The sequence below is a fragment of the Urtica dioica genome, chromosome 11, assembly GCF_054948205.1.
Source record: "Urtica dioica subsp. dioica isolate 48M chromosome 11, U.dioica_male_clone48M_v1_H2, whole genome shotgun sequence".
Taxonomy (NCBI): domain Eukaryota; kingdom Viridiplantae; phylum Streptophyta; class Magnoliopsida; order Rosales; family Urticaceae; genus Urtica; species Urtica dioica.
Window position 1 is genome coordinate 6,176,385 of NC_142766.1, and position 72,089 is coordinate 6,248,473.

General features: G+C 39.7%; 3 protein-coding genes across 4 annotated transcripts; 1 reads left to right on the plus strand and 2 right to left on the minus strand.

Moving 5' to 3' along the window:
• Positions 1 to 32,802: 32,802 nt before the first annotated feature.
• LOC149380865 (ankyrin repeat family protein) lies at positions 32,803 to 35,966 on the minus strand. 2 transcript variants are annotated; one of them, XM_089629907.1, is made up of 6 exons: positions 35,781 to 35,966; positions 35,620 to 35,707; positions 34,006 to 34,067; positions 33,414 to 33,482; positions 33,278 to 33,327; positions 32,803 to 33,141 (listed from the first exon to the last, which is right to left on the minus strand). In XM_089629907.1, exons 1-6 carry the CDS (start codon positions 35,847 to 35,849, stop codon positions 33,003 to 33,005), a joined length of 477 nt encoding a protein of 158 aa, XP_089486033.1. In that variant the 5' UTR covers positions 35,850 to 35,966; the 3' UTR covers positions 32,803 to 33,002. The 2 variants fall into 2 exon arrangements, with proteins under 2 accessions (XP_089486033.1, XP_089486032.1); XM_089629906.1 differs by having other exon boundaries at positions 34,006 to 34,070.
• A 2,797-nt stretch (positions 35,967 to 38,763) lies between these two features.
• On the minus strand, positions 38,764 to 41,394 carry LOC149380866 (putative transcriptional regulator tpeD). Its single transcript, XM_089601232.1, has 4 exons — positions 40,791 to 41,394; positions 39,780 to 40,700; positions 39,510 to 39,713; positions 38,764 to 39,443 (listed from the first exon to the last, which is right to left on the minus strand). Exons 1-4 carry the CDS (start codon positions 41,392 to 41,394, stop codon positions 38,764 to 38,766), a joined length of 2,409 nt encoding a protein of 802 aa, XP_089457358.1.
• Positions 41,395 to 42,199: 805 nt separating this feature from the next.
• On the plus strand, positions 42,200 to 44,056 carry LOC149380867 (RING/U-box superfamily protein). The gene is made up of 4 exons (XM_089601914.1): positions 42,200 to 42,485; positions 42,624 to 42,757; positions 43,392 to 43,496; positions 43,590 to 44,056. Exons 1-4 carry the CDS (start codon positions 42,423 to 42,425, stop codon positions 44,026 to 44,028), a joined length of 741 nt encoding a protein of 246 aa, XP_089458040.1. The 5' UTR covers positions 42,200 to 42,422; the 3' UTR covers positions 44,029 to 44,056.
• Positions 44,057 to 72,089: the final 28,033 nt, after the last annotated feature.

A 72,089-nucleotide genomic window follows, 5' to 3' on the forward strand; every position in this document is an offset into this window, starting at 1 on the left:
CCAAGAAGCATAATCGCGTAGTCAATTTGGGACAAGAACCGTCATCGTGGGATACAAGATAACGCACAGGATCACTTAGGCACATGGGCCAAGAAGCTGATCGCTTAGTCATCTTGGGACAAGAAGCGTCATCGTGTGATAGAGTAGCGCATAGCGTACAAGCTACCGCACGGGATCGCATAGGCACTTGGGCCAAGAAGTGCAATTGCTTAGTAGGTCTAGGACAAGAAGCGTCACCGCAGGATAGAGTAATGCAAGGCGTACAAGCTACCCAACGAGATCATTTTATGTTGTATGCTTAGCGGCGAAAGCTTTGCGCAGTCGCGAAACTTAGCTGCTAGTTGAGGGTTTTGTCCCTCAAGTGGGCGATAGCTAACATCAAGCTTTGCTATTTCTCTTCGCGAGTCACGATTGTCAGAGTCTTTCTTCTCTATGACGGTTGCCTTAAAATTTTATGACTTTGCATGAAGTCATCTACGAACATGTATTTTTATGCACGAGTCTAGAGTTCGGCCATTGTTTGCATGTGTTGCAGGGAGACCGGCATTGACGAGTGGGCATCTTGTCCTATTTCGTTAGAGGCCTGGTCGATGAGGGTAGGGACAGAGTGACGTTGTTTCGGCCGAGTCCGGCCTTTGTCTGTGCAACCCCTTTTTAATGGGGAAGCTAGCTTCCCAAGCTTATTTGACAAGCGTTGAGGTGCTAACTCAAGTCATATGTGCAGCGAAAGGATTCAGGTTGTCGTTTCGCTGTCACGATGTTGTGGCGCCGTTGCGTCCAAGGGCTGCGGTCCGAATCAAGTTCATATATGTCCCTGAGTGGGAATGAGATGTTTGAGATGAAGTTGTGGGGGTTAGGGATTTGTGCCGAATATGGCGTTTGTTGGTGTCTTCCATAGTGTCGAGGATGTCACGATCGTGACTTCGCATGTCGAGACCGACAGTCGGCGCATGTTATATCTGGCGCTTTTTGCTCGGGAATTTACACCTCCCTTAGATGTGTCGAAAATTTGATTGATCATGTTTTCTCAAGTTTGAGAAAAAACTAGATTTTATCAGAATAAGGAAAGAAGAAGATTGGAAGGGATTTCGGGTTGTTTACGTCGAGAACTCCACTCTTTCTAGCCCCAAAATATTTTTGCTGAAAATTGGGAAACGTCAAAGACTTCAGGCGGTTTGACCCATGGCCGAACAAAGTGGCCGCCCCAAGCCGGGTGTGTAGAAACTCGAAAGTCACTAGTTCCTTCTCCTAGCTCAAGAACGTTTTTCGTTCATCGCGGAGACCTGAGAGTAAGAAGAAGAAAAGAATAAGCTAGAAAGGCGTAGAGGTGGCTCTTTTTTCGCGCTCTCCGACACTCAACATTAATCTGATTGCTGTGAGCGAGGTGGGGGCAAGGATTAAAATATTGGCGATATTTAGCTATATATCACCGATATATCCATTTTTTGTAAGTCTCGGTAAAAAAATCACGCATAAACGTTATCGTTTTATATTTTATCGCCAAAAAATCGCGAAATATCGCCAAGATTACAAAATATCGCGATATTTTGGAGGGTATAAAATATGGAAAAATTGGATAAAATTTTCAAAAAATCGTCAAAAAATTATCGTTCCATACCGTTCACCCGAAGAGCAAAAGTTATGGACTATCGGCGATTATCGGCGACCAAACGTCTTCTGCGTTCAATATCGTCCGGCGAAGAAGGAATTTTATAGCTTATCACAAATATCTCCGAATATATCACTGGTAAGTGTATAACGTCCGGAGTTTTTGAAGAATTTTTTTTTAAGTTTTGTTTTTCATTTTTAGATAGATTTAACTCAAGTTTTGTTGAAATTTTTTGCATATTTGAAATAAGTATATGAATATCTTCAAGATCCCCAACTTTTTTAAAAATTCCGGCGAGTTTTTCATTTTTCCGGCGGCCGGCGACTTGAAAATTTCCAGAATCTTCATTTAAAAGAGGTTAGTGTAAAAATTATGTTAATGTAGAATTTAGGATATTTCGATGTGTGAATGCAAATCTATGATTGTGAACAGGAATATGTGAATTTAAGATATAAATTGTGATTTTAGGAAATGCGAATCAAAAGTTGTGATCATGATTGTGATTAAGAAATTGCGAATTATAAATTGTGATATTGTATAAGTGAATTAGAATTTATGATTTTGTACGGGAATATGTGAAATTGAAATTTGGCGATATAAGTTGTGAATAAAAACTTGTGATTGTGATTGTGAATCGTGATTAACAAATTGCGAATTCTGAATTGTGATATTATGGTTGTCAATTTTTTATGTACATAAATGACCGACAAAGGGGCAAGAAAGTATTGTACGCCCATCCAGGGGAGTTCGAACGGGTTCCCATGCCACTTTTGTGATTGACAAATGAAAGGTGATGGGATTATTCGAATGAAATACCACTTGAGTGGTAACGACCCCAATAAAAATGCGAGAGCATGTAATAAAGTTCCTCCCAAGGTTCAAAAAGAGATTCAAGAACTGCTTCTACAAAGCTCCATGAAGAAGCAGAAGAAGAAGAAGAGTTCTGATATTAACGTCGATCGAAGGTTGACACAAAATCTTGAAGATTCATATGAAGACGCCTAAGCGGAAAGAGAACTGTTCGGGCAATTAAAAAAGAACCGTCAAGAAGAAGCCTCAGAAAGATTTGCCAAGGGATTTGAGGGTCCCGAGGGAGGCTCAAGGGCAGTGCCCCCCTCGGCCCCTTCTTTGTATCGATCAGAGAGTGCGAAGCAACAACAGATTCCGGAGATGGTGAATCCGCGCAAGAAAAAACTTGTAGGTCGCCTAATTAGCAAGTTTTTCATCCACGCAAATGTCGCGTTCAACAAAGTAAAATTGTATTATTTCAAGAATATGATAGCTGGAGTCGCTGAAGCGGGTAAGACATTCTTATAAATGTTTAATTATAAAACTAGTTATGTTGTAGCAAGCTTGAAAATAATCTTTTATGTTATCGTCGTACAGGTCCCAGTGTATTGGACGCCGTGCGCTGCACATTGCATCGACCTCGTGTTCGAGGACATCGAGAAACGTCCTATTATTGCGGGACCAGTTGCGAAAGCCCGTAACATTACAAAGTTCATTTACAACCACTTGAACGTGTTAGCGACGATGAAAGAATTCTGCCCAACTGAGCTTATTCGCCCTAGGAAGATACGATTAGCGACGAAATACTTGGCATGTAGGAGCATACGCAGCAACAAAGTCCAGCTGCAAAACATGTTCATAGCATAATCGTGGGAAGTATCCAAGCTCAAGAATTCTGTCGCCGGTAGAGCTGTGGAGGAACCGGTCATGGACTCCTCTTTTTGGACTTCCCTTGACATGGTTTGCTCCATCTATGAGCCGATGTACGCAGCTCTACGTGTCGTGGACATTGAAGTGGTTCCCACTCTCGAAATGATGTACAACGTGTTTGAGTCGATGGTTTCACGTCTGTCCGACCTTCAAGGCAAACAATGGGTGGTAGACATTGTGACTGAACGGTGGAAGAAGCAGCTACAGCATCCGTTACATGAAGTAGCTCATTGGCTAAATCCAAGGCTTCAATACAATCCTAATGTTGAGATGCGTAGCGAATATATGCAAATGGTGACTAGAGTCTACGATAAGTTGCATCAACATGAAGACTACATCGATATTTGGAAAGAGTTAAGCAACTGCTTGTTTTTAATATCGACATTGATTACATGCATAATAATTTTAGGACGTACAAAATTGAAGTTCATGTACTGTTTTCGGTGTAGATGATTTATTTCCGTGATGCAAAGGGTGGATTAGGAGAACGAGCTGCGATAGCCGCAAGAGCAAACATGCCACCATGTACGTTATTTTTTTAGCTTTCATAATATGTATGAAGTTATTAATTACACGGTATATGATTTAATTTCATTTGCAGCCGAATGGTGGAACATTTTTGGGCATGAATGTCCGACATTGCGAAAGTTGGGAATGCGCATCTTGTCCCAAACAGCATCATCATCCGCATGCGAACGGAATTGGAGTACGTTCGCATTGATCCACACGAAACAACGGAATAGGTTGGCTTACAAGCGCTTGGAGCAGCTTATCTTTTGCAGCTACAACCAAAAGCTGCAACTAAGAGACATTGAAGCTACGAATGACGGAGTTGATAGGCAAGATCCTTATGACATCCTCGAACGATCGATGGCGACGGTCGGTGATGAAAACCTAGACGAGGAAATCCTCGATTGGATTCGACCAATCCACCTCGATGACGATACTGGTAATCCTAATCCCGAAGTAGCTACCGAGGCTCGAAATTTAGGTGTTGACGTCGACCGAGTTATGCGGGACGATGTTGGCCACGATGGCGGTAGTACTGGTGATGGTAGTACTGGTGGTGGTAGTACTGCTGGTGGTATTACTCACGGGGGTAGTACTTATGGTGGTAGTACTCACGGGGGTAGTACTTATGGTGTTGGCGGAGGTGTCGAATATGCTGGTGGTGGATATGGATTCGGTAGTGATTACGGTGGAAGTGATTACGGGGGTGGATATGGTCGGGGTGGTGTTGACCCAAGGGGCCAAGGAGATGGACATGACTTTGGTACTCGAGGTGATGTCGGAGGTTTTGGCCGAGGAGGTGAAGATACGGGTCCAACTGACAGGTCAGATCAGCTATCCACATTTGATTATTTTTTTGGCACTCAGCCGGCTTATCCATCTCCCATGTCTCGTGCATCAACTACAGATATTGATCAAATTTCTTCTCAATTTGATTCAATGTCGGTCTTGGGATCTGAGGCTCAAGCTCAACCTCAATTCTCAACAACCAGAATGGAAAATATTTATGAACAGTTTCCTGTCCTCAACTTATTCATCGGTCTGGATCAGTACAACTATGAAATGCACATCAAAACCTACCTCGACTATTATTCATCATACATGTCGTGGCCCGAATACTGTCAAGGTCAGATGGTGCAACCCCACACATTTCAACCTCCTCGACACTCAACCTACAACTGATTCGGACATTCAAAGGTTGTAGTCTTCTACTCTTCTTTCATTTTAAGCATTTGAGAACGGTTTCTTATGTTCTGTAATATCTACTTTGTGTTTAGTTTTTGTTATGAACTTTGTAGTATTTGATTTTTTATTTTCATAATTTGGATTCCAAGACATATATATATGTAGTTGTTTAAAAATATTTATTTGTTATAGGATTTCTGCCGATATATCTGTCGGTAACCGATATATCATCGATATATCACCGATATAATCGGTAGTCGGTATTTAAATTGTTATAGAATATCCGTTGATACTCGATATATCTGTAAAATCAGAACCTCGGTATGGATATCGGTAACGATATTTTGAACATTGGGTGGGGGTACCGTTATTCTTTTAGAATATTTGAGAGAATCGAGCTTGATCAGAGTGAAAGCAAGTGCGGAAGGTCATCCGCAACATTCCACGACTCTCGAATCGAGTGATCGTGTTGAGAGAGAATGGTGTATCTTTTTCTCTCTGAGGGAATGGATATTTATAGTGATTGGAGGGCTGAAAAGAGCCCAAAAAGTCAGATTACGTTAAGGCAATGCACGCGCGAAATGCCTTGCGCGCGCATGAAAATACAGGCGTCCGCCTGGTTTTCACACTGGCGTCCGCCTGGTTTTCACACTGGCGTGCGGCGCGCTAGGGACGATTTTGCCTATTTCGCTAATTTTCTCGCCTTTCTTCGTGGGCTTGTCTCAAATAGAATTTTTAGCTTTCGAGAGCCTGGATCGGGCTTTTTTATGGGCCTCGAATGGGGTTATTTACGCACTTCATTTGCGCACCCCTCTCATCAGGGTTCGTGCCTTGGCTAGCGCTCCTTTGAAGGGCCACTTGGGCTTAGATTTGGCGAACTTAGGTTTACGAGCGTGTATTGCGAGCTACATTTCTTCCTCGAACTTGGGCGGCACTTTCGGAGACGGCATTTCGTGGAGGCATTTTTAGTGCTAAAATGGCCTTGGTTCGTCTTGAAAAGGGTAAGCTTGGTCTTTTAGATATTTTTCCCATGTAGAGAAATATTTTGTCATTGAGAATCCCGTGGTTGTTCTTGGGATCTCCTCCTTCTAGTGCCAATATGTTAATGGGGTTTTTCGAACAACATTTGCGACGTGTGTCTCACGGTGGATTTTGGCTTCCACACGTCGTGAGGGCGAGATTTTTCCCTTGGATCCGAGGAATTGAGATACAAAGGGTTTGGAACTGTAAGGCTTCTATTTCTAAAGTTCTTTGGAGGGATAGTCTCGAATCTATCAATTTTGGTCACCAAGGAATCAATGCAGATGGGGACAAGCCCGAAATGGCAAAGATTTCCTAAGTTCTTTGGGAGAGTGGTTCTAGGTGGCAGTGAGCTCTTCCGTCCTTGAATGGTTCGTCATGGGGTCTTCAATGCTTCTTCTAAGTCAAAGTAATAAAAGAGAAGAATATAGGATCAAAGAGGGAATGTATCTCTATGTAAAGTAGGGAACTTGTGAATATAATTTCAACAAGCTCCTAAACGCTTTCAGAGAGATGAGAAATGCACTTATGTGTTGCCATGATGGATGAAATGTGTGTGAAAAAGTGAAGAGTGTTTTTCCTCCAATTGTAGAGAGAAATGAAGGAAAATGTAACTCTTTTGATAGTGTTTTTTAGTGTAGAGTGGTGGAAAAGTGTGTTCTTGAGTGTAAAAATGTGTCCTTGGGGTTGTAAAAATGTGGAGTTGTGATGATATGGAAAAGATGGAGACTTGTGGGAAATATGGAGGTTTTTGGTGTGAGATAAGGTTTTGTGGCAAAAAGATTAAGGTTCTTGGTATGAAAGATGGAGATTTGTATTGGGCTTTATGGTGTTCTTGTGAAAGATGGAGTTTTTATGGTGTTATGGTGATGGGAGTGAGATGTGTGGAAATATTGCAAAATATGGAGTTTTTGTGGTGATGTGAGAAGGATATGAGTTTGGAGAGATGGTGTTTTTGGTTTTTTTTTTTTTTTTTTTGTGTTGTTGAAAGAGAAATGGCTGAGAGGGATATTTAGTAGAGTTTTGGTGTGGAAAATTTGTGGTCCTCTTTTGTGTGGTGAAATGAATGGTTTTATAGAGTTTTTGGGATGTTGGGGTGTGTTTGGATGGGTTGTGGGGCCATCTAAGGTGTTTTGGCCGAAAATGGAAGTTTGGAGGCATTTGGAGGTGTTTAGCCCGGATTGAGGCACAGTTTGCCCAAGTGGCCCAGTTGGCTCCGACTGGGCACAGTTGGCCCAGACACCGCTGTCGTCATTGTTGGTCCGGAGGCCAGATTGGCCCGATCATCCCAGTTGGCCCAGTTGACACAGTCATTCCGGTCTTCCCAAAAGGCCCGGTTGGCTTGGTTTGACACTGGTTGGTCCAAATAAGTCAAGAGGCAAAGACATCTGAGCTGACAAGAGGTTGGGCGGCCCGGATTTGGGCATGGTCAAGAATTATTGGGACGAAAATGGTATGGCGGACGCGAATCTTGGTAGGGGCAAGCATTTTTTTGGGTCGACAAGGGTGTGATCGGCTAAGATTTTAGTAGGGGCAGTGTTTTCAGGTCAAAAAGGATTGGTCGGCCCGAAAGTGTATAAAAATTGATTCATGGGGGCGGCAAGGGTGTGGCCGGTCCGGGAATGTGTCAGAAGGGGGGTCACTAGGCCGACAAGGGCTTGGTCGGCCCGTGAATGTACTAAAAGTAGAGGCACTAGCCGGCAAGGGCTTAGAGAGTCCGAGAATGTGCCACAGTGGGTGTCACCGGGCCGACACAAGAATAGGCCTCAACAGGTGTCACTGGGGCGACAGGGGCTTGCTCGGCCCAAAAGTGTGTTCTTTCGGGGTCACCGGATTGTAGTCAAGGAGTGATTGTTAGGGATTCTTGCCCACGAGAAGATACTTATGTAAATTCTAGTTGAAATTATTAATAAAATAAAGTTTGACATTTATTATCTATTTGAATTGAAAGCGTTATTTCTTATTTAATGAGATTTATTAAACATTCATTATTCCATAGCCTCCGTATCTAACTGAGTCACGTGCTGGGCACCTGAGTTCGGGCGGTGTGCTAAAACATGGTCGATGACTGATATACGCCTGGAAAACTATATCTAAAGTCATATATGTGAAACACATAGGTGAAGGCTGATCACTATGTGGGAGCATTCTACACTTGTGGTAAGTGTACGACTTGGACAGGTCTTGGTGTAGATGTGTCGTTTAAGGACTGTTACGACACACTAACCGAGGCCACTATGATGGTCACAGTGAGACTTGATCTAAATCCTGAAGTGATCATGGACACTGGGTTATGTTACTAAACTCTTTGACTCATTCGCTAAAAGGTTATTCATGCTAATCACAGCTTATGTCTTGGGAGTTTTCTCAGAGCATAATTCGAGTGGGAAATGATTTACAGATACGGAATCCAGCCTTCCTGAAAGAAGGTTAATGTTCTCTCACCTAAGGGTTGATTCCAGAACCGATAGATTGCGTGCACTTTCGAAGTAAGTAACGTTCGAAAGAATCTTTCGCTAGGGAAGCAACAATACTTAGGGCTGATATGTATCAAGGGAAGTATAACGGAATAAATTGACTTCTCTCGATACGGGTTGAACCTGGAGGATCTTGATCACGAACTGACTATATCAGTGGATACTCGTCACGATGAGTAAATATAATTCTAGTATAAAGGAGAGGTCTTGGCTTACAAAGTGGAGTATTTGACCAAGATTAAACGAATCGATGGAAAAAGATAAAGGACTATTTCGTCTTTTTCATCAGATTGGTTAAGCTTCTCTTACTAGGTCCATAGTCCCCGATTCGGCTCTGATAAAGGCGGATAAGAACTTTCATATAATAATGTTTATCATTATTCATCTCACTTGCTGTAATTATGATTGACAACATTAATTCTGGAAAACGGGTATTCGTAGAATTAAATAAATATTTATGGTAGAATTGTTTATTTATTGTTTGATCAAGTAAATAAACAATTATTAATTATTTGTTTATTGTTGGACCAAGTAAATAAATGATTAATTGGGTTTTAAGCAATTGGATCTTGCACACATGGAAATTCGAAATAGGGTTTATGGCACTAGGATTTGCGCAAATCTCCTTGGCCGTGTGCCATCAAGTTCGAAAATTTCAAAATTGGTATTTACCAATATTTTCTCTTTAGTTGTTTAAATAAAGGAGAGAGGATAATATAAGATATTGTCCTATATTCTCTCCTTATTTAAAGGAAAGTATTTAGGAGAATATATGAGAATATATTTAAAGGGAAATAATATATTCTCATTTATTATCTCACTAAATAAAATATTCTCTATTTAAATAGAGAATAATATCCCATAGATATTGATCTTATGGATGAGAGAAAAAGTATGATTCACTTGTTGAGATCCAATGGCCTAGATTTAATCCACTAGTGTAAACACAATAAAAGGAAATAAAATATTCTGGAAAGTTCCATGAATATCTCATTTTACTACTATAAATAGGGGTTCATGAGAAGGCAAAAATAAGCAATTAATTTGTGAAAAAATTCGTGCATTCTAGCCTCCCTTGGCCGTGCACTTTTGCTTCTCTTCCCCTCGGAAATTCGTTTCCATTCTTAGTAAAATAAGAGCGAGATCTCGAAACACCTAGTTTCGTGATCTAGTGAGATAAAGACTGTGCCCACACATCTTTCTTATTCGTCTCGGAGATTACGTTTCGGAAGACTAAGATGTCATTCTCGAGTCCTTCATCAAGACGACGAAAGGAGTACGCAATTGGTTTAAGAGCGTTCTGTAGCTGAACCGAAAATCAATGTAAGTATTCGTTTACTCTTATATCGGTTGCTTGACATATATGCTATCGTATAAATTTAATTAACGTAAATCTAGATCTTTTCATATAATCAATGAATTAATTAGCTCATGATTAGCGTAATTAATTATTTTTCCGCATTAATATGGTTATATGGAGGAATCATCCCCAGGGGTCATTGGAGCGCGATCAAGGGTCATGGAGTGTGGTTAGGTTTACCGAACCATGGTCAAGGCGTGGTAAGGGTTACCAGACCATGGTCAAGGCTTGGCAAGGTGCACGGCGATGCGAGTCAAGCACATGGTGATGCGAGTCAAGTGCATGGCGATGCAAGTCAGGCGCAAAGCGATGCGAGTCAAGGCACACGGCGAGGCATGGTGCACAACGAGGCATGGCGCACAACGAGGCAAATCAAGGCACACAACGAGGCGTGACACACGGCAAGGTAAGTAAAGGCACACAGCGAGGCAAGTCAAGGCACACAGCGAGGTGTGATGCACGGCGAGGCAAGTCAAGACACACGGCAAGGTGTGATGCACGGCGAGGCATGGCACGCTATGATGCAAGTCAAGGCACACAGCGAGGCGTGGCGCATGGTGAGGCATGATGTACGATGAGGCAAGTCAAGGACCACGGCGAGGCATGGCTCCTGACAAAAACGTTGTGAATCTGCTTCGCAGCTTGTTCCATGTATCATTATGGTTTTGGATGAGTCATTTTTTGGCGGCGGAAAATAACGCATTAACAATGCCTCAAATGTCTTCGTTGATTAATTCGTCTTAAAAAATTATATTTAAAATCCAATTGATCCTAATCGAGTAACATACATTTGTCATATTAATTTATGACCATTTTATTTCCATTTTTATATTTTTAATTGTTATGAGTTTACATGAACATAAGAAAAACAAGAGTTTATATATGTTCATACACTATAATAATCGCATTCTATTATCTATGCTAATGAAAAAGTTATTACATTTTGACCATTCGGGAAACAACATATCTCGTATGCTAATTCTACTCATAATATTCAAGGTAGTTTGAGTAGTTATGTAATAAAATGTTCATGTTTATTTTTTAGAATGAGAAAACTATTTATGAGGAAACATCTTCCAAGGCAAGGTCTTTTGATACCTTCGCCCTTCGAGTATGGTCTTCCAAGATCCCCACATTCCAAACGCTTTCCAAAGCATGATCTTCCGAGACCTCGCCTCCAAAGCATGCCTATTAAGGCATGAGAAATCATCTTTCGAACGCGGTCTTCCGAAACCCCACCTTCAAATACATCTCATTTTAAGGCATCCCTTATGAGAGATAACCTCATCAGCCGCGTAGCTAAAAAAATACTTAATGAAATTGCATTCTCAAGTCACGAGGCTAAGCCACAAAAAAAACCTAGATGAATATCAACCAATCAATAAATTTTACAGTATGTAAAGTCACACAAGAAACTGAGAGCTAATATTAGACCGTTGTATTTTCATAGAGGAAAATTTTTACTTCCACACAAAGAAAAAGTCCAAGCCCAATATAGCTCATAATAAGGAAAGTCTATGCCAAGCCCCTCCATTCTCCAAGGAGGCCCCTCTCCTTCGATGGTCCGACCAAGATGGCCAACCCCTCCCTTCTTTAAGGGATCGGCCCTCCCTCACTTCTCAAAGATATCAGACCCTCCCTTCTCCAATCAGCCGATTTGAGACCCATGATCTTAGTCTCAGTCGGAACTCTCACCCTTTTCTTTGGTCCCCTTAAAATAAATGGCCTATATATACCTTATAAACACCAAATTCCACCAATTTGTGCGGTAAGTTTCTTACATCTTGACAAGATTATGCCTCTTTCTCACCTCAACAAATGTCTTTAAAAAGAATTAGGCCCTCTACCTAACATTACGATCCCACTAATGTTGATCAATAGGAGCGCGTCGGGAGAATCCCTTATATGCCTGAATAGCTCATCTCTTCTCTTTTTCAAGTGACGAGCGACTGGAATTCTACTTTCCGAGGAGGCTAGAGCATCGATACAAGGACTCCATGACCTTCCATCCTACATGTAATCATAAGGCATTATCTTGGATCTCGTCATGTGGATCTTACATGTTTGATTAGCTTAATATGATTTTTTTAGTTTTCCAATTTTTATATTTAAAATGAATGTATAATTCCTAAATTTGTTATTTTCCAACCTTCTAATGAAATATGGGTTATTAAGTTATATAGCCACACGGTTATAGTGAATTGTGATATAGCCCACCTTTGGTTAATTTTTTGTAAATAGCCAAGTTAACTTATTAACGGATTAGTAAAAGACTTATTTAACTCAGCCAAACATGTATAAAAGGTAGTTAATAGGCTGCCACGTATGCAAGTTGACTATTTACAAAATATTTACTAAAGGTTGGCTAATTTACAATTACTATAGTTTAAGTGGCTTACGTAGCCAATTTTCTGATGAAATATTTTAAAAAAAGACAATGTATTTTATTATAACGAGAATGACAAAAATACCATATTGTAAAATATTGATTAAGAAAAAGATGCAATATCCACAAAGTGTCAAATTATGGTTAAAACATTTTTTGTAAATGGCATACGTTTACCCATGGATTCAAATACCGACAAAATCGGAGTCATTGTCGGCGCATGTTCGGTTATCGAAAAGCATGTTATGCTTTTGAGCAATGCTATTTGGCACAACTCACTACTTTGAACTATCCACTCAAGTGTTGACACGTGGACAAATTTTAAACAAAAAATAATATTTATTACTTTGTTGGGGGAGTCGTTTTAGTCGTGAGTCGTGATGTAAAGCAATTCTGTATGCTTTTTGTTGTTTTATGTGCATTGGTAATCGGCGAAAACATTTTCATGGGAAGATCACCCAAAATCACTACATTAAACCACAAAATAAAGTTATATGGTCATATAGAAACCTTAGCATAATAGCCTACGTTTTGTATATTATAGTTAATTAGCCACTGATTCTATTAGATACAATTAATTGACAATGTTGTCCAAATAATTTCCACCCATTGAAAATTAATGGACGGGAGTTATTTGCGCAAAATTGTCAATTAATTGTTATTGATAAAATCAGTGGCTAATTAATTATAATTAATCAAACGTTTGGCTATTTAACATAAAGTAAGTCTGATGTGGCTTAGTTGTTTATGATTTTTTTTTTTGTATAGAATTTTAAGGAATTCCGGCGAATCTCCATTTTTTTTATAGGAACCCTCAAAATAGCTTTTCAACTATTCTCATTCTATTTCTAAATAAATTCGAGGTTCAAATTTTATTTTATTACATAATTCTTATATTTTGTTGAAGGATGAATAAGAAAATGTGTATTTTGTTTAAATTGAATTGAAACGAAAATGACTAAATTAAAGTTGGTTGATTTAAATTTGATTGAATTGTTTATCGGTATGATTTTGTAATAAAAACGGGAAAATTATGCCTAAATTTTTATAGAAATATAATTTAACTCCGTAATAATTCTTAAGCTCGTGGTTTTAGGTAATTGAAGATGACCGAAAAAAAAGAGTTCACAAGTATTATACACTAGTTCGTAAGTGTGGAACATTTTTATTTGATGCATGATTTGTAATGTTTTGAATTTATTATAAATTATCTTTTTATTATTTTACCATGCAACATTAATTTTGTGCTATTTTTCATTGGTATGTCAATTTTATGTGAAAAATGGTATGTTTCGTCAACAAATATTTTTCATGTTCTTTGCAATATTCCATCGGCAAATTGATTTTATCTAATTTAGAGGCTCAAACCACATTGAAATAACATTTAAATCCATGTTTCTACCTATGAAAAATCATCTTAATTCTTCCCCAAATAAAAAAATAGACAGGTCTATGACATCCAGCTGACTAACATCATGTTTCATGTCCAAATGTTCTTCAAAATCAAAAGACACCACACTTGACAAATTTCTAATGTGAAAATAATTGAAATGCCTCCTTAAACGTTACCATTATAAGAACAAGAAGAGTTGGGAAACTGGAATGACAAAATACTAGACATGGAATCGGATTAGTCTTTTATTTTATTTTCTAAGGAAAAAGAACAATGATATAAATTTAATTTGAGGCGAGGGAGACTAAACATGGCATATGATGTGGACACTACAAATCACAGTCCTTGGAGTCATATCACTCGTTTAAGTCCAAAATTGTCAAAATAATTCTTAACGCCGTCAAGTCGTAATCCTAAACCTAATCTCTGCTTACCGTTGACCACCAAACCGAGAACTTCCCTAAAACACAAAGCGAAGTAGTAGATAGCCCGAAAATTATAACATAAGACATCGTTGAGATCTGTCACGATCTTGATCTCTTTTGTATTGGGTACTGTGACCCTTTCATAAGATTTTCCAAGTTTCCTACAGCGTTGTCTCGAGAGTCGAGACAATGATAATGTTTTTAGCGTACGAAATCCCGGATTATAGTGAAGTTGTAAATCTCTAATATTGCATATAATTTAAGTAGATCAAAAAATCTATATCCTTTACAAAAGCGATTGAAAATTTGAAATAACAATTAAGGGAATTGACAGTCATAACACTATCTCAACGTCAATTATCAAATTCAGCCAAAAACTCAAAAATTAACGAAAATAGTACTTGTAGTAAGTGAGAGAAATTAATTTTTTCACAACTACCATCAGCCCATTAATGAATAACACTCCATCAACACACACAAGGTTGGCCGAATTTTTTTTTCTTCAGAATACCTGGGTTGCCGATTTTGTCTTCATAATACAAGGTCTTCTCCGCCTGTGGATCGCCGGAGCTTTCTTCACGACGGTCGCCGGAGTTCTTCTTCACTTGGGTCGCCGGAATTTTTCTCGCCGACGGTTTGTTTCCTAAACCCATTTTACAACAATCCTAAACCCATCTTAAACCCATTTTTTTCCTACAAATCCAAATGATAGTTTGTTTCCTGCAAATCCAATGTTGTTCTTCAAAACTTCAAGATCCTAAATTCTTCTTCCTGCAAATCCAAGATCCAAAACTTCTTCAAACATATTTTGGTAAGTTCGTCATGTTTTTATCATATAAGAACATGTTTAATTGTTTTGATTCATTTTGAAATAGGTTCCATTGCATGTTGGAAAAGATCTAGGATTAAGAATAATTTATCGCTTCTAAAAAACGGCGGAATATAAAAAAATTCTTTAAAACATGTAAAACGATTTTACTACCTAGACAAAGTGCATGAACATGTAATAAATAAAAAAACTATAATGAGTTTTCACTCGGTACCAACCTTGCTTGAAGCTTGAGCGTTGAGAAGCTTTTGGAAAGGTTGAATCGCTCGTCTCCCCACTTAGCTTGTCTCCTTGTGTCTTCTTGAATCCGAGCAACCACGACAGTTTCTACCACTAGAGTTTTTGAGTTTAGAAATGATTTAGAGTGTGGGCACTATTAAACACAATGACTCAAGAACTAGTCTTAGAGCCAAAGAGCTAATACAAAACGCTAGGCCTAATGAGGACCTAGGTGCCAAAACAAAAGAGCAAGAAGAAGAGAGGGAGAGGGAAGTGGGCGGCCAAGGTAGAGAGAGAAAGTCTCAACCAAAAACTTGTTTCAAAATTGTGAATGAGGTGTGGTATTTATAGGAGAATGGATTGCCTTGAAGAGGTAGTTTCCTCTTTTCTATTGAATATCACATATTCATTAGCACAATCTTTATTTCTCATTCCTATCACAATAATACCATGGTGAGATCAATAGCCCTTTGATCCTTAGATTGTGGACATGCTGTTTTAAGCAAACCATGAAGAGTTTGTTCGTGCAAATCTATATTTGACTCTTCATTTGTTGTTAGGTTTGCTTAAGGACTAAAGACTAAGGTTTATCATAAAGCACCACACAAACAAGGGAAGGAATGAAAGTTTCAACTCTTTATTAATTATCCAGCTGTTACAAGCAAGAGTCGTTGTGAGACTTTATTACGTCAAATACATATAAGTAATAACTACTACTCTTCTTGTGGGCACCAATGCCAACATTGCATTTGTGAATGATTAGTTTGTCAAAAATTGTGTTTTTTTTGTTGTGTTCCCGACTTTTCCAGGGTGTCAAGAAATGAATTCACTTCGTGACAGATGTGTCACGAAGTGGATCCAATGTCTTTCTCTTCGGTCGGAGACCCATTTCCGGCTACCCATTTTTCTACAGTGAGTTTCTCTAGATCTTGGATAACATTTTGTCAAAAAAGGAGTTTTATTTAATTATTGTTCCGAAGTTGCATGTTTGTTGACTTTGTGTTTGTTGAGAGAGAAATTGATCCGAAATCCCTAGCTTTGGATTGTAGAGTTTATTTTCCGAAATCACTAGCTTTGGATTGTAGAGTTCACCTACAAACGTTTGTATGTCGTCGATTATGATTGAAACTCGCCGAAAGTCGCCAAAATTGGGTCGTCGTCTCAGTTGGTCCGTGAATCGCCCAAAGCTCGCCGTTTCTCCTGATTATCTGAAAATGTCGACGAATATTTATTGTTTTTACTCTTTATAGAGCTCGAAAATGACCGGTCACTTCCAAAGGAAACGACACGCTGTTGTCGTCGAATTTCCACGACATAATGAGAAAAAACGATATATACGCACTCGCCGGTCGTTTGATATCCGAAAACGGCTCCGCGGCCAAATGTCGGAGAAAATCGTTGGCTTTTGAAACCCTGATTTTTATTCAATACTTTTTTTTTTATCTTTGGTGGTGCGACCATGAACGCGTCATCGTCGGAACTCTTGGAGGGCTCAACAATCTTCATTTTGAAGCCGTCCATGGGCTTTGTAGGACACCTTTTGAGGCCTCATCTGCCCTGGTATCTTTTGACTTCGTTATTGAAGATAAAACTTAAAACAAATCAAGTCACCAAACATGAACGTGGATGCTAAAACACTCATCAACTAGAACAAAAAAAATTGTGGAAACATTACAATCCTTATTTTGAGTAAATACTAATCAAACCGGCAATACTCTACTGTTTTTTAATCCAAAATCAAATTTATCAAAAATAGTAAATGAATTGCGTTCCTGCTAGTTTAGAACTTTCAAAATGAGTAAACATTGTATCTCCTTCAACAAACATGGATAAAACATTGAAAATATTGAGATTATTTTCAAGAATGAATGTGATAGGTTGAGCGAGAAACCTAGGGATTTCGGAAATAATTTTCACATTTTTTCGGCGGCGACTGGTGACATTCGCCAACTTTCGGCCATTTGCAGGTGAAAGACATCATGATTGCCGATGAAAGCTTCAAAGTCGGCTGCTGCACTTCTGTGTCTCTGATAAATGCCTTTAGGTTTCATATTAGCCCCTGAAATTAGTTTGACTCAATCAATTTTGTAATATGTGGACCAAAAAAATTTATTTAAAAAAAATCTCGCCCAATTGTTAATATATGTATATAATAAGCTATTATTAATAACATATATTACATAGTACATAGATTTTAAGTTTACAACACATATTACATACATATATAATTAATATTATCAATATTATATCATGTAAACATAATTTATAAATTATTATATTATTTGTAAAATTAAATCATATTTAACAAAATACTTTTTAATATTTTACAACATTATTCTACAAATAACAAAATACACTATGTATAAATAAATTCAATTAAAATTGTAAAATACATATATGTATATATTTTTAATATATTTTACAACATTATTTCCGTTCGGTTTTCCATCGGCATGTCGGTTTTCCATCGAAAATGGCATTTGAAAACGGCATTTCATTTGCCATTTTCCACATTTTTTCCGTTCGGTTTTCCGTCGGCGTGTCGATTTTCCGTAAATCGGGAGTCTCGAAACGGTATCGAAAACGGCATTTTGAACCTTGATAAAAACTAAGTGGCTTATTTAGAATACTTTTTGGTGACGACTTGGTTTGTTTTGTGTTTGATATAGATTAAAAATAAGGTCGAGTCCTCAGGTGTTGCGACGGCCTCAGAGATTCCTACCACTCCGGTTTCACGAAAGGTGAGTTCGTGACATTTTGATCATAGTTCGTGACATTTTGGTAACGAACTGATTGATTTCGTGACCGGTGTGTCACGAACTCACCCACTTCGTGACCGATGTGTCACAGACTGACCCAATTGAAGACTCACCTATGAAGAAACAATTGACCCGGCAAAGACGCAGCCCCGATAGATTTACACCTTCCAGAAAAGCATTGCCATATCTAAGGTTCACAAATGCTTCCGATGTGATTCCTAATGAACTGCCACTGACAGAAGTCACCAAATGACCTGACCATGATAATGTTGCCGTCATGAAGTTGTGGATTAGTGTCGGCTTGAAGATGGGCCACACTATTTTTGTCATTTTTTTAGTTTAGGGCTAAATTTGGTAACTGACATTGAGATGATATAATTAGTGTCAATTTTCCTAACAATTAATTAGCGGGATTAAATTTTTGTCTCCACTTTTTAAGTTCGAGAAGTTTTCTTGTTGGAGGAGAAAATTACGTAACAAGTTAAAAGATGACCGATTCTTAAAAAAAATAATATTTATATAAATCTATCACCAAGGTACAATTAAATAAAACATTTTATTAATTAATAATACAAATAATTAGTAAATTAGTCATATTTATACTTTTAGATTGATATATAGTCAACATTTAGTAAATATTTGGTAATTAATCACAAATGATTTACAGTTCCCATATTTACTCTTCTAATTTCGTAAATAACTTTTACGAAATATTTGGTAAATATAGCCTTATGGTTATTTACCAAATATTTATTAAAAGTTGACTAAATAGCAAATCATACATGTAAATATGGCTATATATCTACATGACTCTTATTGAAATCTATCATTATTTTGTATTATATTTGGACCACATTATTCTCACATACAATGTATATACCAATTATAAGAAACAAAATTCATATATAGTCATATCATAAACAAAATAAACGAGCTAAAAGTGTCAATCACATAAAATTTAAAACATCAAATGACATCCAAAGATCCATATTCTATCTGCTTGTTCAGTAAATGGACTGTTCCTTTCGTTAACAGATATGCAAGCATAAGTTTTGTGCTAATGTGCTTAATTGACGTTATTTGTTTATAAACTTTTTCTTTAGAACCCTCCGGTTACTTCTCTTTTTTTAGAAGAAAACTTTTGTTGAATTATCACACTAAAATTTGAGTAGCTAACCAATAGTGTCAACAATTCCGAGTCCTAACTTAACTTTTCGCACCCATACACGATGAACGTAGCCTCATAGTATGCGATAAATTCAGCACACTCTTCAATTAAATTTCTCCTCCGCCTAGAAAGAAATAATTGCTAAAAGTATATTTTTCTTTTATCAAAGCATCCGAAAAAATTAAATATGAATATCCAATCGCCTCGAGGTGATCAAATATCATTTAAGTGAGCATATGATATTTTTCTTTGCAACTTTCCATGGTCTCTCAAGGAATACGTTGACACATGCCCTACGTTCCGACATCTAAATCGATGTCTGGTCTGGAACAAGGTTGTGCTTATATTAAGGTTCCGACAATAGATGTATAAAGAATTTATTCCGTTTGATTGTGGTATAATTCATTCTTTTGACATTGATTAAGACAAAACCCATCTCCCTTCAAAATTTGAATGACACTTGTAGAATATTTGTCCATATTGAATCTCCCTAGAACTTTATTAATATATATATGCTTTCTAAGACAATCACGTCAATCCTTATTCATGAAACATATATATTCCAATGACATATCATCTCTCACCATTATCTTTTTGTTTCGAAGTTTTTAGATAGACAAATTCCTTAGTTTGACATCATAAACCAAGACCATTAGTCAACAGCAAGATATCGACAATATGAAAAACCAAAATTATATACTTACTCTCAGTGATCTCTAGATATATATATATATACATTGATCAACGATGTTTTCATTAAATCCAAAAAAATATGATCGTATCGTTGAACTTAAGATACCATTTTGAAAAGTTTGTTTAAGTACATTTATTGACATTTTAATTTACATAATCACAAAACCCTTAAGTTGATCCATAAATATTTATTCATCTCAGTTCTCATTCAGAAAGATAGTTTTCACATCCATTTGATGGATCTCTAAATAATAATGAGCTACCATTTTCTACAACAATCTTTAAAGTGTCTTTTTTAGAGACAAACATAATAGTCTCTTTGTGGTCCGCACCTTCTTTTTAAGTAAAACCTTTGTTAACGGGTCTGATTTTGAACACCTATTTATACCTAACTCTTTTACATCTTGGCAATTCAACAAGATCTCAAACTTCTTTGTGTCCCATTAATTTTTTTCTCTTTTTACGGGGACGTCTAACCACTTGATAGCCCTTACTTTTTATGGCTTGTGATAACAAAATTGGATCATCATCAATTCCTAAGTTAAATTTCGACTCTAGCATATACACAACATAATCATAAAAAATAACATATTTTAGTTATCTTACATATGAAATCTCTTGTGTTTCATCTTGGGAAAATATCAATACATAATCATAAAAAATAACATATCTTAGTTCTCTTACATATGAAATTTTTGTGTTTCATCTTGGGAAAATATCAATAGTATCTCTTGTGTTTAATCGAAATACGCAACTTATCCCTTCAGTTTCCAGAAATATTATATTAATTTAATATAAATGATACATACATCCCCCTAAATATGTAATATTGCAAATATCACCCCTTTTCAATTTTTACCAAAAAAAAAAAAAAAATTCCCCAAAATAATTTTAATGAAATAATTATTTGTTTAATATTTTATATAAAAAAAAAAGTTTAAATCAAAATCTTTCTTTATAAACACTTAATGATTTCTTTTACAAAGAGAGGTTTTTTTTAAATAAAATAGTAAATAAACATTTATTTTATGAAGGACATTTTGGAGACATCAAACTTTTTTTTTTGTAAAAAATAAACGAATAAAAGGGTGGTATTTGCGATATAACATAATTTAGATGAGATATATATCATTTATATTAAACTGAGAAAATATTTCTAGAAACCATGGGGATAAATATTGCATTTCGATTAAAAACATGAGATACTCTTGATATTTTCCCTTTTATATATGATGGGTTTATTTGCTACAACATTATTCGGCAACGGTCATTAAATTTTTTTCTTCTACAAATCATGTTCATGGTCAATATGTACAAAAACAAGAACTTGAGAAGGCGATAGAGGAAATAATACTTATATTATAACTTCTTAAATTTTCACTTTGCACGATTCCAAACTGTCAATAACTTTACATTTTTACATAACCTAGCATTTTCACTTTCATCAATCTTGTTCTATGATTAGGACAATAGAATCGGTCGCTTTTAGATTTTTTTTTTATAAGCAATGAAGAAATTATTTATTTCTCTAGAATCAAATTTATTTTCATGTTTATTAAAAAATTTGCTTTTGCTGGGCTACCTAAGAAATATAGGTGCTTTAAACTGGATTTCATTACCGTCCACGGTTCCAAAAATTTATATTTCATGTTGAAAGATGAGATCCTGATCATTGGTTAGCCGGTGATCTATTGACGATCCGTTGATTGCGATTGAATGCTTCACATATTTAATTGTTCATAGTTAAAGAAAAAGAATATGAGTACACATTGAGTATTTGATGATTGATCGTCTGAATGTCCTTATTAAGATATAGATGTTAATTCATTAGTCGCTATTAGAATGTATATAAATTAGGCCAGCTTAGAGTCGGTTAATCAAGATTAATTCACACCATTAGATTAAGTTTGTTATATGTCAACGGTCGTGATCTAATCTTGTCCTAGCTATTTAGACAAACAGTTGTAAATCGTTTCAGTTAGTTGAGAATCAAATCATTTCATTCAGTCAAATCACTTTCTCTCTCTCTTCTCTCAATTCTCGATTCTGTTATGGTATCAGAGCTCGTTCTCTAAACCCTAGATTGATTTCTCAACTCATCAATGGCAAGTTCAACACTTCTTCTCAGATCACTTCCGATCCAGCTACACAATACACTTCTGCACAAACACAACTCTATCAAAACTTTTCTCCTCATCTGAATCCCACGAGTCTTCGTTTGGATCGCCACAACTACATATTTTGGAGCTCTCAAGTTCTTGCTACCGCGCTATATCAAAGCCTTGAAGACTTTCTTCTCGGCACAATTCCACCGCCATCGACATCAATCCAGTCTGCAAATAGCGATGGCACAACCAGTCAAGTTCCGAATCCAGAGTATGTTCTATGGATTCGCCACGACCAGTTCTTGTTGAGCTGGCTTTTCTCCTTCATCTCTGATTCCATGCTAGGACATGTGAATCGATGTGCGAGCTCTGCCGAGGCCTGGAAAATTCTAGATCAAATCTTCACCACCACATCAAAAGCTCAAGTGCTTCAACTCCAAAACTTGAGCGTGGATGAGTTCATATTGAAGATGAAGAACATTGCCGAAAGTCTCATCTTTGCAGGATCTGAGATCTCTGATGACGATCTTATCATGTACGTTCTTAGAGGACTCGGACCAGAGTTTGAGTCCGTCGTGGTCAACCTCACAAGTAGATCTGAACAACTCTCTCTTCAAGAAGTGCAATTCTCACTCCAGTCTCAAGAAATGTGTATCGAAATACAGAACTCCATCAACAATGACAGTCACTCCTCTCCAATGGCCAATGTAGCAACTAGAGGTGGTCGTCACAATGGCGGTCGTGGATCTTCTCAAGGACGTGGTCGCAGTGGTCGTTCCGGTGGAAGAAGTTGAAGCAATCGTCCAATCTGTCAACTCTATGGCCGTCCTGGTCATGTTGCAATGAAATGCTTCCATCGATTTGATGTCACATATCATGGAACCAGTCAAGATCAAAACAACTCTGCTGCAAGTACAAGTCAAGGCCAGCCTCGAGCACAACACTTTGCTCATGCCTAAATCGCTAGCAACGACGATCAACAGGATAACCAGGAGTGGTATCTTGACAGCGGCGCGACGAACCACGTCACCTCTGATTTGCAGAACATGTCCATCTAGTCTCACTACAAAAGGATAGAACAAATTGACTGTTGGTAATGGCTCCTCTCTTCCTATTCTTCATATAGGCAATTCATCATTAAATTCTAACCATGGAAGTCTGCTACTTAAAAACATTCTTCATGTGCCTTCAATCACTAAAAACCTTGTCAGTATTTCTCAATTTAAAAAAGACAATAATGTTTTGATTGAATTTTTCATGACCAATGTCTCATCAAGGACACGACTACTCGGAGGGTCTGGTAGCAGCTCTTAAAGATGGACTATATCAGTTAGACCTCTCCAAGCTAGCACACCATTTCAAGCCAAAATTTCAGGCCTTGTTAGCCACTCTCAATGGTCAATTGTTTTCAGTTTGTAAAGCTACAAAAACTGAGTCACAAAACAGTCCTTGTATTTTGTCTGTGTGTAAACAAAATGAGTCCGAGTCTAGCTCTCCTTTATTTTCAAATGAGTCAAAAGTTTTTGCCTGTAAAGTCACCTCAAATAACTCAAGTACTTGTGACGTAAATGTGTGGCATAAACGCCTTGGTCACCCTTCCAAAGAGGTGCTTGACTCTGTTTTGAAATCAATAAAAATTCCCATTTCTGTAAAGCAACTGAAATGATGTTCTGATTGTGCTCAAGGTGAAATTCATGCTTTTAACTTTCCTAAAACAGTCACTCACACATCAGCTCATTTTGATATTGTTCACATTGACTTGTGGGGCCCTGCTCCTAGTCTCTCTTTGGATTGTTTTCGGTACTATGTACATTTTGTGGATGACTTTACACGGTTCACTTGGGTATTTCCTCTTAGGACAAAAGTTGAAACCTCATCTGTTTTCCATAGGTTCAATAGCTATGTTGAAAGACAATTCACCACAAAAATCGAATGCATTCAATCAGACTAGGGGGTGAGTACAGACCGTTAGAACCAATCTTGGCCAACCTTGGTACAGTGTTTAGGCATCCATGTCCTCACACACACCAACAACATGGTAGGGCTGAAAGGAAACATCAACACATCATGGATCTTAGCCTCACCTTATTAGCTCAGTCAAAATTACCACACACCTATTGGTGGGATGCTTTTGTGTCGGCCATTTTCACCATAAACAGATTGCCTTCTAGTACCTTGAATCACAAGTCACCCTATCAAATTCTCTTTAACAGACCTCCAGATTACAAGTTCTTCAAGGTTTTTGGTTGCTTGTGTTTTCCTCACTTGAGACCATACAACACACAAAAATTTCAATTCAAATCCGAGCCCTGTGTTTTCCTAGGGTACAACTTAGCACACAAAGGATATAGGTGCCTCTTAAAATCTGGTAGAATTTTTATTGCCCGGTCTGTCATGTTTGATGAGGATGCATTTCCTTACAAAACTCTCTTTCAACCTCCAGCTACTACATCTCAATGTGGTCTCCCTATTCTACCTTTGCCTCGTCATGTCACATCACAAAACATGCCAAATATACCTTGTACCTCTACTATGCATAGTCCTCCAAGTGAACAGGCTAGTCTTTTACACGATAGTCCTCACACAAACCAAAGTCATCCTCATGAAGTCTCCTTTTCTGATTCAATGTCTCCAGAAATTGACCACACAAATGCTATTTGTTCTCAAATTATCCCATATGTTCATCCACACCAACATCTGTTTCCAACTAATGCTCACTCCATGGCTACTCGAGCCAAGGCTGGTATCACCAAGCCTAAGCTCTTTAATGTTGGATCTCTTCCTATGTGTTTGGAATAGCCACTAACAGTTGATGCAGCCTTAGCAAAGACAGAGTGGAGGTGTGCCATGGCAGCTGATATAGTGCCATATGAAGATGACATGCATGTGGTGTAGAATGAGTGGGTTTTTCGTACTAAGCTCAAGGCAGACGGCACACTTGACAAGTACAAAGCAAGGCTAGTGGCTAAAGGATTTCAACAAACAGCCAGTGTTGATTTCTTTGAAACCTTTAGTCCGGTGGTCAAACCGTCAACTATCAAGGTCATCTTCACCATTGCTGTGACTTACAAGTGGGACATTCAACAGATAGACATCAACAATGCCTTCTTGAATGGCACACTCAATGAACTTGTTTATATGGCACAGTCGGAGGGTCATATTGACAAGTCAAAGCCAACCCATGTTTGTAAGCTTCACAAAGCCTTGTACGGCCTCAAACAGGCCCCTCGAGCATGGTATGAGGAATTGAGCAAAGCGCTGCTAACCTGGGGTTTTGTCAACTCAATCTCAGACTCTTCCCTGTTCATCTACAACAAAAATGGCAGGTGCTTGTTTCTACTTGTATATGTGGATGACATATTAGTAACAGGAAATGGTGATGAGCTCATCTCTAAGGCCATTGAGGATCTCAACAAAGCTTTATCACTCAAAAGCCCGGGGTCAATCAGCTACTTTCTGGGTTTTGAAGCTACACGTGATGAGTCCGGCATCAAACTCACTCAACATAAATTCTTACGTGAGCTTCTCCTAAAAAGCAAAAGCAGCACCAACTCCAATGTGTCCCAACTCCAAGCTCTCCAAAGATAACAGTTAAAGCTTTGACAACCCAACGCTCTATCGGAGCACAATCGGCTCACTACAATATCTCACAATGTCACGTCCTGACATTGCCTACTCCATCAATATGCTTAGTCAGTTTGTACAAGAACCCACAGTTAACCATTGGAGAGTGTGCAAGCGCATTCTGAGATACTTGGTGGGCACGAAAACTCAAGGCGTTCTTTTCTCGGCAGCAAATCAAATGGCTCTAACAGCCTATGCGGATGCAAATTGGGCCGGGAATCTTGACAGCAGAAGGTCAACTACAAGCCTCTGTGTCTATCTCGGCAACAGTTTGATCACCTGGTCCTCGAAGAAACAGAATGTCGTGTCGCGAAGCTCCACTGAGTCCGAGTATAGAGCACTGGCCTTAACCACATGGAAATTATTTGGCTCAAGTCACTCTTTTCCGAACTTGGCATCACACTTGAGCCTCATCCCTCAGTCAACTGGTGTGACAATATTGGAGCTACAGCACTGGCCTACAACCCAGTTTTCCATGCTATAACCAAACATGTTGAAGTTGATGTTCATTTCATCCGGGAAAAAGTGGTTGCCAAGGAAGTTGAAGTACGTCATGTGCCCAGTGCAGGTCAGATCGCAAATGTCTTCACAAAAGCCTTTGTGTCTATCTCGGCAACAGTTTGATCACCTGGTCCTCGAAGAAACAGAATGTCGTGTCGCGAAGCTCCACTGAGTCCGAGTACAGAGCACTGGCCTTAGCCACTTGGAAATTATTTGGCTCAAGTCACTCTTTTCCGAACTTGGCATCACACTTGAGCCTCATCCCTCAGTCAACTGGTGTGACAATATTGGAGCTACAACACTGGCCTACAACCCAGTTTTCCATGCCAGAACCAAACATGTTGAAGTCGATGTTCATTTCATCCGAGAAAAAGTGGTTGCCAAGGAAGTTGAAGTACGTCATGTGCCCAGTGCAGGTCAGATCGCAGATGTCTTCACAAAAGCTTTGCACATTCCACAGTTTGTTTACTTGTGTAACAAGTTAGGCCTAGTGAACCCGGCTTAGTTTTGAGCGGGTGTATTAGAATGTATATAAATTAGGCCAGCTTAGAGTCAGTTAATCAAGATTACTTCACAGCGTTAGATTAAGTTTGTTATATGTCAACGGTGGTGATCTAATCTTGTCCTAGATATTTATACAAACACTTGTAAATCGTTTCAGTTAGTTGAGAATCAAATCATTTCATTCAATCAATCACTTTCTCTCTCTTCTGTCGATTCCCGATTTTGTTAGTCGCAATCTCTATTTCCTCGCCAAATGTTATTTGCGTGTAGCCAATTCTCGTTTGATTTATTCTTCAAGCCGAGAGCTTTGACTACACTCATGTCTTGGCTGATTTCGACACAAAAGGCCAAAACTACTTTGTGATCACTCGCTGTCTGTGAACGTCCTTCGGAGGTTCGTTGTTCGCTGGATTACCATGATCTCTTGGAAGAATGTTTGGAGCTTGGACGTTGTTCTTCGTGGGTCAAATGTATATTTTTTTTTTAAGGTTCGTGAGTCAAATGTTAAAAAGACTAGTACAATCTTTAAAAAGAACTTTGAATCACAGCTTTCAAAAATAAATATCAAAAGTGAAATGCATGATAATAATTTTTTTTAAATGCTTCAAATCAAATGACAGAACAATCTAATTAGTTTTTTTTATTTACGATTTGATAAAAGAATTGCAAACCGAAACTAATTTGTCAAGAAATATTAATCAGAGCGAAGTCTTATTAATGATTTATGATTTTCTTTATATAAAAAAACTGAGTAGATAAGTAAATAATTAAATGAAAGAAAATTAATAACTGTATATTTGGGTCCCACCCAAACTGTACGGACAAAAATGACTGACAGATCACGCCACCTCCGCAAAACTAGGTAGCGTTCTGACCTTTTTATTACTTTCTCTCTCGAGCACCGTGCCCTCAGTTCTGTCTCCTTCTCTGATCATCACTTTTTCTTTTTCTTTTTAATTCCGTTTTAGGCCCAAAATCCAATACTTAATCACTTTATTGTTTGCGTCTTGTGTTACAAAACAATCTTAAGATTAATCACTACAAAGTTCAATCACGTGCGAAACCCTCCTCTTTCCATTATCGTTTGGTTAATCACCGACCAATGACTGCCGAAAGTCTTCAATTTTGTTTTTTCCACCGACTAATCTCATTTCTCTTTCAAAGCTTTTTTTTTTTTTTTTTTTTTAGGGACTCCTTCAACGCTTCTAACCTTCTATACAAACTAAAGTAACTTGTGTCCTAAGATGAACCATGCATACTATGCACATGAAGCAGGCTTTATTTTCAAAAATATAAAGCATATTCACCTCCTCAACTATAACGTCTACGAGTACATCGTACTTTAAAAACTCGAAATTTCCTCCATAGTCTTTATTTTGATATCATTGTTGTTTTTCCGTCTAAATATTTGACAAATCGTCAGTTAAATTAACATGTGTACCTCACGTGACGTACAAATAAGGGTATTATGAGTAAATTTAATTAGTTATCTGATTTGGATTAAAAAAACGAATTAATACAAGTAATAAATCTTAAATAAAAAATGAAATAATTAAAAAATGAAATATATAAATGCTCAAAATTGGAAAGACATTCGAAGAATATTTCTTCGTGAAACCCTAAAAAAATCCTAAATCTAAATCTAGGAATGACGAAATTCCTGGGGAAGTTCACGGCGATGGCTCCATCGTGGTCTTCTCCACGCTTGAATAACAAAAGTTGTGGGTCAACATCAAAATCCCCAGCCACGACTCCATCGAAATTGCCAAGATCAACAAAATCGACTGCGAATATGGCCACAAATGCGAAAACAAAATCGGCCACGAAGAAAGCTTTTACGAAATTGACCTTATCGAGAAGATGTTTTCGATATGTATATAACAAAAAAAAATCGAATACAAATATGAATAGGGTTCGGTTTGGGGAACACACATTAAAGTGCCGAGGTTATTGTTTGTTTCTTTTTATTTTGTCCCATTGTTTTTGTTTTGTCGGTTTATTTTACGAAGTGTGGGTCCTCTGTGTTTATTATTTGAATTAGTTCACGTGGTTGGATGTTGGTGTGCAATATTTAATGGCTTATTGACCTGATTTTAATTTCGCAGATGGTTTGTTAAATAATTTTTTCCTCGACATTTACTGTGGAGATTCAATGTCTTTCATGAAGGATGGTTGCAATTACGTTGTTGGGGATGTATCTCACTTGGATTGTGTAGATATAGACATGATGTCTATCGTCGAACTCGATTCCATAGTGAAGCAGTCTAGGATTCCTTGTCAGTGCAGTCTATTACCTGAGGTTCCCTGACAGTAATAGGTTGAAATTAATATGTTGATAACAACAAGGACTTGTTGGAAGTTATGGATAAAACGCTCATAACAGTGGAAGGTCGATATTTTTTGTGATCACCAAATTATTCCTCCGAAAATGGCTATTGATAAAAAGTAGATAATTGTGTTATCACAAACAATTCAAGATGAGATTGACGTTGATGATCACCCTAGCAACGTGGAAGAGCAAACACAGGTAGTTCCCGGCCCTTACACGAAAACTCATGGTGCATTCGATCCAGATGAACATATATAGCAAAAACAAGCTGAGTTCATGGCTTAGCAAAATGTACAAGATGAAGTTCATACTAATAGCGTGTTTGAACACACTATAGAAGAAGAAACGCCTACACCGAACAACGTGGTCGAGCAAGCTACACAAAAAGAAGCGGATATGCTAGACAACGTGGTTGACCAAGCTATATAAGAAGAAGCTGCTATACTTGCCAATCTGGCTGATCAAGCTACATAGGAAGAAGATACACAAGCTGCTGAAGAGGAAGGTGTGGATCAAGAAAACTTTCAGCAAGAGTTTGGGTTTGAGTTGAGCGAGGACAATGTCCATGTTCTCGGTGAAGTTGTCGACATTGGCCTCTCTGGCTTACGTGGGGAAGCAGTTGTGAGCGATATAGACGATAGTGATAGTGACTATGACATTGATGCAAGCATTAGTGTAGACATGGAGTCAGCAGATGAAGATGAAACATCACATGTTTTAAGCTCAACTCCGGATAATTTTAGGAGCTGCAGAAACTTGAAGAAGAAACTCCCAAATTTCGTTGAGGTAAGGGATTCAGATAGGAACAATCCAAGCTTCAAGTTAGGAATGGTTTTCAATAGTTCTAAGGTGTTCAAAGATGACATCAGAGAGTAGAGAATTAGAATAGGTAAAGACATACACTTCAAAAACAATGATCCAAGCACTAGAACAAAAATTGTCTATGGATGCGGACAACTTTTGGATATGACAAGTTGTATAATCGCATCTAAAATACATATGGATTGAGCCTAAAAAATAGTGATTTTAAGTTAGATTTTTTACTTTTAGATGCGATTTGACTCATCTAAATGTATCACTGGTATTAGATGCGACTTTGTCAAATAAAAAAAGTCAAAATTTTTAGCTGATCAAAACTCCTTTTAATTTAACTTAGAAATTTGGAAAACAAAATTGCCCTTTTATTTAGTCTCTTGTTTCCTTTAAGATAATGAAAAATATTTATTTCTCTCTTACTCACTCTTTGATTCTGTGTTTGCCTCCGGTGACCTCAAGCTCCGACGAACGTCCACCACACCACCACCACCGATGACCCTGTTCTTCCTCAGCCATCGTCCTTTGTCCCGCCGTCACCGTCGAGTGCCCTCCTCCTCGTCGTTGAGTCATCCTTCGAAGACGGTGGTTCACCACGTTGCTGTGGCACTCGGTACCTTGTCTCGAGCTTCGCATGATTTTGGATTTAGGGTTCGTTGTTTTCGACTTAGGTTTCTTTTTTGTGAATCATTTCGTAATTTTTTTTCCTTCCGCGTAGTGTATTTTGCAATGTATTCGATTGAGTTCGATATTAGAAATTATAACTTATGTGTTTTCATTGAATGACAGGACTATGGAGACAACTTGTTGAACTATTTGAGGCGGCACGGAAATTGGCGGACGATAGCTCCGAGGGAGCCATCTTTTTTTTTTTAAAGGAAGAAGCGATTAAAGCTTCATGCTCAGAATAGAAAGTGTTGTCATTGAAAATTGAACAACTATTTAAAGCTTCGATCGGTTCGACCCAAGGTCGGACCAAGTGGCCGTACCCGAGACAAGTGTGAGATACTCGAAGTCATGAGTGTCGCTCCTTTAGCTTGCGGAGACATGAGAGTAAGAAGAAGAGAAAATAAGCTTAGATGGGCGTAGAGGCAATGCCTCTAGCGCGCACTCCGACGCTAAACATTAGTCTGATTTCTATGCTTGAGGTGGGGGACCGATATTCCTTAGGGAATATTAAGAGATTTGTGGCTCGATCAAAGGAAATTGTGTGCGGAGGGTCCTTGTTAGCGTTTCAGAACTCTGGAGAGAGTGTTTAGAAAAAGTTACTTGAGTCTCTCTAAGGAGACGGGTATTTAAAATGAGTATAAGGGCTGAAAAAGAGTCATTGAGCGGAGGCAAAGCGTGCGCGATAAGTCTCGACGTGCGCGCGAGGACTTGCGTGCACGTCTCACAGGCGCAGGCGCACCAGATGATTGGCGTGGCGTGCGCGTAGAGGGAAACAAAGGGCGCGCGAGGAGGTTTCCTCATCGCGGCAGCGCGGCGAGCTGAGGCCCCTGCAACAATGACATGCCATAAAGTAAAGAAAAATAAAAGAATAAAGATTGTTTAGTTACGTAACTACATAAAAAAAAAAAAGCGTGTACCGCGTGATCAAAAGTGGGCAGATAACTGACGTTTTGGGCTCAAAATACATGAAAGGCCCAAAACCATTACAAAACTTGATATTGAAGGGTACACCAATTGATTGTAGTATACTCTCGTGATTTTATACTACATGTGGTATACTCTCGTAGACGCAATAGTCCAGGGACAAATATGTCTTTTATTCTATTTTCAATGGTAACTATTTATAGCTTATAAATTTACCAATATAGTTAAGACCCAAGTTAAATCGTGCGTCTGCGGGTAAATTTGAAAGATTTAAATGGAAGACGAATGAAGAAAAACGCAAAACTCAGTTCAAGCTGCATCAATTATGTGGAGCTCTAGTATAGGGTGCCCAGTATTTACCTCAAATAAGTTTCTAGATGTATAAACATAGTAGAGTTTTAAAAAAATGAAGTGTAGACTAGGCTCGCTATAGTCAACTAACTTTTTACACTCGTATTGTTCCACATCATTCCATATGTATGGTAATATTTTCACAAATGGTGCAAGTATTTGACTTTACAGTTAGAAATAGGTCAATACCACCACGATAGTATCTTCAAATTATACGTATCTAATATCTAGGGTTATTGATCAAGGAAATTAGGGGTAATCAATTACGAAATTAGAGTTTTAAGTTGTGCAATCAGGTTTTTAAATTCTGCCCTTTTATTATTCTGAATTTAGATAATTAATTAGGGTTTTATTAATGTAACTTGGTTTATGATTTTGGACCCGGCCCATTAAGTTGTAAACCTAGGTATTGGCGAGATCCAACGGTATAAATGGTAGAAATCCATGAACAGATGCCCAAAAACCGCCTGGAAGTCACCCCAAAATGAAAGGGGTGATCTCGTAGTTCTTGGTCTGTGAAGATACGTTGTTAAGAGACCCCAAGTTATTGAAAAACGTAACCAATAATCAATCACCAAAAGTTTAGTCTCTCTCAAACGAGGGGAGTCTAAGCTCGGTGAAAGATTGGTAAATCTCCCGTTTCAAGATCGGATCCCGGTTTGTATGAAACTAAGCTCGATGAAAGATTGGCAAATCTCCCGTTTCGAGATCGAATCTCGGGTTTTATCATCGAACTTCCAAGGGCAAAAAACGATACACCCTCAAGTCCAATCGGACTCATTGTTCATCAGAAACAAATTTGATTGTTGTCCTGAATTTTTCCTATGGCTTTGAAAGCTTCCATTCATATTTTATTACCGTCGAGCAAATTTGATTGTTGTCTCGAGTCTTTCGATTCAAATTTAATTCTCTATCAGTTAGTGTTGGAAATAGGTGTAATGCTCTTTTTAGAACAGAATTCAAAAGCTAAAGAACTGAACTGAAAGATGTCAAAAAGTTACTTTCACCTAAACAGGTTCGAAATTAGAGTGATGCCAGATTTTATTACCTTGAACTTTGAAGGGTATTTTAGCTCGAAACACTAAAGACGTGTATATAAAACCATTTTTTGACACATTCACCTTACAAACAAAATTTAGTGCATTTATAAAAACAAAATTCAGTGTTCTATGACACATAATTAACCACTTTTCTCTTGTATAAACCAGAAGCTATACCGAAACATATAGCTTGTTCTGACTTGACTTGAATCGAATCGTTAATTTATGATCAAGTGAGTTTGAATTGGCATAATTACAATAATGATGCAACATCTGTCTGTATCCAATTTTGTTTCAAAATAGAAAATACCAGACAGCAACATAAATCTCAATGTCAGAAATCCTTCCAAGATGACTGAAAACTTGAATATATGTATTCCAAAATTTGATTCAGTTTGTAGGCAAGGGATTTAAGCATTCAGACACACTGATACTGTTTACCTCTAGCACTGCAACTGCAGTGTTAATGGCATCAATAACATCCATTTTGCCTCTACTCACAGCTTCGTCCATTGGAGTCCTCTCATGACTGCAATTAAATAATGATCATCCATGCATCATATTTAAATTTTCAGATCAAGTGATTAAAAAAAAAAAAAAAAATACCATCACATTAACAGAGAAACAAAACCACAAGTGCAGTGCCTAAATCAGAGAGGACCTACCAATTCAATGCACTTACGTTGGCACCAGCCAAGATCAATTTCTTAACCACCTGCAAAAGAGAAGATTCGCGAAATATGATTTTGCAAGCTCATAAATAAATAAGATGAATGAAAGAATACAGTGATAAAATACTACCTCAATGTGACCATTGAGGCAAGCCCAATGCAAAGGCGTATTCTTCTCTTCATTGGAAGCATTAAGATCCTGGCATGACCAACAGACATACATTTTTGGTTAGCATCGAAATGCTTAAAAAACACCTGCATCATTGATGAGTTCACTGAGGTAATGAACAATTAATTATAAACCAATTTGTAGAAAAACATGCACCTCCAAAACGTGAGTAGAATCTATTTGGCCTTTATTATGATAAAAACATGATTCTATCAACTTTTATTTAATAAATCTTACACAGCTGGAGAGAGCTGATTAAAATACTCGAATAATAAATTTAGATACCCACAAAGCAAGAGAGAATTTTGGTTCAATCTTCCGCAGAATCTTAACATGGATGTTTGGCTTAAAGGAGGAAAACAAAAAAAAAAGGGAATATAACAACGACAAAAGGAAATTTAAAGGCAGCTATTCACAAGGTTGATTGGACCATCTGAATTACTGAAGGATGTCCATTTGACAATGAGTATAAGAAATTATCTTTTCTTAATTGAACTTTAGAAAGACAACTATTTTACCATTACGTCCCCAAAAAAAATTAAAACTATCTTACCACTCCTCGACCGATGAGGTACTCCACAATGTCAAGATGTCCATTAGCAGAAGCCATGTGAACTGCTGCAATACATGAATTTACTGAATCGTCAAATTAAGAAAAAAATCTACATTAAAAAAAGTCTCAATATCAAAATAAATTACTGCAAAATCTGACATCCATTTGCCACCTACACATATAATGTTCTACTATGCACGATATAGGACTGAAGAGCAAGAATCATTTCATAGTTTGTCATCACAACATAACATTTTAGGTTGTAAAACTAGTTATTGAAGAGAGATGTAATCTGAGACTGAAAAGCAACTTGACGAAGCAACATCGTTTAAAAGATTATGTTCAAATGAGGCATTTTTAACACGTAACAAAAGGACCCTGACCCTAGTTCATATCTGCTTAGCTTAACTCTCTTAAGTCACGAGTTTGCTATGCAAATTGGAATTGTTAGATGAGATATGGAGCTAGTAATCTCAGAAATTCCCAACTACATTGGCCAATAAACTTGGGGGTTATACTGTTACACGGTGATTATCCGACGAGAGCAAAAAGCAAAGAACCCCTGCCCATGGCCACGGCTGAGCCTACCAAGATTCCCAGTAAGCCTATAAATACAACCTCATACAGAAGAGAGAGGTAACCAATTCTAAACCCCACAACTCTTCAAAATCACCACTCATCTCTATTCGAGAATTTACATTGATCCCTCACCTCATCAAAGCAAAAAAGGATAATGCTGTACGTCAGGGAAAACCCTCCGCAGCCCAAAAGTTCACGCTCTTCTTACAGGATTTCACGAGAAACGAGGAGTCGTAACCATAGCACGGCGTGAGCAACCAAGGCCCTGGATCGAACCATTTGGGTTCTTATGCGTTGATCCGAGAACAGGATAGTCACGCACCACGTGAATTTCCTGCTCGATTGCCAAGGGAGGCCTTCAAATGGAAGAGTTACTCAAGTAGAAGAGCTACTATAGGAACTAGGCTTGACTATGATCTAAATTTAAGACTAAGCAAGAACTTAAGCAATGCTGCTTCATTATCTTATAAAGCTCGCGTTGAAAGATTCACTACTTCAAGTGGTATCTCAGGCCTTCCTAACTACAAAAAGATACAAAGGAGCTGGATGGAGGCTGAAAAATATTATGGATACCCTAAAAATATTTATCTATTAGTAATGCGGGTCTGTTGTGTTAAAGTAGATCTACGGTGTACAGTTTTTCAGGTTATCGTCCAAATTTAATACAAAATCACTAAGATAAAAGACTCAGATTGATTCGTGCAGAGGCCATGATTATTTTTCTGACCGGAACAATGCATCAAAACATATACTTAATCCATTGCCTAATCGAGCAAAATCACGTAATCCTTTAACCATCTGGAAACAAATCCCACTAGCTCCCAGGAAATTGAATCAATAGCACAATCAAATACATGCATTACCAACTATAGTCCCATTTCCAGTTCAGCTAGAAAACTTCAATTTGTATCAAGGTGTGGGTTTCGTTTGATCAGTTATTCTAATAAAAAATCAAAGGTTTGCAAAGTTAAAAACGCACAAGTAAATATACTTGAAACCGAAAACGAGTTTGTGAAAGCGATTGAAGCTCAAAACCTGTTCGACCAAAAGAATCCTTAGAATCAAGAGAAACGCCAGAGCTTGCTAACCGCTGAATGTCCTCGATGTCGTCATATCTCGCGGCCTGAAAGAGAAAAAGAAAACCATAAGTTCAGGTAAGAAGTGAAGGGTAAAGCCATAATCTGAATGAGAAGTACCTCGAGCAAGGCATCGATGTTTTCGGGAGTGGCGGTGGTGGATTGGTCAACCGAATTTCCCTCCGCCATCGTTTTTTTTTTTCTTCGGCGGTGCTCGTCGGCTTCGCGGCTATTTCCCTCCTTTTTAGTGGGCGTTTGAGTTGGGTTGTCTTCTCGAATCCCTTTACGATCTCTGGTAGGGTACCCATTTCCATTTGCATTGGCTTGGCCTGGGCTTGGGCTGAACAACGCGCGGCTTTAATTTTGGGGAAATGAGCTTGGTCACTTAGCCACCCATTCTTTTATTTGGGCCGCCAAAATTTCCTTATGTTAATTTCTGCCGTTAATTTTGTTGAAATTAGCTTTGTTGACATATATGTCATTTTTTTAATCGCTCACAAATTATATCTCTCAAAATCACTTCTTTTGTTTAACTACATGAATTAAAAATATCATTTACAATATACAAGTTCAGTAAAGGTTTCGTTGCTCGGATTTTGTAGAATATACAAAGAATTGTCAAGAGCATGACTAAATTAAGGCTTATTTCCCATTTCCTATTTTTTCCAAAAAATTACCAAATTAGGAGTCCTCTATTTTTCCCTAAAAGAGAAATTTTGAAAATAGTAGGAAAACGGAAATGTCCCTTAATTTAGTCATATTTAAGAAAATGTCCCATATACAAATGAATATGTTTAAAAAAAATTATACCAACAAATCGTGTCATTTGTTGACATATATATCAACAAATTATGTCATGTCCTGTGGATAAATTGTGTCATTTTAAATTGAGTACATTCCCTTTCACAACAACAATGTTGTTGTGGCAATTTCAGCTGTCTAAAGTACAAAATAATTTTATTTTCTAGAATAAATAACAAAAGATTGTAAATGGACTTATTATATACATAATATCAAAATTGGACTTTTATAATTTTTTGAACAAAACTATCATTGTAATTATCTAAACTTTTTTTTTTCTTTTCTCTCTTATTTCATTCATTTCGTGCTACTTTTGTTCAATTTTAAGTTTAAAATATGTTCACATACTTTATTACAAGGATTGAAATGCCGACAGTCGATTTCGTGCTAATGGCCCATGGAAATTGCGGTGGTCGATGAGAATTGCGACGGAAAAAATGTGGAAATTTGAAAACATTGTGCCGACGGAAATTTTGATAAAACACGGAAATGCCGACGAAAATAATATTGCATAATTCTTAATACTTCAGACTCGTAACAAAATTAGTTTCAAACACACACATAATAATTTTAAACTCCAAATTCAAGTCTCAAACACACGTAATAATTTCACACGTCATACAAAAAACATAAACAAAAGGTCCAAAACACTTAATAGGTTCAAAAACAAAGATAAGTTCAATACACATACTAAGTTCAACATAGATAAAAAAGACTCAATAGTAGGTTGAGTGGCGGTGGGGTTGATAGTAACCCTCGGTTCGTGCTTGGAGATCACAGTAGTCAGTCCATTAAAATAAATTCGGATTCTATCAAAACAACAAGAAATTCTAACTTTGAAATCTAAATCTTAAACATTAAATAAATTCGGGTTCTATAAAAAACAGCAATAAATTCTAACTTTGAAATCTAAGTCTCAAATATCAAATACATTTGGATTGTATTAAAAAAAAAAATTGAGAAAAACATATGTGAACCACACAACATAAATACACATCTTTTATTCAGCAAGATTTTTCCAAAAAACTCAAAACGATTCGATTTCATCACAAACTCAAACTGCCGGCACAAAACAGTGGGAATAACACAGGAATGTCGCCGAAATTACCAAGAAATGACGGAAATATTGTTGATTTTGCACAGACGGCGTCGAAATAATGTGGACACGGTTGAACTTCCGGGGAATGTCGACGATAAAAATATGCGAAACGACAAATGGTCATTTTTATGCCGGTAATGTCCAAAACTCGAAATTTCGACGTCATTCCCCGAAATTTAATTCATTGCTTTATTATATTTTGATAAATGGTTAAGATGATGTGTAGGGTTTAGGAGAACTTTTAACGTGAAATCGAAAACCTAATTTTTAAATTAAAAAAATTGAGAAATTCTCTTATGATTTTCGATAATCCGACGCTCTTCGACGATTCTAAAATGTTTCAACAGTACTTTTGTATAAATAATAAGTCATTTGTCTATTTAATTTTAACCTTGAAATTCTGAATACAAAACGTGTTGAAGTCAAGGATCGCCTTACCGTTACCGTTACCGTACCGGGGCCCCAATTTTAGGGGGATACCGCTTACCGGAGAGGAAACCGAGGGGGATTCAGGAAAAAAAAAGGAAACCGATACCGGTAGGAACCCGTTTACCGGTAGGAACCCGGCAAAAAATGTAGGAACCCGAGGGGGATTCGGACAAATATTTTACAATAATAAAAATAGTTTTCATACTTCATACTTCATACTTCAAACAAAGGTTCATACCAAACATAAACTGAGTTCTTAAACATAAAATACCATAAGTAGAGTATAAAATTATTACAACACGTACGATAAAACACACTAATTATAAGTGGAGTGCCTCGGGGGTTGAAATCTGCGCCGCCTAGATCTGCGACGTGGTTGATCATCCACCATCATGTTATACTGGTACCACGTCATGGAACTAGAATATGTGTTGAACCACGTACGAAAGTGATAATCGTAGGTCTCCTGACTAAGACTAATAGGACGCGAGTACGGAGGACAACCGTCCTCCCAACGTGTGAAAGGGGTTTGACCGTACCCATTGTAGGACTCATGTGTGTCTTCCACTGCGATCACGGGTATTACGGGGACGGGGACAGGGACAGGGACGGGGACATAAGTGTAGGATGAGTAAGATTGATTCTCGTAAGGGTCGTATGACGTCGGGAACTGTGGATAACCAATCTCGGAGCCGTCGGGTGTAATAGAGAACCCTCCAAATTCTGAAGTCAATATATCTATTTCATTACTACCCGACATAGAGATCGCATCGTTCATACCTCTTTGGTTTCCGCCTTGATTTCCGCCACTTTCCGGAGCAAAAAAGAACGGGTTGAATGGCTCTCCCCGTGTTGAGACCCGCCGCCCTGATAATGAGACCCGCCGCCTTGGTATTGAGACCCGCCGCCCTGGTATTGAGATCCTCTGGCCCTGGATTGCTCCCCGCCCGTGTATTGAAACCCGTCGCCCCCGTGTGATGGTGACCCGCTACCCCCTGAATCATGACCACGGGTATCAATTCCGACCTCTTCACTCAAAACTTGTTCGACGTGTATTCCTTCTGTCCGAGCATGAGATTCCGCCAAAGGATCGGGCAAGTTGTCAGCACCATCCATGTGGACCGGATCGATCCAACGGTAAAGCTCATCGTCGCCATTATTATCCGCGCCTGACCTATCGAAAGCCCTTTCAATGATATCAAGAGGATCGAGAGGTTCCATTTCGTCCGCATACCTTGCTCTTTTGTCTCTCACGCTCAACTTCATGTTGTAGCTTGCAAAGACAAGCTTGTCGAGCGTTGAGTACGCCAAACGGTTTCTTTGCTTCGTGTGAATCAAAGCAAACGTACTCCAGTTCCTCTCACAAGCAGATGAGGACGCCGTTTGCGATAGGATTCGCCTTGCCAACTTCTGCAGCGTAGGTGTATGATTCCCATATAGTTCCCACCACGTAGCTGCACTCAATACGAATGTCGTTAAGAAGTGAACAAAACTTTAATAACATCTTCATGAGATTGTACCTGCATTCACGGTGCCCCTCGTAGTCATTGCACTTTTCTGGGCGAAGTCACCTCGCATGTCTCGAAATGACAACAACTTACTTGCCAACATCGATGAATCTTCGTCGGGGTGTAGAGCGTCGAACACTTTGGTCACCGAGGCCATATGGGTACTCTCCTTATGGATTTCCCTGTTGTACTGCAAGTTTGGATTAAGGAAAAAAGCTGCACATAATTTAAAATAATGTTAGGGTCATAATAGACTTAATATAATTTAAAAAAATACAGTACCTGCTTCATGTAACGGGTGGCCTAATTGGTTGCTCCACCTATTGTCGATGATGTCTACGACCCACTGACGCCCATGAAGTGATTCCAACCGCTTTCGCATCTCAGTGAAAACATAGTACAACAACCCCATGGTGGGATGCACCTCTGAGTCCACTAGTCGTAAACACGTGTACATGGGCTCGAATATGGCGCACACGTCGTCGACACCTTGCCAAAAACGGGCTTGTAAAACGTTTTCGGCAACCCATTTCCCTTCTCGTGAGGACGACAACTTCAAATCATCCCACCATTGAGACGTGAAGAGGTTCCGGAGAGGTGATCTTTTGGCTCGGAGACTTCTGAGAGCCAAGTAGTTGGTCGCGAATCTTGTCGCCCCGGGTCTCACAATTTCACCCGGACTAGTCTCTCGTAGCTTGGACAAAACGGAGCCGTGGTTGTAGATGAATTTGGTCGTCTGTCGAGCAGCTTTCACCACGTTGTCGATACTTGGCCTCTTCCCAATATCTTCGAACATAAGGTCTAGGCAATGTGCGGCGCAAGGGGTCCAGTACAAGTTGTACTTCTTCGTCAGCTTCTTCCCCGCAGACTTGTAGTTGGACCCGTTATCGGTGACGACCTGTACCACGTTCTCTGGTCCTACTTGATCAATCACCTCAGAGAGTATCCCGAATAGGTACTCCGCACTTTTGATCTTGTCGGACGCGTCAATTGACTTCAAGAAGACGGCGGACCCACCACAATAAACCATAATATTTATTATGCTTAATCTCGTGGGTCCCGTCCATCCATCGGCCATGATAGTGCATCCGTACGTCTGCCACTTGACCTTTTGTTCTTCGACATACGCTCGCATGTCTCGTACCTCTTCGTCGAGTATCCACCCGTGAATGTCTTTCGGGCTGGGCAGCGGGACATTCGGTCCTACAGGTAAATAATATCAATATATCAACATCACATACAAAAGATTGCAATTTATATTTGTAAAATCGATATAAAAAGTTTTTTACTTACCGACTTCACCGGAAACATGAATCATGTTCATGAAGTGATGGTCAACTGTCTTGTTTGCGGCAACTTGCGAGTGAATGAAAAATCGGCCAATGGCTTTGGCCAATCTGTTCTTGATGCCGGGTTGCGCTTCATCAACCCTTCTTTGTCGCGCACTATCGCTCCGGTACAATGACGGTGCGGTCGTTGGAGGAGTTCCTGATGATCCGCCGGGACCTTCACGTTCCTTCCGCCATTGTTCGGCAGCTTGTGCCTCTCGTGACCTCTTCATTACGCGACGAAGTTCCTGCTCTTCGTCTACGTCTTCGTCAGAGTCTCGACTCCCCCCTAGACTTTTTCGGAGGTCTGCTCGTATCGACTCACCCAGAGTCTTACGTTGCTTTTTCTTTAGAACGTTCCCGTGGAGTAAATTTTGCATTTCCAATTTTACTTCAGGAGGAACTTTGTCGCAAAACTTAACGCTTTTTGCCTTGTCCACGTTCGCCAAGTGGTTCTTCACACGTGTGATTCCACCACCTCCAATGATGTGCCCGCAAAACTTGCATTTGTATGCACGTGCTCGTCCTTCGATGGGGTCGCAATACTTGTATGTCGGGTCGGACGCCATACCTCAAATTAACTTTACACTAATCATAAATTCATAATCATATAACAAAAATCAACATAATAACCACCACAATAATCATCTACATAACCATAACAATAATCATCAAATTAATTGTAATCAACACTATTATTTCAACTTCATCATGCCAATAATCACTAATTTCAACTTCATCATGACAATAATCACAATAATCAACAATTCATAACTAAAAATTGAAAAAAATTCCCAAAAGTTGAAGAACTCGGGTGGTACCTCTCGGTTCCGCGGGATTTGGACAAAATCGGCCTCTCCAGGACGGGATCCGGCGGGACGAAGGACGGACTTGAAGGGTTCCACGGGATTTGGCCGGGATTTGAGCAAAACACGAAGAGAGTCGACGGGATCCGGTCGGGACGGGACGCGCAATTTTGTTCCTCGGGAGATAAGGGTTTCGCGAATTTGTGGCAAATTATTTATAACCAAAACGAGACCCGGTCTGGGGGGATCCGTCCGGTTTACCCGGGATTCGACCGGGTTTGGTTCACGGGACCGGTTTATGTGCGTTCCGTCCCGGTCCCCACCGGTTCAGGGGATCCCGTCCGGAACCCGTACGGAACCCGCGGGATTGCTAACCTTGGTTGAAGTGCAAATTATCCATCTGTCGACTGTCGTACGTAACTCGTAAAAACTCTCGTGGCCGGCCCCAAAGTAAGTGGAATAAGAAAAGAACAAATTCGTATGGGATTGGAAAATCTTAATATTTAATATTAAAATAAATAATTAATAATAAATCAGTCTCTCTCCATCTAAATACTGTCCACCTCGTTACCCTGGAAGCGGGTATTTCTCTCTCCACTCTGGCATATATACGAATCAGAATAATTCTTTTCGCATCTATCCCTGGTTCTTTTCTCTTTTTCCCCCGATCTTATATAAAGATCGGTTCCGTTTCAACGTAAAATTTGAGTGATCCATTCATCTTCATAGCTCCATAAATATAATTTATTTCAATATACAGTTTTTTTTGGGGCCGTCTTTTAAATTAGGTCATGGAGATGAACAAGGTTGAAGAGCTAACCTCCGTTCTTCAGCAATCGTCTCTCCAAGACCAGGTATGTTCTTGACTCCCGAACCTGAAAATTTTGTTTCTTGGTTCACGGATCCGTGTCAATGCGTTCATTTCTGGCTGCTTGTGTCCGATTCTAGGGTTTTGTTTTAGGATTGGGATATTTGATGCCTTGTTCTATTAGGAGGTGGAAGCAAAACTCATCATCGAAGAGCAAGAAAAGGGTTTCGGTAATCATAGTGGCGTTTGTGCGATCTGTTTGGATAAGATTAAGCTTCAAGAGATTGCTCTCGTGAAAGGCTGCGAGCACGCTTACTGGTTGGTCTCTTAAATCTTTGTTCTCTTGAATGAATAGTGTATCTACGATGAAGTATTGTGTTCATAAGAGAGAATGGAATTAGGATTGTAAGAGTGATTCGAAATTATTCCAGAGTTGAAAATTTTGTTTCTTTTTACTTTCTTGGTTGTATCAAGTGCTCCTCTGCTAATGCAACTACGGCGAGTTTCAATTTCTGCTGATATTCTTGTGCCAGTGCTCTCTCTCTCTCTCTCTCTCTCTCACACACACACACACACATACATATTTTCCTGTTGATACACGTAATCATCCATTTGCGCGTATCATGTGGTTTTAATTTCTCGGAACAAGATTTAATAACAATTTCTCATTTAACTTGAAGACTTGGTTTTGTTGTTAATATGCAACTAAAGAATGTGCTTTTTTTTAATTTTTATTCAATCCCTTTTAAATATAACCTCTTCCATTCTTCATTTATTTTCAAATCCCTTGTTGATTTACGTTGGAAAGCTGTACAAGATATGCCTAGCCATGAATGTTTTTGTCAAGGTTTAAGACCTACAAGATTGATCTGCATTTGTAATTCATATACAATTACAAATCGAGCCATGAGATATCTGATCATTTTTTTTTTCTGCTACTCTTGTTCTGCAGCGTGACTTGTATACTTCACTGGGCAACATACAGTAAGACTCCAAACTGTCCTCAGTGCAAGCATCCATTCGACTTCCTCAATGTTCATCGCTCGCTTGATGGATGGTACGATTACTGTGTCTTAATCTTTTATACAATCTGATCACACACATTAGCAAAAGTTGCTGAAATCTAGACCTTTTGCTTGATGGACCACAGCATTCATGACTATATGTTTGAGGAGAGTGTGTGTCTTCTGTTGAGAGCCCAGTGGTTTACACCTCTATCCGTAACGGAGCACATAAATGCATACGAAGAAACCGATGACTATATCCCGTACGAGGAAGAGTACGGCGACGACGACGATAGCGATCTCGACGAAGCCTATTTCAACAACTCTGCTAGTATCCGGATTGGTAACCGTAGATGGGGCGATAATGGGTTTGTGAGGGCGGGGCGCCAGCACGCCAGGCCCGTCACTCGGTCCGTTACTTTTCTGGAGGACTCAGGCGCTGGTGCATCGTCTAGTCAGAAAAAGGAGGCGACCCCGAAAGACAAGACCGGGCGGCGTGCAAAGAGGACTCTGAAACGGGAAGCTGCCGATAAAGCCGCTGCGGAGAAGCACGAGCAGCGTTTGGTCAGGCTCGGTAGGAAATAATTTCGGTTTGGCAATGTATATAATAAAGGAAAAATGGCATGAACTAGCCAATTCAAACTATGGCTTTTGCAAAATAGCCATAGTTTCATTAGGTTAACCAAAATAGCCATTACTCTCATCCCTGGACTAAATTAATCCTGCCTGGATTAAATTTAATCCCGATATTTTGTGTGGATTAAATTTAATCCTGCCTGGATTAATAATCGCAGCTTGGCTATTTTGCTTATACTTGATAAACTTTGGCTATTTTGCAAATCCTTAAGTTCTATTTGGCCATTTAGCCGCTTGACCCTATAATAAAAGCCAGAATGACACATTAGAAACCCACCCTTATTGTACAGCAATTTCCCTGTTTGTCTGACTTCTCTTACGAATAATGGCCTTTTCTTTGAACCAACTGGGTGAAGAATCTATGTACTCTTCTGGTATTCATTGGAAGTCTTTGTTCTTTTATATTGGAGTTGGGACCCATTTGGGGATTTTAATTTTTTTTCATTCAATTTTTATTTATTCCACACATGCCTTGTGAATTTAATTTGTTTCTGCGCTGGATTACAATTGTGAACTTTGTAGGTGAATAGTGTATTTAAAATTTTCAGTTTACACTTCTTAAGCATGCGGCCGAGTTATCAGCATGTTGGTTTTGCACTTAATCTTCAACGTCTAAATATCACCAATTTATCATTTAGACCAAGGATTGAGATATTGGGGAACCGGCCGGTAACTAAAATTTTATGACTTTCCAGTAGTGATTCAAACATATTTCTAGATTTCGGGGCAATTAGGGTAAACCGTTCAGTCGTGGTGGTGATTTTTGTTAACTTCAGAATATCGAGATTTTTTTTACACTTTTCAACCTTTGCACCTTCATTTTCTCATGCTTACCGTGATTTCAGGAGAAATTGCCTAATTTGCCACCAACTTCATAACATTTTCCCACTTTCCACTAAAATGCTAATTTTTTCCAAAATGTCACCATCTATGTCGACAATGTTGACATCTATGTTTGCCCTTCACTATTAAATGTCAACATTGTTGACATAGATGTCAACATTGTTGACATAGAGGTGGCATTTTGGGAAAATTAGCGTTTTGGTGGAAAGTGAGAAAATGTTATGAAATTGGTGGTAAATTAGACAATTTCTCTGATTTCAGTGGAATTTTGTTCTATTTTAATTTAATTTTAATAAGAGGATAGAAGAAGAAAGGAAATGAGAAAGAAGATGTGGGACCGTGATTAATTTAAAATTAAATATAGTCATAGTCATAACTCTATATACATGTGATCACACTTATAATTTTTTTTATATAACGTTTCTCTATCTCTCTCTCTCTCTCTCTCTCTCTCTCTCTCTCTCTTATTGCGATTTTTACACACACGCAAGCGCACGTGTCGCCCAAGTAGTAAAGTGTACACGAAGTACAGGTATCGTCCCACAAAGGAAAACGTTTAATTAATTGACACGACTAACTAGCACGAATTGACCTTGAGGTTTGCGATGATTGTGATTGTGACAAATTCAAACCATAAAATAAAAGTAATTAAAAGTAGAGTTGTTGACGATAATTAGAATGAAAGAACTATGGTTTCACACGTTATTCATATGGTTTGTATTCTCGGAAATAAAGCACAAATACACACGCTCCTAGTTTACTAATCACGTCACGGTAATGGTAATCTTAGATTTCTCTCAAACATCTAAGAATCTAAACCTATGCCGGGATATCTTCTCTCGATCTCAACCCCTAGAAACAACGGTTAGCATTAATAATAAGAACGTTCACACGACTCCGTAATAACCTAGCTATCTCTAGCCTATGAATGTATTATGGTAAATTGATTCTTTTGCACGACTAACCTAATCTCTTCTGAGCATCAAATCAATCCTAATATCATGAACGAGGTAGCTAATCACATTCAAGCATTAAACACGGAATTAATTTAAATAAACATGATAGATCATATGAATATTAATCAACAAGCATGCATGAACCCATAATCACATTCCTAACTTGCTACACCATAGTCCTTAATGGATTTAGTGCATGATTGAACAGAGAATAAACGAAGAACATGAATAAAAAGAACTCATGATCATGAATAAGAAATCTGAATTAAATTATAAAAACGGGAGTTCCAAAGATTCAGAGAATAGAGATAAAAACTCTTAATGATGAAAATGAGATGGTGGTGGTGATGATCTTCTCCGAACGCTTCTTCTCTCCCGAGCTCTTCAACCGAAATAATAAAGCAAAAACTTAAAACTAAAAACTAAACAAAAGATGTGTTTCTAAATAAACTAAAGTGTTTTGATAGGCATCCTAGATTTTTCGGAGCTCATATGGGCCGTCGGATGAGATCCGACTGCTCGAAATACATTTAATAAACAAAAGTCGGATTTGCCGATTTCGGGTGTGCGTCGCACACCCTCTTTGTGCTCCCCACATACAAATCTGGGCAGCTACGCACAAGACTCTGTGAAGCATGTGTGGCCCCCGAACAAGGGTGGTTCACTGAACCACCTATCTTTAGTTTTGGGTGTCGGAATCGTGATCCGAAAAATGTTCTGCGCTCCTTGAGACTACTCCATCCTCCTCGTATGCTGCAACTGCCGCCATGAAGTCCCAATTTTGAAAATCTAGGAAAAACTCTAGAACACTATCAAAACGTTCTTAAACTAGCGTCGTTTCGTCGTCGAGAGCACTAACAACCACGTTTAGAACGCGCTTATCATCTCTCTCCAACAATACACATTGTATGTGGCCCACCAATCACTTTTTTATTCTTTATTATTTATTTATTCTTATTTCTCAAGTGGAGAAATATCAAGGATAGATCTCATAGTTGCAAAATTTCTAAAACTCATTTCTAAAACTCATACACAAAAATGCAATTTCTACCCATTTTTCCATTTTTCACTCTCTCATTTATTCACAAAAAAAGATTTTTTTTTCTTTTTCTTTCGAATTTAGGATTCTAAAGTTCAAAAGAGTGATAAAAAAATTAAAATTTTTGTTTTTTATTTCATGTTTGAACTATTGTAGTATAGTTTTAATAGTGATTAGAGTGATAATTAAATGATTTGGATCGGTTTTTAAAAGGCTAGGTTTTGAATTTGAAATTTTTTTCCCATGAAATTCATACCTATTTACGATTATTTCCAATGAAATTCGAAGATTTGAGATGATTTTAAGTTTTTTCGGATGAATTCCGATGAATTCGGATGAAATTCGAAGATTTAAGATGAAATCCGATGATTTAAGATGAAATACGATGGATACCGATGAATTCGGATGGATACCGATGAATTTGAATGAAATTCGAAGATTTAAGATGATTTAAGATGAATTCTGATTGACTCAGATGAATTCGGATGGATTCGGATGTATTCGGATGAAATTCAATGATTTAGGATGGAAAAATTGACTGAAATGGTATTTTTATCCGAATTTGGGTAAAAAATCCAATTTTGGATATTTTCAACTAATGGGTCTAATATTGATATTTCTTCACTTTTAAAGCCCAAAAAATGAACTTTCTCTATCATATTACCATCAACATTTAATACTAGCAAAATGATAGTAAAAGATAATCATTTACTATAATGGTGAGTAAAGATTAACTATCGTAAATTCTTACATATTGATAATTTTTTATCTTAATATTATAGTTAATATATATGTGTCCATTAGGTGTATAGTCATATTTACACTTACACATTGCTATATAGCCAACCTTTCATAAATATTAGGTAAATAGTTACGTCCATGTATTTACACGTGTAAATAAGCATAAATACCCCACCTTTTTTTTATATCAATGAAATGGCAAACCAAAAATCTCACGTCATATTTGTGACCATTTACGTAGTATTTTGCGAAACGTTGACTATATAAAAATGTGAAAGTGTAAATATGGCTAATTACTTAATTATTTGTGTGTGTGTGTGTATATATATATATATATATTTGTTCACAGAAAATCCCTCATGAAATCCAATATTTTCCAGTTTACCCTTTCGAGAACAGTAAACTCATCCGTACAATTTACTTTTTTTTTTTTTTTACAGAATACTCCGGTATACCCACACCAGTAAAGGATATACCTATAAGATCTGAGTTCTGATACGATATGGGTAAACGTACGGTATCTCAATCATTGATTTCGACTAGTGCATGTTGAAAAGTTTTACTCTTATAAATTACGATAATTTACAAGAATACCCCTTGAACTTTAAGTTGAATAACAAATCACCCCCTCAACTTCATTTTTCCACAAAATCAGTGTTTAAACTCTCTATTTGTTGCAGTGTTGCCCCTTTCGTCAATATATATCTCACTCCGTCAAAATCATGCTGACGTGAAAGTCACATGTGACTTAAAAAAAGTGCAATTACCAATATACCCTCATTATTATTATTATTATTATCATTATCATTATCATTATCATTATCATTATCATTATTATTATTATTATTATTATTATTATCAAGCACATAAATATGTCAGTAAAACATACCTCTTTGAACACAACGCAATAACCAGACGCATCAAACAAATATAAAACAGTAAAATAAAAAATCGACGGGATCGCCATAAACAAAATTGTTGAGCTTGAGAGAGACCCGAAGGCCAACGAGCTCGTGAAAGCGGTCGAGAATTGATGCGTTTAAGTCGTTGAAATCGAAAATGTTCTTCTTCATTAAGAACCTCAACGACCGGTGAGACTCGCCATCCTTGCCCGGCCCCCGCTCCAGATCCGGGTTCTTCGCCTCTGCTCGCGCACCAGATCCAAAGCAACTCCGACCTCTCGCGAGAAGATGATTGTGTCAACAATCGAAGTCCTACCTGGTATTCAACAAATGCCCACCAGGAATTTGAAAAATTATCCTCAGACCAACGATGAATTGATTTTGGGGTTCATTTGTGATAAAAAAAAAATTCATCTAGGCACCTTTCAAATTCTCTGCACCGGTATTTTCTCGAGAAAACCATCATGTATATCTCTGCTCGCTGGGGCTTCTCTTATTCTTTTGTTGTTTTTTTGTGAAAGAATGGGAATGCTGACTCTGTTGGGTTATGTGATTGAGACAACATGGAATTGCTTGATAAAAGGAGAATGTGGAATTAGGGCGATATCTTCTGGCAATATTAAAATGAACGCCTTTGATAAGGAAACCCAGTTGTACATGTCATAAATTTTCTCTCATTTTTTTTTATTCCTTAGACTTTTCGTTGATTTGAGATTTGTGTGGGGCTGAGTTTCGATTCAGTGAAGAAGTGCGTGGGACTGTGTTTGTTTTGATTATAGTTCGAGATCCGGATTAGAGAAGAGGTGGAGAGGGAGGAGAACACTGTCGACGAAGAGTTCGTGGGATCTGACCTGCGACAATGTCATCATTAATAATTTCGCCAATGGTTCAGTCACCCACAACACCTGTAATCTCAGATCCCTCAATTGCCCACGATCCAAAAATAAAATATTCTTGTTCGGATAATATCCCAATATGTTGGAGAAGGAAGAGCCGACGTTGGGGAGTTCCGATCAAATGTTTGAGAACTCTGGTATCTCCACACCCTTTTCTTCTTGGTGGCAGTAATAGCGGCTGAGAAGCAGAAGAGAAGGGACAAGAAATAGATCCGTATATCTATTTACAGACTGATTTAACATTTATTAAAATGTTAACTCATTTAATAAACAAAATAAAATTTAAACAAAGTAATTAATTGAAATTACAATTATAACCTCAACTGATGTGTCACGTGACTAAAACATGCTTAAATGGTGAGTTCACGCGCCTAAAACATGTGACTCATAGATGATAACTGATAAACTTTGACAGAAGGGGCAAAAGTTAACACAAATATGAGTTCAGAGTAATTTTTGTTAAAAATCCGAGTTGAGGGTGCACTTCGTTAATCGAGTAAGAGTTCAGGGGGATTCTTGTAAATTATCCTATAAATTATGGCTTGGAGGTTTTGTTCCAATGGTGATGCATATAGAGATTGAATAGTGGTGATCATCACACTAATGCATTTATTTTTTAGTCGAAAAAGTTATAAATAATTATAAAATCAGTTTTAATTTGTTTTACCATTTTATATATATTGTTTATTTTATGAAATTTTAATGTGATTGCTTAAATTACTAATTTAATATAGAAATAAAAAAATGTTGCTGTAAAATATTAGATTTGATTTGGAAATTGGACGAATGTACCTCGGCGGTTAGATTTGATTTTGTTATCTTCAATCACAACCGTCGGATTGAATTTCCTTATCCTTATCTTTAAATTATTGTCTGATGGTCACAGTACCAAACAATGATCAATCAATGAGAATTCGACAAATAAATCTCGGTGGTAAGATTTGATGTAATAATCCTCGACTACCACCGTCGGATTGGATTTCCTTATCTTTATCCTTGAATTATTACCTAATGGCTACGGTTCCAACCAATAATGAAAATTAGAATACTGAATCTCGATGGTTAAACTTAATTATGTTATCATCAACTAGCACTATTGGATTATATTTTTGTATTTTTATCTTTAATTTATTGTCCGATGGTTACGATACAAAACATTGATCAATCAATGAAAACTGGACCAATGAGCCTCGGCGGCTAGATTTGATTTTGGTATCCTAAACTAACACCGCCGAATTGGATTTACTTATGCTTATCTTTAATTTTTTTTATCCACAAATACTACTATATAAATACGTGGCTACAACTTATAAACATTGTTGATGTTAGATTCGACTCCTCAACAATCACGAATTATATATTATGTTTAGTGTGTCGTTTTAATTTATATTTATTCGGATCTCAAAAACTCGTCGTAGAAGAATTGAGGTAAATTGAATTCATAACAAAATAAATAAGAAAGAATAATAAAAAAGAGAGGCTGGACCAAAAATGTTGTTTTTATTGAATATAAATCGTAAGACACATGCGGAGGCTCAGTAACTAAAGGTCGAGCTCAACAAATGATTTGAATATAGATTGACAACAACAATAATGATGATACAATTACACGTTGACCTTTTTCTAGCTAAACTACTCTATTTATAGTTGAAGTTCGACTCATCCTCATTGTAAATTTATGAGACACGGGATTGGACTGGAAGAGATTCGTGGCGTGACGCATGTATTGATTTGACTAGGGATATGAAGATGACACCGGGCAAGGACCGCTTCTTTTGGAATTTTGGAGTAGTTTCGAGGTTTAATTGGACGAATTATAAATAAAAGTAATTTATCACTTTCACAAAACTTCAACGGAGGGTAAAAAAAAAGAGAAATTGCCCTATTTGTCACTCTTTTGATAATTTTTTCCCATATTCCACTAAAACCTTAATTTGTCCCAAAATACCACAATGACAAGTGTAAAAAGTCAAGTTTGCCTTTCACTATCTATTTTCTTTACAAATTGGCATCTATGTTTAATCTGTCATTTTCTCCCGAAATGAAGACCGATTAATACTCAGTCAAAACCCATTTATCTCGAATTGTTCTCCTATTTCTCATATCAAACTCAAACTTTTCTCATTTTCCCTCTCTTTCACGTCAAAACCGTCGAACTTCTCTCTCTCTCTCTCTCTCTATAACTGCATGTAAACTCCGGGAAACCGTCGACTCAAACTCACCCATTTCGTCTCTACAGTAACTCTTTTTTCTCAACCCACTCAAACCAATCACTTCTCACCCGAACCCCTAACATCGAGAAGAAAAATAGCGGACTCAAATCCATCACCCCCGCGTCCGACACCCCCGCGTCGGAGTCCTCGAATCGTAACTAAAGTCCCGGAGGAGCCGGCAAGTCCAATGCCGGCTCGGAAACGGAAAACAACAACTTCGCCCAAACCCAAACCCCGGACGAAAATCGCGGCGGCGAAGCCCCTAAAGAGGAAGAACATCACGGCGAGTTCGTCCGACACGGAAGAGGAAGAACTGGTTCCCAAAAAACCCCGTACAGGAATGGGAACTTCAAAGGTTAGTGTTGTTGATGAAATTTTCTTGATTTTTCGGAATATTAGTCTCTGAACATGGGAATCGGTTCATCTCTGAATATTTGTTGGTGATTTTGTCTCTGAATACTTGTTGGAATATTTATCTCTAAACATGGGAATCGGTCTGTATTGTTGTTGTATTTGTCTCTGAATATTGTTGTTGTATTTGTCTCTGAATAGATATCAACAATGTTGACATCGATGTCAACATTGTTGAAATCTATATCAACAGTGGACAATGGTGTCTAAAATGTTGACATCTATTTCTACAATGTTGACATCTATGTCTACAATGTTGACATCAGATGTCTTCAATGTTGACATCTATGTCTACAATGTTGACATCAGATGTCTTCAATGTTGACATCTATGTCTAATGTCAACATTGTAGACATATATGTCTTCAATGTTGACATCTATGTCTGATGTCAACATTGTAGACATAGATGTCAACAATGTTGACATCGGATGTCAACATTGTTGACATAGATGTCAACAATTTATTGTTTTTTTTTTCTTGATTCTCATATCATTTCCTTATCTGTTAATCTTTATTTTCAGGGTTGGCCGAGATTTGTTCCCGAAGGGAACACTGTTGACCATAATTTCAGTTTCTTTGGATCCCTCGAGAAATTTGAGGAAGCTGCAAATATGAACGAAGAAGAGAAGTCATTGTTTAGCAACTGCTGCTTTGGCCAGTTTCTGCAACTACCAAAAATCAACCGCTCTTCGAAGATTATCAACCACTTGCTAATGAGGGTTGGTAGGTATGATGGCGAGGAGGAGTGCGAAGATGCACTATTTATTGAGGTTGCCGGACAACCACGTGCTTTAATGAGCTAAATTGATTCATAAACTCTTATTTATTTAATATCAGTTTTTGTTAAAATTATGGTACTTTAATGATTATGGTATGTAAAACTTTAACTTAATCTTAGTTTTTTGTAAAAATTATGGTACTTTAATGATTATGGCATGTAACTTTCTCATTCACTCATCGTGTATGCCTTTGCGGCACCGTAAAATTTCCACTTCACATCCTTCAAAATCCCCTTAAAAGCAGTCTTCAAATTACCGGCGAGATGGAACATGCAAAAACCATGATAACCATGATAACATGCAAAAATCACTGCACATCTAGTGGATGAATTTAAATTTAGTTCTTCACTTAGGCATGCAATTCACAACATTACACATATATAAAACATAGTGTAAATAGACATATTAAGCAGTTTCAAGCATTCAAGTCATACAAAAATCCATACAAAAATATAAATATTACGAAGTTTAGACCAATGATGTGGGGAATTCATCGTCAGAGTCATTTCTTGTTGATCGTCATCCTCCTATAATAGAGAAGTTCCTCTCTCTAGGTTTTCAGCATAAACAGTCGTGTCCCCTTGGGCACGACTTCCATAAAATCTCCTTTTTTCTTCAACCGAGTCTCCCAATCGTCTCTGATGATTTCTTTCATAACACTTTCGAGACACATGATTGGACCCGATTCAGTTTCACTACAAAAATTATCCAAGTACCATATGTACTCAGCCTGGCTCATTTGAAACTCCGTGAGTTGTGCATCACCGAGTTCCGATCCGCTTGCCTTATTAACATCAATTGACTACAATTTTAGTAATTGTCTACAATTATAGGTATGAATGTCTACAATCATAAAAAATAATAACCAAAAATCAGCTTTGCTTGGCATAAAAATGTACCTCATTTTTAGAACATTTTCTCTTTCGGGGCTCAAAGTCGTCATAGCTTGTCACCGGAGATTCAATGGAGTGTTTTTCTGACATTTCTGCATATTTTTGACAATATTAGAGTCAACAACGTTCATTAGTTGTTGACATCAGATGTCAACGGTTGACGTCCATTGTTGACATCTAATGTCAACAAGACTTCCAAAGGCTTTCCATCTCACAAGTTCACACCAACATTAAGCAAAACCCCACTCTCTGATTCACAGTCACAAAAACATGCAATGTAGAACAAAAACTCACCATCATGTAATGCAAGCAAAGGAACAAAATCTGATTCAAGTATTAATCACAATGCATTAACATAACAGTCACATGTCAGTTCAAGCGGGTTCTTCATTGCCTACTCGACAATAATTCATTTTTTTTTCTCATTTCATGAGGGTTTCTTAATGTCATCCTTTCCTACTGTTATCTCTTACTTTACCATATACTAGTGTATGATAAATAAATAACTAGAAAACCTACCAGGAAGAAAAGAAAAATAGCAAGGATAAACTTAGTCTATATTCTTAAGGGTTAATAAGTTCTATTTCAAGGTCCTATCTTTTTAGCAATTCCTAATTAAGAAATTCAATAAACTTCAGGCCACAAAAAAAAGCATTCAAATGTCACAATACATGCTAATAATCCAAAGGATGATTTGAGATGCTACTGAAATGAATGCATATCCAAGGGGTTTTCAAATTGAGGTGAACTTGTCAGAGAAAATTAAATAAAAGAGCTAACCATATAGATTAACAAACTTGTCTACTAGCTCTAATAATTCAAAAGTTCCTAAATCGATTGCTAGATAAAATGATTAACATTGTTGGCATTTATGTCAACATTGTTGGCATTTATGTCAACATTGTTGACATCTAAAGTCAACATTGTTGACATATATGTCAACAAATAATGAACGTCATCTTCAAAAATCACATAACATACCCATAACAAACCCATGCTTTTAAACAACAAAAACTTCATTATGTCAAGATGAAAAGCTTTTTTTATACCCGAAAAATGAAAAAAAAAACGAACCTAGGGTTTTATTTCGTGGATTGCAACTTCTCTTTTTTTGGTCGGAATGCTCCTCCGACAATAACTGAGCTCCTCCGACGAATTTTTTGAGCTGTGTTCACGAGTTTTCTCAGCTTGGACGAGATGCGGGAGAGTGAGGGAGAGAGAGAGAAGATCTGGACGAGAGAGATTGTACGAGATGCGGGAGAGTGAGGGAGAGAGAGAGAGAGAGAGAGAGAGAGAGAGAGAGAGAGAGAGAGAGAGAGAGAAGATCTGGACGAGAGAGCTTAGACGAGATGTGGGAGAGTGAGGGAGAGAGAGAGAAGATCCGGACGAGAGAGCTTGGACGAGATGCGGGAGAGTGAGGGAGAGAGAGAGAAGAGATGGACGGGAGAAATGGGTTTTGACTGAGTCTTCATTTAGGCCGAGTAAACATAGATGCCAATTTGTAAAGAAAATAGATAATGAAGGGCAAACTTGACTTTTTACACTTGTCATGGTGGCATTTTGGGACAAATTAAGGTTTTAGTGGAATGTGGGAAAAAATTATCAAAAGAGTGACAAATAGGGCAATTTCTCTAAAAAAAAATCATTAAACCTCATGCATTTTTTTTGTGTGGCTATTTTACTAATAACTTCAACTATTTTCGGAAATCTATTCATTTTAATTAGCTATTTAACTAAGATACCCAAAAAAATTGTTAATGGATGCCAAATGGAATGGAACAGTAATCATTTATTAGATTTATTTACTTCTTGTTGTCGGTCGTTCTCGAAAAACCCAAAACATTAAATTCCACGCGACTTGCGTGAAATTCCGAGTTCTGAAGCTCAACGGACCGGGTCACTAAAAAACCCATCAAGACCCACAACGGCTAAGGCCTATTCAAAACAGCCCGAAAGTTCGAGCTCAAGCTCACACTGGAAGCATAGCTCACCATCGAGCGCAGAAGACATGGCGCGCCGCGCCAATGTGCCGCCGCGTGCCCACGTGCTCTGTGCGCGCTCCAGAATCACCTCGTGCACCCGAATTCCGCGACGCGTTCCCCGAGGTGTATCCAAAGGCCCTCCTAGGCCTCCACATCCACTATAAATACTCACTCTTAGTGAAGGAGAGAGAGACATTCATTCCTCCTCAAGATTACTCGCTCTCAAAGTTCTGAAACGTTGTTAGAGACTTTCTGCGCAGAATTTCCTCTGATTGAGCGCCTAATCTCCCGCACACAAGCTACGTCTGGGATACTCTATTGAGAATCTCCCTCATCTCCAATGCACACGGCTGTGCCCGAAAGTCTCCACTGAGAATTTCTCTCATCTCCAAAGAGAAAACACACATTCTCTCTCCGGTCACTCGATTCTAGAGTCTTGAGACGCCACCGGGGACTCCTCCGCTCTCCGTCTCCTCTGTCGAGCACACCCTCCAGGCTCCACACCTCAAACAGTGTATATACTCGCTTTGAACTACGTTATGACTTGATCCTGATGTGCTCAGGTATGTAGGCAGCTCATAAGAAGCTCATTCACCCCTATCCCCAACCCCCCTCAGAGAACACCTCCGACTAGAGGAACCATAAATCGAGACTTTCGAGTTTACACACTTGGCTCGGGTGCGGCCATTTAGTGCAACCTTGTGTCGAACCATCCGAAACTTTAAATCGTTGTTCATTTTCGTGCGATAACACATATATATTATATATATATATTTACTATTGATAAACCACGTAGACATGGTCGAGCCATATATCCTTTCTCAATGACACGAAGTAGAGATACTAGGTTCAACCTTGAAAGGCCATAAATTGGGTGATAGATCCTAGCCAAGTTGAATTTGATTATGAACATCCCGAAAGACCTCTTCTAGGACCTAACTAGTCCGACTTTGACCACGATCCTCCTAATTGTCCTTTCCTATGAGGCTTAGCATAAGGTCTATGCAATCGACCTCGACAATGACCTCTTGGAGGATAATCTGTAATTTTACAACGAGCTTCGTAGAGAGAAATTTCATTTGATAGACCTAAAAGTTAACAAAATATCAAGATTAGACCTCATACTTTAAAAATATCTAAAAATAGACTTTTGTCCCAATTTCGGACACAAATATCCTTTTCAACAAATACACTCATTTCCCTTTCACTCTCTATCTTCTCAATCCCTCATTCGATCTTTCACCCTTGATTCTGACGAGATATAACTAAATTTCGATGTGATACGAGGGAATCCGACGAGCTGTGATAACCTAGAATGACAAAGTTTCACGTTAATTTGACTTTTTTCCACTTAAAATATCCAAAAAGTATGAATTTTATCGTATAACATCGTACACTATCGTATATTATCGTACATTATAACGCAATTTCATTTGTATGAATTTTATCGTACATTATTATTGTAATTGAATGCAACATTAGCCACGTGTAAACCAAGGAAGAATAGCGTCTTAAAACTATTTTAACAGTTTTTGACGCATGTGACCGTTGGATTGGATCATATCCAACGGTGACTTGAGTCCTAAGCTTTCTTCAAACGGCTTTAAATAGTGCTTGGATGGGCTGGGTTTTGGTTAGAACGTTTTCTTCTGAGTCTGAATTGGAGAGAGAAAGTGAGAATTAGAGAGAATATCGTGTTGATCTCAGAAATGCGATTTGGGGATAATTCTAGGTTTTCTTTTCTTGTATTTTTTCAATTCTCATTTGTAATCTATATTTCCATTGATAGTAGAGATCGGAAGCTGGACTAGGTCATTTGTGACCGAACCAGGGTAAAAACTTCGTGTCTTCTTCTCTAATTTCTTCTGACGACATCGACGAGCCTTTGTCCTGGTTTTTCCGGTAATTGAGGTATCTCGGTTTAGAGAGCTCAATTCAGGAATTTAGCGTAACAATTGGTATTAGAGCCAACCTCGACAATCGACTTTGAAGAAGATGAATCTAAGGCGTATCGAAGTAGATCGCTTCGACGAAAAATGTGATTTTTCACGATGGCTTACTCGGATGAAGGCACTGATGGTTCAGATGAAGATCGCGAAGGCGCTGCAAGGAGAGAAAGGGCTATCAGACTCGTTATCCGCTCCTGAGAAGCAAGATATCCTCGACATGGCGTTCAGTACGGTAATTCTCCATCTTGGAGATAAAGTCTTGCGTGAAGCCTAGTCGGAGAAGACTGCATCAAGAATCTGGTCAAAGCTCGAGTCTTTGTACATGACAAAGTCTCTCTCCAATCTCATCTACCTGAAGGGGAAGCTTCATTCCTTCAAGATTCAAGAAGACAAGCATATCTCCGACAGTCTTGATGACTTCAACAAGATCATACTTGATCTCGCAAATCTTGAAGAAATTATCAAGGATCAAGATCAAGCTGTGATGATTCTGAACGCACTTCCAAAATCCTACTCCTCACCAGTGGATGCCCTGAAGTATGGAAGAGAATGTCTTTCTCTTGAAGACGTTCAGGTTGCCTTGAAGGCCAAGGAATTGGAATCAAAGCATGACAGGAAACAAGCTGCTGAAGGTCTCAATGTGCAAGGCAAATCCAAGAAGTCCGGGAAATCCAAGAACAAAGACAAGGCAAAGCCAAAGGGAAATTCTTCAGAGCCTTTCCCCTACAAATGCTACCACTGCCACAAGCAAGGGCACATGAAGAAAGACTGCCCGGATCGTGACAAGACTTTCAACAAGCAAGGAAATGTGACTGTTGCTGAGCAAGGATATGATAGTGCTGAAGCTCTTACCATCTCTGAAGAAAAAGCCAAAGATGTTTGGGTACTAGACAGTGGCTGCACCTACCACATGTCACCAAACAAGGAATGGTTTTAGAATCTACAGACTCAAGTTGAGGGGTCAGTTCTTCTTAGCAATGACGACTCATGCAAGGTGAAAGAGGTAGGTAACATTCGTATCAAACTCAAAAATGGGTCTATCAGAACTATTACTAATGTTAGATATATCCCTGAACTAAAAAAAAATCTTATATCTCTTGGAACCCTTGAATCTCAAGGCTACACTTTCAAGTCTGAAAATGGTGTTTGGTTGTATCTAAGGGGTCTAAGGTGATTCTCGAGGGTGATAGACATAATGGCTTGTATTTCTTGAATGCTACTACTCTTGTTGGTTCTATGAATGTTATTGACAGGGAAAAAATGGCAAGTCTTTGGTATTTGAGACTTGGCCATGTTAGTGAAAAAGGTCTGACTGAGCTCAACAAGAAAGGGTGCTTTGGAGAGTCAAAGCTGGGAAAATTGGTGTTTTGTGATGATTGTGTCTATGGAAAATCCATTAGGAACAGGTTCTTAAAGGGTACCCACAGAACAACAGGGATCTTGGACTACATACACTCAGATTTGTGGGGTCCAGCCAGGGTCAATTCTCATGGAGGGAACAAATATTACATGTTCATCATTGATGATTACTCAAGGAGGGTTTGAGTCTACATCCTCAAACACAAAAGTGAGGCCATTGACAGTTTCAAAAACTAGAAGGCAATCACTGAAAACCAAACCGGCAAGAAGGTTAACACTCTGAGGACTAATAATGGACTTGAATATTGTGCTGATGTGTTCACTGAGTTTTGCAGGAATGAAGGTATTCAGAGGCACTACATTGTGGTTCACACACCACAGCAAAATGGTCTTGCTGAAAGGTTCAACAGAACCATAATGGAAAGAGTTAGATGCATGTTACAACATGCCAAACTTCCTCACTCTTTCTGGGCTGAGGCAGTCAAAACTGCTTGCTATTTGATCAACAGGTGTCCATCAAGTGCCTTACAACTCAAGACTCCAATGGAAATGTGGTCTGATCACAAGACTGACTACTCAAACCTGAAGGTCTTTGGGTGTACTGCTTATGCCCATGTCAAGCAGAGAAAGCTTGATCCTAGAGCTCTAAAGTGTATCTTCATAGGATATCCTAAGGGAGTGAAAGGATACAAGTTGTGGTGTCTTGAACCTGGCCACAAGAAATGTATTATAAGCAGAGATGTTGTCTTTAATGAACACGATTTTCAGGGAAGAAAAGCTGATGAGCTTGACCAGCCTCTTGAAGAGCAAGAAGAAGTGCCAGCTGTAGAGATTGAGGTGGAGCATCACACTCAAGAACATGCACAACCTCAACCACATGTGGAGCCTCAACAAGATCATCTAGCACCTCCTGAGACACCTGAACATCCTGAAAATGAAGAGCATGGTGATGAAGAAGATTCTGAAGAAGAGCCTCAAGATATCACTGACTACAACTTAGTCAGAGATAGAGAAAGAAGAGTGCCTAAGCCAACTCAGAGGTTTGTGTATGATCTTACAGCTTATGCTTTCATGACAGCTTCAGAATTTCTTGAGGAGGAGCCAAGGCACTACAAGGAAGCCATTCACAGAAAGCACAAGGAATCATGGAAGGCATCCATGATAGAAGAACTAAAGTACTTAAAGGAAAATGAGACATGGATTGTGGTCAACAAGCCAAAGGATCAAAAGATTATAGGCTCAAGATGGATCTTCAAAGTGAAGGAAGGGATTCCAGGAATTGAAGCTCCAAGGTTCAAAGCCAGATTGGTAGCCAAAGGGTTCTCACAAACTGAATGCATTGACTACAATGAGATTTACTATCCTGTAGTCAAACACAGGTCTATTCGAACTATTTTGTCCTTGGTTGCTAACTCTGATCTTGAATAAAAACAGAGGGATGTCAAAACAGCTTTTCTTTTTGGAGATCTTGATGAAGTCATCTACATGCAACAGCCTGAAGGCTTTGAAGTTGGTGATAAAAAAACCAAGGTTTGCTTACTACGTAAGTCTCTATATGGGCTTAAGCAATCTCCTAGGCAGTGGTATCTAAAATTTGATAAATTTATGATTGATCACAGTTTCAATAGGAGTGAATATGATTGGTGTGTTTACTTCAAGTGTCTGAACAAGTCTATCATGATTTATTTGCTTTTATATGTGGATGACATGTTAATTGTGTGCCAAGATAAATCTGAAGTGCACAGGTTGAAGGAACATCTGAGGAAAAGGTTTCAAATGAAAGACCTTGGTCCTGCAAGAAGGATCTTAGGGATGGAGATTGTCAGAAATATAAAGGACAATAAATTATGTCTTTTCAGAAAAGCTACCTGTCCAAAGTGCTTGGAAGATTTGAGATGACACACTCAAAGCCTGTTGCAACTCCAATTCCTCAACATTACAAGCTCTCAACATCTCAACAGCCTGTTACTTTGGAGGATACAAACTACATGACCAAGGTGCCATATGCAAGCGCAGTTGGAAGTCTGATGTTCTCCATGATCTGTTCAAGGCCAGATTTAGCTTATGCTATTAGCCTGGTTTCAAGGTTTATGGATAATCCTCGAAGGGAACATTGGAATGCTGTGAAATGGATTCTCAGATACTTAAAGGGATCTATTGATTATGGTATTATATATGGCTCAAGTAATACTATCAATGTGCAGATTGAAGGCTTTGTTGATTCTGATTATGCAGGTAGTGTTGTTACAAGAAAATCAATCACAGGCTATGTGTTCAAAGTCTGTGGTGGAGTGGTTTGCTGGAAAGCATGCCTGCAATCAGTTGTTGCTCTATCAACCACGGAGGCTGAGTACATGGCCCTCACAGAAGTCGTGAAGGAAGCACTATGGATGAAAGGTCTGGTCAGTGAGCTAGGCTTTAACCAAGACCAAGTTGTCATTCACAGTGACAGTCAGAGTACCCTGCACTTAGCCAAGCATCAAGTCTTCCATGAGAGGTCAAAGCACATCGACGCCAAGCTTCACTTCTTCAGGAATGTGGTCAACTCAGGGAAGGTGAAGGTGGTCAAGGTTTCAACTGAAGAAAACCCAGCTGACATGCTTACTAAAGCTTTTCCAAGAGTCAAGTTCGAGCACTGCTTGGAGTTGTTGCACGTCAAGGGGTTCCGAGAAGTAGTACCTTAGGGGGTTGGGTCTGATCTTTACTAAATGATATGACGATGCTGTGTTCAAGGTGGAGCATTGTTGTAATTGAACGCAACATTAGCCACGTGTAAACCAAGGAAGAATAGCGGCTTAAAACTGTTTTAACAGTTTTTGACACAAGTGACCGTTGGATCATATCCAACGGTGACTTGAGTCCTAAGCTTTCTTCAAACGGCTTTAAATAGTGCTTGGATGGGCTGGGTTTCAGTTAGAACGTTTTCTTCTGAGTCTGAATTAGAGAGAGAAAGTGAGAATTAGAGAGAATATCGTGTTAATCTCAGAAACGCGATTTGGGGATAATTCTAGGTTTTCTTTTCTGTTTTTTTTTTCAATTCTCAGTTGTAATCTGTATTTCCATTGATAGTAGAGATCGGAAGCTGGACTAGGTCATTTGTGACCGAACCAGGGTAAAAACTTCGTGTCTTCTTCTCTAATTTCTTCTGACGACGTCAACGAGCCTTTGTCCTGGTTTTTCTGGTAATTGAGGTATCTCAGTTTAGAGAGATCAATTCAGGAATTTAGCGTAACAATTTTAATTATAATGTATCGTATCTCATCGTATTATATCGTACATTATCGTACGGCATCGTATATCATCGCACGTTATAATTATAATGTATGGTAAAATTCATATATTATAATTATAATGTACCGTATCATATAATTATAATGTACCGTATCATATCGTACGACATCGTATATCATCGTACGTTATAATTATAATGTACATTTTAATGTATATTATAATTATAACGTACAATAGTATATGATGTCGTATGATAGTGTACGATATAATACGATGACATACGATACATTATAATTATAATGTACGATAAAATTCATACAAATGAAATTGCGTTATAATGTACGATAATATACGATAGTGTACGATACCGTACGATAATGTACAATGTTATACGATAAAATTCATACTTTTTGGGCATTTTAAGTGAAAAAAAGTCAAATTAACGTGAAACTTTGTCATTCTAGGTTATCATAGCTCGTCGGATTCCCTCGTATCAAATCGAATTTAGTTATATCTCGTCGGAATCGAGGGTGAAAGATCGAATGAGAGATTGAGAAGATAGAGAGGGAAAGTGAAATGAGTGTATTTGTTCAAAAGGGTATTTGTGTCCGAAATTGAGACAAAAGTCCATTTTTAGATATTTTTAAAGTATGTGATCTAATCTCGATATTTTGTTAACTTTTAAGTTTATAAAATGAAATTTCTCACCGTACCATGATAAAATAATACGAGTTGGTGCGGTTTTTTCCTGTTGTCCGGCTCTATCAGCAGCCAACTCTGGCGTGTCAGCTTAGTTATCCTCATCAAGCCACTTGATGTCATGAGTTAATGCATCTTGGTATTCTTCGGCTTGTTTTGTTAATGCCGGGGTTGATATAACTCACTCTATCTCTTTTTTTTTTTTAAGGATATTTCGTAGAATACCACCTCTAGGATTAGACAACGAATAGACCTCATACATGTTTTCAAGTTACCCCACCAGGATGCATGTGTTGGGAATTCCCTTCGAACAAATGTGTGAGCTTCTTATTTAAGTTTCACGAGACCCAGTAAATTGAAGCCCACTTCCAAAATATGCATAGTTGTGATTTATCATATCGAACTTGGGACATCAAAATCTATAATAGATTAGCTTGTTGGTCTATCAATGAGCCTCTTTGTCTTATCCACCTTAATTTTATAACTTCTCTTCGGCAGTTTTAGAAAAATATGACAAATATTATACAAAAGTCAATATTAAAAAATATATAAAAATAGAAAGGAAATAATATATATATATATATATATATATATATATATATATATCATGAATGAATATATAAAATATCCTACATATAAATTTAAAAATAATATTATAATTTAAATCTCATCTATTTATTAAAAAAAACTCATATATTTAAAAAGTTAAGAAAAAAAATAAAAGGTATAAATAGGCATTCACATATACATATATATTGTATATTATACAACATTTTTATGTGCAATTTTTAATCGGCATGTCGGTGTTTATCTATAAAATCTAGGAATTAAGTTTAATAGAAAACAAAATAAATTTAAGTGTTTCTTAAGTATTTGATGTATTCCTTAAGGATTAAGTATTATTTGGCATTATGGATTAATTTAAGTGCTTTCAGGGCCACTTAAATTAAGTAATTATTTTAATAAATTTTTAAGGACATTTGCTACCAGTGGGGATTGAACCTAAGAACCCCACGTAGAAGGTGGTGTGAAATTACCACTAGATAATGCTAGGTACCATGTGATTATATTAATACTTAACATTTAATATTTTTTCATCAAAACTCCTCTTCTGAATAAAAAGTATGCTGAAATTAAATTACAAAAAAGATAATATAACCAATTTAATATATCATGCTAAGTAAATATGAAAAGACACAAAGTTTTTCCCTTAATCAGATGCGTTTATTAATTATGTTGTTATTCCACACAAAAAAATCTCGAATTAATTAAACTCTCAATATTATTAGAATTGTATTTATTCGTTATCTTGAGTGTCCATTGATGTAACCGCTACGTTAGTACTACTACTTCAGGTTCTTCTCATGACAAGAAGGGTGTATGTGGGAGTGGATATCGTCCCCTTTCACCAGGCGAGTTGGACCAACTACGCCCAAAGCAAGTTCGGCCCGAAAGGGCTCAAGATGATCGCATGTTCGGCCCAAAGCCCAGTTCGACCTAAAAATCCCAGGCGCAGGCGAGATCGGCCCAAGACAATAGCGAGGGATTCTTCACTGAAGACCGAATCCTGACTCGACCCGGGCCCATAAATGTTCCTAGACGGTCCCGCCAAGTAATTCGAATGATTGATCTCCTAAGAAACGGTCAAATCGCCTAAAGATGGGGATGTACACGAGATTGGAGGATCGAACACCGGTTCTGCTCGTACACGTGTATCGATCTAAAGAAACAGGAGAATCAGCGAGCTAGCTATAAAAGCTCACTCCATCTTCATTTTACGACGACTGGATTTTTTGAAAGAGTGCCATTTAATTATATTTCAATTCGTTAGATTTCTTGCTCATTCTCATTTATTTTCGAAGGTTTGTATTCGATATTCAATAAAGAAATTTTCTTTCGTTCGTTTCTTCTATAAATTTACATTATTCGTAATTTCCATTTGGATTTCGATTCGATATTCATAATCGGATTCTGAGACCCTTCCCTCATAAAAATAAATATACAAGGTAATTTAAATAAACTTAGTATAGATTGTTGGGACGAGAAATCGACTCAACAATTTGGTGCCGTCTGTGCGAAACGCTATCAGAAACCTAATGCCGAAGAACACAGATCGGATCTGAAAGGATGTCTTCTAACAGCAAGCACGAAATCCTAGTTTCTGGAGCCGATCCAGAGACACGGGCTCTTCTGTTGAAACTTGTTGAAACCACTGCCGAATTCTAGAGATCAACCTGATCCAAGCTCGATAGCCTGACAACTGCACAATCTTCACTTCAAGAGCAGCTTGACCTTGAGCGAGCTATCCTGCTGAGTTCGACCGGTCCACCCGCCGTAAATGGACGAAGGTTTTCCCCACCCGGAAGGCGACTAAGCTTCTCCGGGATTCAGGTGTCGCCTGACACGGCCGGTCCTAGCAACACGGTTGGAATTTGTCAGTTCGATGGACAGGCCGAGGCCAGTATTTGGCAAGCTCGACCGACTCAAGGCGACCTGTCGCCCCCGCCTCCAGGAGGTCCTCCTCCTGGATATGTTCCTCAAGTCATCAACCTCCCTCACGAAGGAGTTCCAGAGGAACCAAACTATTTCGAGCCGGTAATTCGGCCGGAAGAAGACAACCCCCGGAGAGGACAAGTCCGAGCTGGGGGAGAACAGTTCGTCGTAGAAATCCCAAGGGATGATCACCCCGCGTTCAACGCCTTTCGCCAAATGGTGGAGGAAAAGTTCCGAGCTGTGGATTCCCAAATGCACTACGCCACGAGCTCGGCCCCCGAGATCGATTGGCTGGTGGCAAACACCGGACGAACCACTTTTGCTCCGTGTCTAACCCAAGTCAGAGTCGGGGACACCGGAAAGATCAGGCTCCCCAAATACTCTGGTACCTCTAACCCGAAAACAAATGTGACGGCCTTTCGCATCGCGATGGGTCGAGCATGTCTGAGAGATAATGAACGGCAAGCGGGATACTGTTAGTTATTCGCCGAGAACCTGTCAGGAAACGCCTTAGATTGGTTTTCACGTCTCGAAGAAGGGTCGATAAGTTCTTTTCAACAGCTGTCGACCGCTTTCATAAAACACTACTCAATGTTAGTTGAAGATGAAGCGACCACGGCAGACCTATGGAACACCCAACAGGCCCGAGATGAAACCCTGAAAAGTTTCATGACAAGGTTTAAAACCGTCATGTCAAAAATCCCTTCCGTGGAGGGAGAATCGGCTTTGAACGCTCTAAAAAATGGACTTTGGCACAAGTCTAGATTCCGAGAGGAAATGACCGTAAACAGGCCATGTTGTCGCACGAAAATGAACAACTATTGAAAACCTCGGGCGGTTCGATCCAAGGCCGGACCAAGTGATCGCACCCGGGCCAAGAGTGTGAACTCGATAGTCTCGAGCTAGGGTTTTCTCCAATCAACCCGCCCCTCGGGAGAGGTAGGGGGTGAGGAGGAGGAGTGACCGTGCCTTGGGTGTCGGCTGCCTATGTACCCGTGTGTGGGATCAGGTCAAAACGTAGTTCAAGCGTGAAAGACGCAGTATGAGGCGTAGAACCTCAGCGGAGAAGCGTGCTCGACGAAGGAGACAGGGCACGAGGAGTCCTCGGCAGCGTCTCAGAACCTCGGAGATCGCGTACGCGTCTAGCATGTTAGACGCGCGAGGGGAACTCTAGTCGAGAACCCTAGGGGCGTGCTTGAGCACCGGAGAACGTTCGGTCAGAGGGAGCGACGTCCGGGAAGTCCCCGTGAGTGCTTTGGAACCTATGACAACGGGGGAGAGAGAAGAGAAACTGTTCAGGCCAAATATGGCATCCAGAGAAGCAGAGAAGAGTAAGAAATCGAGCGTGTCGATAGGAGATGAAGGGATGATTTTCCCCTCAATGGGAGGGGGTTTATATAGGTGTTTGAGGACCCTAAGGGGGTCATTCGGCGTCCATGTGGGACTAGGAACGCGTCTCTTTTCAAGAAGCGGCGCACAACCCGCGGCGCGCGACCCGCTGCTCACGGCGCGCGGTGCCAAAACCCGCGGCGCACAACCTGCGGCGCATGACCTGCGCGGCGCGCGACTCTTGGCGCGCGGCGCGCGGTGCCAAAACCCACGGCGCACAACCTGCGGCGCACGACCTGCGCGACGCGCGAGTCTTGGCGCGCGGTGCCAAAACCCGCGGTGCACAACCTGCGGCGCACGACCTGCGCGGCGCGCGGTGCTGAACCCGCGGCGCGCGCTGGGCTTCGTTTTTGTGGGCTTTTTGCGACCGTCTCGCTTCCGGGCCCGTTGAACTATTGTGGGCATGGTATTTTGGGTTATGACACAAATGTTTGTTTGACGGATAGGACTCGAGTTGGTGCTCGACTCGAGGAGCGAAGCTCGACTCGAGGAGACCGACTAGAGGCTCAACTCAAGGAGCGAAGCTCGACCCGAGGAAACCGACTCAAGGCTCAACTCGAAGAGCTAAGCTCGACTCAAGAAGTCAAGAGTTTGGGCGAGGGCTTGAAGGCTTGCCGCTCCTCAGGACCTCCGGCCTGACCATCGGCCCTTTGAGCGACGTACCTTTCCGGTGTTTCGGATTTTCCAAAAACGACCGACAACATTAGCCCCCCAAGTTCGTCGCTCAGGAGGTTCCCGGCGATGAACTTTTCGTCATTTCAGTTGGGTGTTTGAGGAAAATAGACTTCCCAGAGCTTCACTGTCACGAAGCTTTTGTGGTTATGAAGGATATTATCACAATTGCTAGTGCTCTCTCTCGCTTTTCCGTCTCTCTCGACACGCGTGTGTGATCGACACGTGGAGGAGGATCCAAGCGGATAGGAGACGTAGCTTGACGTGGGAGAGGCAGACGTGTTTGCGTCCGTCGCTCTAGCCCCGGAGCAAAGGGGACATGCGTGGGCAAACGGGGCACGCATTTGTGTAGAGGCGGACCGGCGTGTCGCGGCTTGTTGATCTTTTGGTGAAGTCACGCCCAAGTCTTTCTTCGATGGCATTTTTCTTGATAATATCATCAATCCGGAGTCCATGGGACTTGACGGTGACTAGCAGGGCGACGATTGTGTAATCGTGACCTATTAGGGGAAGATCATGGCTTCCGTCTCGGCCAGCTTGGAAGGCGACTGCACTTTTGCATTTTGCAAAGGCGTGCTCATTCCGAGGTCTCGAAGACGGAGGTTGATGCTGCGGGCTGATGCTTCGAGAAGACGGAGTGGCACCTGGCGGAAGGCTCTGCCGCACCGGAGGGCTTCGACCGCTCGGGGATAAACGCTAAAAGTTTGACCACGCATCAAGTATAAGTCGGTCTCACGGGGCATCCGCCATTCCCGCCTTGGTGACGCTTCTTCATCTGCGTTCGGAAGATCGGCCCTTATTCCCCAGGCGCGAGCGCGGGTCTCTACTTTGGCTGACCTGTTCTTCAGGTCGCTCCAGGTGCTTGCTCGAGGAGCGGGACTCGACTCGAGGAGACTGACTCAAGGCTCGATTCGAGGAGCGAAGCTCGACTCGAGGAGACTGGCTCAAGGCTCGACTCGAGGAGACTGAATCAAGTCTCAACTCGAGGAGCGAAGCTCAACTCGGGGAGCCGACTCAAGTCTCAACTCGAGGAGCGAAGCTCAACTCGGGGAGCCGACTCAAGTCTCAACTCGAGGGGCTAGGCTCGACTCAAGGAGATTGGCTGGACTTTAAGGAATATGACTCTACTCGAGGAGCGATGCTCGACTCGAGGAGTATGACTCGATTCGAGGAGCAAGACTCAACTCGGGGAGACTGACTTGATGAGTGATGCTCGACTCGAGGGGGATGACTCGAGGAGAGTGACTCGACTCGAGGAGCATGGCTTGATTTGAGGAGGGTGACTCGACTCGAGGCGCAAGGCTCGACTCGAGGAGGCCGTGACTCGACTTGAGGAGAAAGGCTCGACTCGAGGAGGATGTCTTGACTCGAGGAACAAGGCTCGACTCAAGGAGGGCGACTCGACTTTAAAGAGCGATGCTCGACTCAAGGAGAATGACTCGGTGAGAGTTACTCAACTCGAGGAGCAAGGCTCAGCTCGAGGATAATGACTTGACTCAAGCAGCAAGGCTTGACTTAAGGAGAGCGTGCCTCGACTCGAGGAGCGAAGCTTGACTCGAGGAGAATGACTCGACTCGAGGAGCGCGTCTCGACTCGAGGAGACTGACTCGTTTCAAGGAGCGAGATTCGACTCGAGGAGAATGACTCGACTCGAGGAGGTTCTACACGACCTCATTTGTCGACTGGGACTCTTCCAGGAGGAGCTTGCTCGAGTGAAGTCTCAGCTAGCTCAGGCCGAGCGAGGTTCTCGCTCAGAGGTGGAGTTTGCGAGTTTTTACGAGAAGCTTTGATTAGCTCGCACGGAATGGAGAGTCTCCCAAGGCGGGTGTGATCGTGCTCAGCCGGCGGTAGCGGAGATAGCTTGAACTGTGCCTAATGTGGCGGTTCAGGTGCGCCTTATGGCGGCTTCTAGTGCGTTGCGATTAGTCATCGTACGCAACGCCTTGTGGTGACTCAGAGCGCGTTGTTAGGGACGGCTCTGCGCGTTGTTTTAGGCATCGTAGGCACGTCGTAAGGGATGGCCTAGATGCGGCATGTAGGCTACTTAGGTGCGTCGCGAGGGACGACTGGGTTACTCCATGTGGGCGTCTTAAGTGCGCCATGTAGGCGTCTTAGGTGCGTCGCGAGGGACGACTTGGTCGCGCCATGTAGGCGTCTTACGTGCGCCATGTAGGCGTCTTAGGTGACGGCTTGGTTGCGCCATGTAGGCGTCTTAGGTGCGTTGCCAGGGACGACTTGATTGCGCCATGTAGGCGTCTTACGTGCGCCATGTAGGCGTCTTAGGTGCGTCACGAGTGACGGCTTGGTTGCGCCATCTAGGCATCTTAGGTGCGCCATGTAGGCGTCTTAGGTGCGTCGCGAGGGACGACTTGGGTGCGCCATGTAGGCGTCTTAGGTGCGCCATGTAGGCGTCTTAGCCTGCATCTCTGGGATGGCTTATGGCGCGCCGCGGAGGCGTCTTAGCCTGCATCTCTGGGATGGCTTGTGGCGCGCCGCGGAGGCGTCTTAGCCTGCATCTCTGGGATGGCTTGTGGCGCGCCGCGGAGGCGTCTTAGCCTGCATCTCTGGGATGGCTTGTGGCGCGCCGCGGAGGCGTCTTAGCCTGCATCTCTGGGATGGCTTGTGGCGCGCCGCGAAGGCGTCTTAGCCTGCATCTCGTGGATGTCTTACGGCGCACCGCGAAGGCGTCTTAGTTGAACGCTCGTTCCCGTTTGTGTTCGGGTGTTTTGTTTTGGTGGAGCGTACTTTCTTTAGGGTTTTGAGTGTACTTGCCGTGCCTATGTCACTAGCCCCCCGAGTTTTTGGGTTTACGATCGTATTTTGATGACTGAAAATCTTTGATAAAGTGGATTTTGAAAGAAAAACCTCGAACTTTATTAATATTGCAAAAATTTGAAATCCTAAAACATTGGCTCGTAGGCCTTATTGAATGTTGGAAAGCAAAGAAATAAAATGGGGGGAGTGCTGGCTAGTGGTAGTAGTCTCTCAAGTTTTCCGCATTCCACAGGCGACAGATCGGTGTCCGTGTATTTGATGTAGCGTGTCTCGTCATGTATGACTTGGCAGACTTTATAGGGTCCCTCCCTGTTTGGGATGAAGACATCGGCGCCTTGCACTTGAGTGTCATGCAGAGGTCTTCGTAGATTTCGCGGAGGACCTTGGATGTAGCATAGTCTGGCTTGGGATTGATCTCCAGCCATGGTGCCGATTCCATCCTCGGTGGGGAACTTCACCAGTAGGTGGTATGTTGAAGTAATGGCCCTTAGTCGGTTCAGCGTGGGTCGCCCAATGATTACATTGTAGGGCGACTCTTGATCGACCACAAGGAATGGGACCATGTGAACGACTTCAATGCCTCCGGGAGTTCCGAAGGTGACCGGCAAATCGATGATGCCTTCGGTCATGACTCTCTCCCCAGTGAACCCGAATAGAGGCGTTTGGGTCGGAGTTGGACGTAGCCCCCCGAGCTTCATGCGCTCTAGGGTGGACTTGAAAACTATGTCGGCAGGGCTGCCGTTATCGATGAGAACCCTTTTCACCAGGTTATTAGCCACTTGGGCTTTGAGCACGATCGCGTCATTGTGCGGATGCACAACTCGCTGGGCCTCTTCATTGGTGAAATACATCGTCTCGTGAGGCACGGACGGAGGTTCTTCATACGTGAGGTTGATGCGCATAGCAGCATCTTCTTGAGCCACGGCCCTTAGGAATTTTTTCCGTTGTCGGGCCGAATCTCCATCTTGTGGACCTCCCAATATGGTGGTCACAACGTGGAGTTGTGGATTGGCATTGGCAGTAGCCGTGGTTCGGTCGGCAGAAGCGGCTGTTCCTCCTCCCTTGCCAGACTGTGGACTGTTCGAGGTGGGGCCCGCAGCGCTAATCATGCGTAACACGAACTCTTTTAGCTCACCCCGTTGGATCAATGCCTCGATCTGCCTTTTAAGACTATAGCATTCGGAGATCAAGTGACCGTATTCCTGATGGAACTCACAATATTTAGATCTATCGCGAGTCGCGGGATCTTTGCCTATTGGAGCCGGGGGAGTGAACTTGTCACGTGCCAAAGCCAGGATCCGCTCTGGCGGCGTGTTCAATGGCGTGAACGACGAGTAGCCCTTAAAGTCTTCCGCAAGTCGCGGCTTTTGGGGCATCGGAGGTCGGCTATTAGAAGTCTGACCCCCTCTGTTTTGTCTTTTACGGGAGTGGCCTTGCTCGTTGCTAGGCTCGTCTCGACGGTGAGGGCTTTGATTATTGCCCTTGCGCCCATCGAGGTAATCTTCGACTCCCATGAAGGTCTTGGCTCGAGTCATTAACTCAGCCATAGTAGAAGGGACACGGCCGACGATGGACTTAAGGAAGTCACTTGTGCGCAAGCCTTCAATGATGGCAGTGATTGCGTCTTTGTCGTCAAAGCGGTCGACCTTGTTCGATTCTTCAGTGAATCGGGCGAGGTATCGTCTAAGAGACTCGCCATTCTCTTGCCTGATTCACCACAAGTACATCTTGGTCTTCCTTTGGACCATAGATGTAGCGAAGCGTGCCAGGAACATGTCCTTCAGGTC

What these genes read in the sequence shown, in the direction of transcription:
- LOC149380865 (XM_089629906.1), bottom strand. Translation starts at nt 35,849, where the DNA reads ATGGCGGAGGGAAATTCGGTTGACCAATCCACCACCGCCACTCCCGAA. An exon ending in GGATTCTTTTGGTCGAACAG is followed by an intron (nt 34,071 to 35,619) that starts GTTTTGAGCTTC and finishes CATGTATTGCAG; the next exon opens with CAGTTCACATGGCTTCTGCT. An exon ending in ACCTCATCGGTCGAGGAGTG is followed by an intron (nt 33,483 to 34,005) that starts GTAAGATAGTTT and finishes TGGTCATGCCAG; the next exon opens with GATCTTAATGCTTCCAATGA.
- LOC149380866 (XM_089601232.1), bottom strand. Translation starts at nt 41,394, where the DNA reads ATGGCGTCCGACCCGACATACAAGTATTGCGACCCCATCGAAGGACGA. An exon ending in CCACCCGTTACATGAAGCAG is followed by an intron (nt 39,714 to 39,779) that starts GTACTGTATTTT and finishes AATTATGTGCAG; the next exon opens with CTTTTTTCCTTAATCCAAAC. An exon ending in GAGGGGCACCGTGAATGCAG is followed by an intron (nt 39,444 to 39,509) that starts GTACAATCTCAT and finishes TATTGAGTGCAG; the next exon opens with CTACGTGGTGGGAACTATAT.
- LOC149380867 (XM_089601914.1), top strand. Translation starts at nt 42,423, where the DNA reads ATGGAGATGAACAAGGTTGAAGAGCTAACCTCCGTTCTTCAGCAATCG. An exon ending in AATCGTCTCTCCAAGACCAG is followed by an intron (nt 42,486 to 42,623) that starts GTATGTTCTTGA and finishes TTGTTCTATTAG; the next exon opens with GAGGTGGAAGCAAAACTCAT. An exon ending in CATCGCTCGCTTGATGGATG is followed by an intron (nt 43,497 to 43,589) that starts GTACGATTACTG and finishes GATGGACCACAG; the next exon opens with CATTCATGACTATATGTTTG.